This window comes from Anabrus simplex, chromosome 3, assembly GCF_040414725.1.
Source record: "Anabrus simplex isolate iqAnaSimp1 chromosome 3, ASM4041472v1, whole genome shotgun sequence".
NCBI lineage: Eukaryota > Metazoa > Arthropoda > Insecta > Orthoptera > Tettigoniidae > Anabrus > Anabrus simplex.
This window is the reverse complement of record NC_090267.1, coordinates 494,064,852-494,136,940: the sequence shown is the minus strand read 5'-3', so window position 1 is coordinate 494,136,940 and position 72,089 is coordinate 494,064,852. Positions and strand designations below refer to the sequence as shown.

At 38.9% G+C, this 72,089-nt stretch overlaps 1 protein-coding gene across 2 annotated transcripts; it reads left to right on the top strand.

Moving 5' to 3' along the window:
• Positions 1-13,946: 13,946 nt before the first annotated feature.
• Positions 13,947-65,806, top strand: LOC136866561 (clathrin light chain). 2 transcript variants are annotated; one of them, XM_067143644.2, is made up of 7 exons: positions 13,947-14,101; positions 14,221-14,356; positions 25,329-25,445; positions 43,526-43,570; positions 49,449-49,550; positions 51,860-51,971; positions 65,398-65,806. In XM_067143644.2, exons 2-7 carry the CDS (start codon positions 14,224-14,226, stop codon positions 65,576-65,578), a joined length of 690 nt encoding a protein of 229 aa, XP_066999745.1. In that variant the 5' UTR covers positions 13,947-14,101; positions 14,221-14,223; the 3' UTR covers positions 65,579-65,806. The 2 variants fall into 2 exon arrangements, with proteins under 2 accessions (XP_066999745.1, XP_066999746.1); XM_067143645.2 differs by lacking the exon at positions 43,526-43,570.
• The last annotated feature ends 6,283 nt before the right edge of the window (positions 65,807-72,089 follow it).

Below are 72,089 nucleotides of genomic sequence, written 5' to 3'. Positions count from 1 at the left end.
ACTTGACTCTCCAACCCGGGCTCGCTCGAGATGTTCAACGAACGATGCAGTCCACGATCGTTCTCGACTGATGTCATCAGCACTGCCATCCTGTGGAATCTGGCGTAGCACGTTTTCCGGACAGAAAGGAACAATACCCGTTTTTCTGAACCCAGAAATAATATTCGTTGCACAATTTACACCTATCTTATTAAATGTCTCTTTTAGAAGTTTAGGGAACTCTGATTTGTGCACCACTCCCCTATTCCTTTACTTCCATTCATCAAGCACACTTCGCCAAGCCATCTTTAGGGGACGAAAGAAGGCAACATCAAGAGGCTGGCAAAGGTGGGTAGCATTCGGAGGCAATAGAACAAATTTGACGTCATGCTTTTCACATAGCTTGATTACGTTAATTGAGAGATGACTCGACAAGTTATCGCCTATCATGACCTTGGGCTCCTCTAATGCCTTTATATCAGGCAACATAACTTTCTTAAACCATGCCTTGAACATCGTAAGATCAAACCAGCCACACATATTTCGGTTATAACTAGCATCGCTGATCCCTCCTTCTGTCCACGTGTCATACAGATGCTTACTTTTGTATACAGTGAATGGTGGTAACACTGTCCCGTCTTCAGCCGCAGCTACCATAACACTGATACTCGTTTTCGACGAGTCTAAAATTCTCTCAGGATGTTTGACCCCACGTTTCACAACAACCTTCACATTTCCAGGATCATCACAGAAATTTTTCTCATCATAATTTATAATATTTGACATAGGAACTCCCTCTAGTGTGTTTTGCAGGTTATGAAAATAGTCCATGATAAAATCTCTCGTAACAGCTGCCCTGAATCGTTTGGTGTTCTCCCCAATCCTCACTGTGAGTTCCTGGTTCCTCCTGAGAAAACCTCGAATCCATTCTAACCCGGGACGGTTATCTTCGAACCTCTCCTCGACCTTCCCAGCGTGGTTCAAGTAACCCTGGACGATGTTACGTATATCAGTATTTCTGAGCGGGAAACCCCACCTGGCATATAACAGCAGCCCTTCGACGAAAGTTTTTTCCTCCTCCCTGGTTAAGGCTATCGGTGCACCCACCTTGTGTGAATATCTGTTCTTCAATTTGTCGTTTAGTGTAGTATATGGCACAGCAAACTGTTCAAATGCTCTCCGGATACTCATTTTCCCTTGACGGACAGCTTTTACTGCATTCTCTAAGTGGATAGGGTTATATCTACACCTTCCGACAGGTCCTAGTTTCTTCACATATGTCCTCACCATGATCGGTATTACCCTATAAAAAGACAACTTTGTATATAAAAAGCCGTAACTTTAAAACAGTGCAATGTAGAAACTCGCGCAAAAGCTTTATATGATACCAAATAACAGAAGATAGAATTGCAATATTAACTTACCGCCAGTGTATGGTATGTGACCTTCTGAAACAGAAGTTTCCAATGACAGCGATAATTTAATAAATTTCTCACTTCTTAACAACCTCTCCCGGTGAATTGTAGACAAGAATGCACATATTCTTAGTGCGCACTCAGATAGCCAATAATGTTCCCTTTGTTTATACGCCGCGTATTGGATTCATTGTCGTCGCGGTTTCGCGGGAAGGCTCAGTTTTCAGAAGGAAATCCGAATGATCGATAATGCCCCATTATATCGAAATTACCCCACGTTACGGTACGGCTTTACTCCCGGAAGATCAACTATACAAGCGGTGGGACACGTACTCCAATTTATAAGCGAAGCTCTGGCTAAACCCAAAGGCCATGCATATGCAGCATTCGTTGATTACAAACAAGCTTTTGACGGGGTAAACAGGGATAGAACACTGGAATACTAGAATACTGTGTTAGACGAAGAAAGTCAGATCTTTAAGTTCATAGCAAGCATCCTCCGAGAAAATACAGTCAGAATCCATGATGGCCTAATCCAATCCAAAGGAATCCAGCAAACAAACTGAGTAATCCAGGGAGATCCTATAAGCCCCATTATGTTTAACGTACTTACCCATGATGTGATACAAAGGATACAAATAGAAGAAGTGAGGATGTGGTTACGCTGATGACATGATCCTGCTCTCAGAAAGAAGAGAGCCCCTGCAAGAAGTCATAAACTAATTGGAAGAGTGGTCCCAAGAAAATGACCTAGTTATAAATAGGGAAAAGACAAAAATAATGAAATTCAGAAAAGGAGGAAATTTGGCAAACACTGATAGATCCACTTGCGGGGAAGAAGTACTAGAAATAGTCAAAAGCTACAAGTACCTAGGACTCACACTGAAAGTGACAGGACATGCCTTTTCCAAGCACATTGAAGACAGAGCTGTAAGAACAATAAAGGCAACTTTCGAGATGAAGAAACTGAATCTACTATCCGTCACAACAGCCCTGAGACAGTTCGACATAAAGATTGCTCCCATTGCCTCATACGGCATACAGCTTATATGGAACCACCTCACATACTTCAATCTGAAGCGATTAGAGGGAATTAAAACAGCCTACCTGAAAAGAATGCACTGTGTCTCAAAATACACGCAAAACAGAATAACGTATATCCTGGCAGACGAAACCTTCTTTATAGAAGACCTGATGAAAGCTCATAATCTGCTACCAACATCACAAAACACCAGATTCTTAGAAGACAGGCGACAGAAAGCGAGGGACATTAATCCCGGACTCCTCACCACCCCAGCGATGACAAGCAACGAATGGAAAAAAGCCAACTACCAACTGCGCCATTTATATACGAGAGTGGCAGCCCACGGACTATATCACCGAATATGTTCAACCAAGGGATACCACAGCCCCACCGCCAGATGTCAGTGCACCATATGTGGAGGACCATGCAACACGTATCATATCACAGAGTGCAAATACAGGACATTGACATTGTCACACTATGAAAATTATGCTAATTTCGTTTAATTAATTAATACCTTGTACACAATGTGTTTAATAAAGTTATATATACTGTTGTCTGAGCACAACTGGAATCTCCTGCCACTTAGCATTTTATTGATAAGTGTATAACTTCGAGGAGCTTGCAAATTATACCTTCTCTCCAGACATTATCGAAGGCAGCAGGAAGATCTACAAACACAGCAGATTTTTTAAGCTTACTTTGGAATCCTTTCTTCTTCTTCTTCTTCTTCTTCTTCTTCTTCTTCTTCTTCTTCTTGTCGTTTGGGCCTATTGAGGACCATGGGGCTCGTTTCAACTCCTTGTATGGAAATTGTTTTTCTTCGCCCAGAAAGTTTTCATCTTCTGGCTGTGTGCTTGTTTCCTTTCCTCGGTCCACTTCGGTCGGGAGGTGCCTCTATTCTGTCTGCTGGTGAAGGACTCTGGAAAGACAACTTGCAAGGTCAACTGCCGGAATAATACACGATCCTGTATGGTTTGTTCTGAAATCCAAAGCTGTTAATTTATTTTTGGACGCTTTTCCTCTGCCTGTAGTGGTAAAGATTTTGCTGTTAAATCTGTAAGTACTCATACGAGTCAAATGTCCATAGAAAGTCAATCGCCTCTTCCTCATGGATGTAACTATGTCTTCTTGATGGTCATAGATCTCATTGTTCTCCGAAGACCGTAAAAGCAGTTAGTGGTACGTAAAAACAAATAACATTAATTAATTAGATCTCATTGTTGTGCCTTATCCTGTAAGTACCATCCCCTTCTGTTATTGTTCCTAAAATCCTCCTTAGTATTTTTCTTTCCTTGAGATCTAGCTCCCTCAGGGGACCTTTTCTGTTCATCAGAAGACACTCAGATCCGTACAGTACGGACGGTCTTTCTACTGAATTGTAATGTTGGAGTTTAAAGTTCTTAGAAAGGCACTTGGATATATAGATGCTCTTACAGGTATGGTAGATCCTTTCCAACTTGGTGTATCTGGTGTCTATTGCTAATGTCTCATTCTCGGTTGCTGAAATCCACTCTCCTAGTACTTCACTGCAGGAACCTTACGAATGGTGGTGTTTTCCAATGGCATAGTAGGTGGGACTTCCTTTATGTTAATCATGAACTCAGTTTCCTTTATATTGACCCTCAAGCCGGTTTTAGCTGCTATGGCATAGAGGCTCTGTAGCTGGTGAGTAGCTTCTTCTATGTTGTTGGCTAATAAGGTAAGGTCGTCGGCAAAGGCCAGGCAAGGTACATTGAGATTATCATTCTTTTAGCCAATTTTCAGTCCACTTCCTGGAGGTAATGTGGTAGTCCATTCCCCAATAATCTTCTCTAGAACGCAATTGAAGAGAATGCAAGAAATTCCATCTTGTCTAACTCCCGTTTGGATAGAGAAACTCTCTGAGAGCTCACTTCTGAACTTTACTTTGGAGGTGGTGTTCTTCAGCGTAGCCTGGATTAGGCTGGGGTTCTTTTCATCCAGGCCTAATTCCCATAAGGAGGAGAAAAAGGTCTGCCTATCTATTGAATCATATGCCTTCTGGAAGTCCACTAGTATGACTACCCATTGGTGTCCGCCACGATTCTTGTACCTCAGGATTGTCTTGAGGTTCTGTATCTGCTCTGTGCAAGATTTGCGCGAAAACCGGCCTGATATTTACCTAACTGGGAATCCAGTTGACTGACCACTCTGGTTTGCAGGACTTTAGAAAAGATCTTGTACGTAACCGATATTAGAGAGATGCCTCTGTACTTGTCGAGGTCTATCTTACTAACTTTCTTGTGTAGAGGATGGATCACCACTGAGGTCCATTCCTCAGGTAAGGACTCCGTTGCCCAAATATCCTCTATGATCTGATGGATGCTTTGTATGGATTGTTCGTCAGCATGTTTCCACAACTCCGCTACTATAACGTCTTCACCTGAGGCCTTGTTGTTCTTTAGGCTCTTGATAATCTCCCTTATTTCTTTAATGGTTGGCAGTGTGGAGTCTCAGTTTCTGGAAAGAGGCTCAGAGAATGCGAGTCTCTCTTTAGGTTCCTCTGCATTGAGGAGCTGTTTAAAATACCCTGCAAGAGTATTGGTACAATCCTGGTTGTTGAACTGAAGCTCCCCATCAGGTCCACGGAGATGAAGGGTGGGAGCTGTGTACTTCGTTTTCTGTTTTCTGAGTTCCATATAGAAATCTCTTGAGATGTGCTTCTTAAAGTCCTCTTCCGCCTGTTGTATTAGAGCCTTGTTATGGTTCCTCTTAGCCTGTCGTACTATATTGGCAGTTATTTTCCTTTGAGTAAGGAAGGCCTGGTAGTTAGCCCCATTTTTGCATTGGTTCCACGTGACCCAGGCTCTGCGTCTATCTTCTATAGCATGGTCACATGTAGTGGGCCACCATGGATGTTTTCCTTTGTCGGATGAGGCAGGTATGGTCTCCTGAGTAGCGTCCAGTAGAGCTTTTTCCAGGTTGGGCCACCCTTGTTTCTATGTGTTTTCTTTCAGAGTGACTTCGAAATCAAAGTCTTCTTCACTCAGTCGGAGGATGTTGAACTTCGGTATTTTAGCACTTCTGCCGACATTAGGTGGCTCCTCAGTGGTTGTACGAAAGTTTTTACCAGAGATAGGTAATGGTCCGAGTCTAAGTTAACACCCCTTAGCACCTTGACATTTTGAATCTCATTGCGATGCTTTTTGTCCATGGCCACATGGTCTATCTGGAATTCACCTAGTAGTGGATTTGGGCTCTTCCATGTCTTCGCCTTCCTAGGCAAGTGTTTGAAGGCAGTTGATTTTAGGACAAGACCATATTTGTCACAAAGGTCTATAAGACGGTTCTCATTTGTCCTCTTATGGGCCGGGTAAAGGCCCACTATCCTACGATATTTTTTCTCCTTTCCTACCTGTGCATTGAAATCACCCATTCAGTATGGTGATATGATGTTGTGGAATCTTGTCCAGGGTTTCTTCTAGAATGCTCCAGTATTGTTCAACTGCTTCCAGGTCATTTCTATTTGTGTCGTTTGTGGGTGCATGGAAGTTCATTATGGTATATGCCCTATTGTGGAACCTCAAAGATAGTGCCAAGATGTGGGACTGTCTTCATCGCCCTGATGCCTGGTTTCCCCTTGTATATTCTGTATCGTTGGGATTCAAATACATCTTCGTCCGTGAACCGTGTTTCTTGTAGTGCTGCAATCTTGATGTTATATTTGTTCAGCACGACTAGAGTCTGTTTAAGTTACCAGTCTTTAGGAACAAGTTGATGTTCACTGTAGCCAAGTAGGTGATATTCCTCTTTATTTTCTGCTGTTGTTTAAATGGTGGAGTACATGAAGGTACAGGCTCCCCAGAATCGGATGACCTGCTTGCACCATCATAAGTGGAGGTGGATTTTTTTACCACCTGGGGTATTCTTTGTATTAATATTTTCTTTCATGTTGAGTCCAACGAGTATGTAGATGAGCCACCCTAGCAGGTGACGGTTTGTCTACTCAAGGTTGTTAGCCCTGAGGATTGAGTGTTTGGTCCGCGAGAGCTATTTTATTTCGTTCAAGTCCGCTGGCAAGCCGGTGAGGACCCCTCTATCCGCCACCTGGGACGCGCCACGTCGGAGTATCACCTCTCCGCCTGCTACTACACCGTCGTAGGTTCGTGGTTTGGACTCCTTTCTCAATATATACTAGTGTCCAAAAGTTAAGCATAATCACTAAACGAGGCCATACTGCCTCATAGGAATGTCAGACGGATTGCTGAACAAACTGAAGCTGAATTACACATCATATGTCACACAACCTGTCTAAGAAACAGTGTCAGAAAGGTTCTGATAGCTAAGGTAGGTACACCTTTGACAAAAACAAACAAAACTTGGCAATGTCTTCCACAACAAAATATGCTGTTAATAGGGTGTATGGTTACCCTTCACGGCCGCACACATTCTTCGCAGCGACATGGCATGCTCTCTATCAGATGGTCCAAGAGCGCTTGTGGCAGTCTACCCCATTCCTCAGAAAGGGCAATGCGAAGGTCTTGGAGGGTCCTTGGAGGAGGCTGACAGGATGTAATTCGCCTCCCCAATGCATTCCTGGTATGTCATATAGGCCAGTCCATGCGATGAATGTCTTCCCCAGCCAGAAATTCATCCACTAGAGCAGCGCGGTACGGTCGGGCATTATCATCCAATAAGAGGAAGTCTGGACCAACCGCACATCTGAAGAGTCCAACATGTGGTCTCAGTTTCTCATCCCTCTATCTCCGAGCGTTAACAGTGTTCCTCGGATCACCCATGAAAGTTTGCAGGTCCGTACGGCCATTCAACATGATGCTGCCCTACATCATGAACCCACGACCGCCATACACGTCCCGTCCCACGATGTTCCTGTTGTTGACTCGGCTACCCGGTTCCCTCCAGATGAATGTGCGACGTGAATCGTTCCGCAAACTGAAGCGGGATTCAGCTGCGAAGAGGACATGCCTCCATTCATTCATCATCCAGTTTCGATGTTGACGGCTCCACAGTAAAGGGGCCTGTCTCTGTGCTGGAGTGAGCGGGACGCACACCGCTGGACGTCGACCAAAGAGCCCTGCTGTTCTGACCCTCCGGTACACAGTTTGCCGGGAAACGGCAACCCCTGAGACGGCTGCAATCTCCGCCGACAATTGTCTTGCAGGTGCACTCTGACTTCGTCGGGCGGTTAAGGCCAGATATCAGACCTGCTGTGGGTTGGTTACCCTTGGTCGACCTGGTACTGGCCTACCACTAACATCTTCTGTGTCTCGAAATCGTCTCCAAAGCCTGGAAATGACACTTTGTGGCACATTCAAGGATACGGCGACTTCGGTCTGTGTCTGACCTGCTTCCAGGCGGCCGAATATTCTACCCTGCAAAACGGGGTCCAAAGGGCGTCGTTGTGCCATTATGTTGTCACGTTCACCTCTAGGCTACACTCCGCACACTATAACAGGGCAAATACGACTGAGGGAATATGGAGCGCAGGGACTGACTGTGTTTACCTTGCGGTTACGCCACTAGTCAAAGCAGGGAACACTCCTTTCCTATACAGAGCGAACACGTAAGGTTGGTAGGTGCATATGTAGTGCGATTTGCGGTCTATTTGCTGTTGCCCCGCTTACTCGTAACTTATGCTTAATGTTTGGACACTAGTGCATGATTTGAGCGATAGTACTTGATTACAACAGCTGCGACTTGGTTTAAAACCTACCTGATCTACAGGAATGTGGACTTGGGTTGCGGGGTTAATTCTGTTGAACACAAGACTCTGAAATCGTTTTAGTAGTAGTAGTAGTAGTAGTAGTAGTAGTAGTAGAGGCGAGATATAGATCCATAAATTTTAGGTCTATTGATGGGTTTTGCAGGTTCCAGAATACGTGTAATCGTCCGTTTCTTGAATTCTGATGGGATCTGTCCAGTGTTTAAAATGTCCTTCAAGAACTCTGCCAACCACTCCTTGGCATTCTTACACATTTGTATCAGGAATTCTGAGTGAACTCCATAGGAATCATGAGTTTTACCGTACTTCAGGTATCTGAGTGAGGCATCTATTTCATCAGATGTGATGGCACTAGAATAGTCTGATTTTCGAGGCGTTTTGTCATTTCAGAGCTGGAAGCTGCCATGTGATGAACCGTGTCTATTTCTTGTCAGCTTGTACACGAAATGTTGCAACAGTATGAGATGTGTCACCGTAGGCTTGTTTTTAAATAGTTGTGATTTTTATACCAGTTTTCAAAGGGCGCTCCTTGTCTTTCTACTGGCGTGAGTGAAATCTATATTCCGTACAGTTTCAGACCACCTTGCCTTCGGTAAGCATCCAAACTTCATAGGAGTTCGTCAACAACACGTACGTCTCAACTTTGTTGGAATTTATTGTAATGAGCCTCACTCTCTTCTCTCCAACCAGGGCTGTATTATTTCCTATACCCTCTCAGCATGAGTTTCTTGGCTGCTAAGAACGTTTATAGCTTTGGTTCTTCGTCTGGATTCAGCGAACAGACCTATCCAGCTCAACGGAGATATCAGCTTTCCAAAAATTCCACCAGACATGTGGCCTAGATCTTATAATTGGACTGAGATGCCAATATCTAGTATTACTGGTCGATGCTGCCTATGTGGAAAGTTCCCAGTCACTTTCCGTGTGATGTGCAGAAGATGGCCATTTTCATTTCAGCTGGCAAATCACAAATCTGGAGTAACATATTTAGCCCATGCAGCTGATCTTCGTCTTTGGCATAAAAAACTAGATGAATATTGTGATTTCAGCCCATTCTGTTTGTTTAACCCGTCGTTCATTGCCTTCTTAGTACTTCCATGACTCATATTGGCTTATAAAATCAGCCTCATGGGCTGCAGGATGTTCAGTAGTTGGTAGTATAGCGTCGGGAAAAATTTGCTGAGCGTTTTAGAAATGTTGACAATGGTGGCATTATTCTGCCGTATTGTTACACTGTGGATTTCTTCAACTATACTTTAGAACAATAGTGGAGCTACTTGGATGCTATTCCGAGCATACGTACCAACTCAATAAATGTCATGGTGATTCACCTCAAGGGCTGTATAATCCGCTATGCGACCCCTCTTCTGGAAATTATGTTCATTTGAAATATGTGTTTCCTGTATGGCAGCAATATCTATGTCATTATCAACTAAAACCTGTTAGAAAATGTCACACTTGGCTTTGCTGATACTTTCGATGTTGAGTTGTATAAGGTTGGAATGGAAGGTCCGATGTTTCTTGTTAAGGAGCTCTGAACAGTACTGTTTCCGTTAGCTTTTCTTGACATCATGTGATACCCAGGAGATATTTTCATAGAGACTTGCAGCCAGAATGCCGTTTCTCACTTAACACCACCCAGGGGCACGTGTAGGGTATTTTAATGTTATACCTATAAACTTGAGCTACATAAACTAATATCGTTAAACAGCCCTAAATGCAGTCCATTATGATTGATTGATTTATTTTTGATTGATAAGCGCTAGCATTCCAAAAACTTTGCTGCAGAGTGACCTCCAGTGGGATTCATTTATAGCTGATGAAATATAGTGTGATAGTGTGTTATTTGACCAAGATAGAATTAGATTAGTCGCGCGAAGAGGGAGATTTTTTTCAGATGTGTGATTGATTTGCGCTACTGGAATGCAAACCTACATCTTCTGACCAAGAGGTAAAAAAAAAAAAATATTTTGGGCTTATAGATTTGGATCATTTCGCCCATGATGACAATCAATATATTCCTTTGCAACCATCGAATCTCACATCATTATCAGTATGGATTTATTGAACCTTACAGGCTTTCGCCCAATACATAGTTCAATTCCGTAATAGCCTAAGCAAAACACGGAATGCATAAAATACAGTAAAATAAAATAAACGGCAATCTTGCCCCATATACACTGATGTATGGCCCATGATCAATTATTTTTGGTGATCCAAAGGCCATTGCAATAGGCCAGCAGGATAATACACTGACTGACAGAGCAAATGCAACACCAAGGAGGAGTGGTTCGAAAGGGATGAAAGTTGGGGAAAAAACAGAGTCGGCACGGAAGAATAATTGATGTTTATTTCAATCCGATATGCAGGTTACACAATGCGCACGGCATCGACTCAGTAGGATGTAGGACCACCGCGAGCGGCGATGCACGCAGAAACACGTCGAGGTACAGAGTCAATAAGAGTGCGGATGGTGTCCTGAGGGATGGTTCTCCATTCTCTGTCAACCATTTGCCACAGTTGGTCGTCCGTACGAGGCTGGGACAGAGTTTAGTTTGCAAACGGCGTCCAATGAGATCCCACACGTGTTCGATTGGTGAGAGATCCGGAGAGTACGCTGGCCACGGAAGCATCTGTACACCTCGTAGAGCCTGTTGGGAGATGCGAGCAGTGTGTGGGCGGGCATTATCCTGCTGAAACAGAGCATTGGTCAGCCCCTGAAGGTACGGGAGTGCCACCGGCCGCAGCACATGCTGCACGTAGCGGTGGGCATTTAACGTGCCTTGAATACGCAGTAGAGGTGACGTGGAATCATACGCAATAGCGCCCCAAACCATGATGCCGCGTTGTCTAGCGGTAGGGCGCTCCACAGTTACTGCCGGATTTGACCTTTCTCCACGCCGACGCCACACTCGTCTGCGGTGACTATCACTGACAGAACAGAAGCGTGACTCATCGGAGAACACGACATTCCGCCATTCCCTCATCCAAGTCGCTCTAGCCCGGCACCATGCCAGGCGTGCACGTCTATGCTGTGGAGTCAATGGTAGTCTTCTGAGCGGACGCCGGGAGTGCAGGCCTCCTTCAACCAATCGACGGGAAATTGTTCTGGTCGATATTGGAACAGCCAGGGTGTCTTGCACATGCTGAAGAATGGCGTTTGACGTGGCGTGCGGGGCTGCCACCGCTTGGCGGCGGATGCGCCGATCCTCGCGTGCTGACGTCACTCGGGCTGCGCCTGGACCCCTCGCACGTGCCACATGTCCCCGCGCCAACCATCTTCGCCACAGGCGCTGCACCGTGGACACATCCCTATGGGTATCGGCTGCAATTTGACGAAGCGACCAACCTGCCCTTCTCACCCCGATCACCATACCCCTCGTAAAGTCGTCTGTCTGCTGGAAATGCCTCCGTTGACGGCGGCCTGGCATTCTTAGCTATACACGTGTCCTGTGGCACACGACAACACGTTCTACAATGACTGTCGGCTGAGAAATCACGGTACGAAGTGGGCCATTCGCCAACGCCGTGTCCCATTTATCGTTCGCTACGTGCGCAGCACAGCGGCGCATTTCACATCATGAGCATACCTCAGTGACGTCAGTCTACCCTGCAATTGGCATAAAGTTCTGACCACTCCTTCTTGGTGTTGCATTTGCTCTGTCAGTCAGTGTAAATTACTAAAATAATAACATAACCACGGGGTGAAATAAAAGAACATCGGCAGTCGGCACATGTGGTTTAAACAACCTCTCATCCTGCTGGGCTTGCAACCTAGCACAGTCCAGGCCATACGCTGACCTCTCTTCTAACCCACTTACTTTGCAAACCCAGCTTTAACGTTACGTCAACAGCCGTGCTGGTTTGCCACATTCTCTTTACGTGTTATATTTTATAATATGCACTACCGGTACTTCCTATTTACTAAGCTCCATTATCTAACTACAACTGAAATATATTAGCTTGCCAACCATACATAATCACGATACCTAGCTATTATTTACAAACTCTCCAAACATACCATCAAATTACCGAATCGCAAATATCCTCCACATAAGATTATTTTATCCAATTTCACATGAACCTGCATTGTAGAAATATAGATTTAACTCTCGCCCGCATTATTGACGTCCATCTTTCTCCTTATGTATATTACTTCTCATATCACATTCCATTGCACAATGACCTTCTGTTGAATTCGTATACATTTGTTTAGAATTAAATAGCATAATTTCAAACCCATGCCGACTGGATATTTTGTTTCGTCGAAACTTATCTCACGATGCGTATACTACGACGAGTCTTGCGTCTGTTACGTGGACAGAGTGCCGCTCGAATTTCTTGAGAACACAGAGGAAATTCTGTTTTTAGAAATATTTTTTTTATTTGGTTTTCCTGTTCAGAAGTTAATTATATAACGCACACGCAATTGCCTTTACATTATATATTCAACGAAAATTTAAAGCTGTGTCATTTTAATTACTCAGCTGCTTCCACAAGCTGCAGGTTGTCTCTTTGCATTTATAGGTTCACTTACATGTAACAACTTCCTTGTGCTCTGTACGTCCGTTTAATAAAAGTGACCAGCTGAGTGGAATCTTTCCTTTTAGCAATGCTTAGGCATGCTAATTGTACAGTTTAGTGGTCTTGGTAGTATCAAGGCGAGTCCTGCTGGTAATATTAGAATCAGTAGCGACGATTGGGAAATAAAACTGCGGTGGCAAAAAAATATGTAGACAAGAAACGGCAACCGGGTTTGTGGGGTATAGCGTAGGGGTGAGGGTGTTATACATCAAAACTAAAAAGCCAAAAAATGGTAAGCGATTTTCAACAGAGATATAAAGATTGACAGTTTACCAAATTAAATGCAGCAGATTCTTGAGATTTTGATTCAATACCATACAATAAAACTTTCACCAAAGGAACAATATTACACATTTATTACAATTAAAAAGAAATACGGCGTGATTAAACAATTACTGTAAAATAATTTAGTATTTGACCATACACTGAAAAAACTAAAAAACGAGACTGCCAGACTGACGAATGCACGCGGCAAGGTGGTGAATCATACCTCAGTGTCTATAACCTTAGCAAAAAAATATAGCCCTGGTACCCTTCCACGTAGCACAGGCAAAGTCTTCACTATTTGCTGTGGCACTGTACAAATCGGTTAGCCCAGACGAAGGACACTTTGTGCGTATTTCCGCTAATACTTTTGGTAATGATTAAAGAAAATAAAGAAAAGAATTATCTGATAAGACAACAGGTCTTGTATAAATGGATTTTTTAAATAATTCCTATAATTCCTAGTTTCAGCCAGCTAAAATGGAATAAAAATGTAATATTTTCTCCAAAAATTTGTTGATGATGATGAAGGTGATGCTTGTTATATAAAGGGGCCTAACACCTAATGTCATCGGCCCTCTCCATAAAGTGTGTATGTGGGGGTGTGACTGTCCTCCCCTCACCCCCCCCCCTAATCATCGCTACTGCTTAGAATCCTGAATTGTAATCACATACATATACCATATAATATATGGTATATAGATTATATATAGTTATATTATGTCTTCCAGAGGGTACCTCATTGCGAGATATTTTTCGTAGTTTTAGGTTAGACATTATTTTTATACTGAAATAGAAGAATAGTTCAAAGAGGATTGACTCATGTTATTGCAATATATTTATACTTTTAAGAAAATCTACACTTTCTAAAGGAGAAGCATTGTAATCGTTTACTCTTTCACTGCAATCTCCATATATATTATTCTTTATGCCTTTTAGATAGTATAGTGTTTAGATCGACTTACCGAGCAAGTAGTATATTGCTTGAGTTCATATTGAATTTCTGGAAGGGGCGTTTTACCCTCAGAAGTGGTAGACTGTTGTTTCCTGTAGTTGTCACGAAAGTCAGCTGTGCTGACAGTTTATAGTTGTTACTCATTCCTGATTTTGTTCTGGTCACCTATATTTGAAGTGAGTTCTGAGTTAACGGTCGTTGGGGTTTCGGCGATTGCTGACTGATCGTCCAAATTGCTTGTACCATACTTTATATTTTATTGACGTACTGATGTATGAATGTTTTAACATTTCAGACCATGGATGGATTTGGAGACAATTTTGATCAACCGGAGATGGATCCAGCGGCCGAGTTTTTAGCTCGCGAACAAGATCAACTTGCTGGCTTGGAAGATGAACTCAATCCTATGAGTGGGGGCCCGATCGCAGATGGTACCTATTGATTTGTTCTTAATCTTGCGGAAAGAGAATCTATACATTTAAAGATGTATGTGTCGTATTTCTCTGTGTTAGGGCAAATTAGCTCCAAACGAAATGATTATTGTAAGGTAGGCCCTAGTGATTTGCTGACTAATTTAGCATCGATGACAAAATACGATCGGTTCTCTGGTACTATCTCCAGTGCACTCTAAAGATACTGTATAATTTAAAATTGAGCATGGGATTAAAGAATTGGGAGTGTGTAGTTTTAAAAATAATATCCTTGCACTTATTGCTATGAGGAATACATTAAACATTTTTCATCTGTTGTAGGCCTACAAGCGGAATGTTCTAGAACAGCAGCTGCACCTAAAACATATTTGTAAATATGTAACAAAGCTAGATGTAATTCATTGTGATGGAATGAAGTATTCTCAACATGTGTCAAATTTATGCTTGAATGACAGTATTTGAAGTATTGGAGTACTGTAGGGAATATTAGGTATATTCATTTACTTAGCAATAGATTTAGGTATTCTGCTACTGTGCAGAATTGTTTACAGTATTCTTTTTGGGGCTTCACACTCAATAGCAAGAATTATATACGTAAAGAATAGAGATAGTTGTACGGTATTTGATTGTAAGTCTTGTTTTTTTTTCTTTGCCTCTCTCTTTATGAAGAGGCAGTGTGCATTTACGTTTTCATACGTACATACATCTTCATTATAGACTTTAACGGCTTTCAGTATTCAGTGTGCAAGCCTCTGTGAATGTACTAAATTCCTCCACAATCCTCTATTTGATACTAGCTCTGTGGCCTCTTTTAGTTCCATACCTTTTACCTTTAAATCCTTAGAAATAGTCTTCTTGGTCTCCCTATACTTCTTGTAGCTACCCTTCATGCTCAAGTCCATTATTCTCCTAGTAACCTATCCTCCCAAATGTGCCTCGCATGAACCTACCAGCGAAGCTGGTTGTGCTTACTGCTCGTTCATATAGTTCATTCCTAACTTAGCTTTTATCTCCTCATTCAGAGTAAGTTACTCTCAAGCCATTGTTCCCACCTGTTTGTACCACCAATCATTCTCGCTACTTTCACGTTTGTTACTTCTATGAATAAGATTTCCTGAGACCACCCAGTTTTTTAATCCCATACGGTAAAGTTGGTCTGAAAACAAAGTGTCAAGTTAGTTTTGTCTTACAGAATACTGTTGATCGCAACTGCAAGTTCAGTTTTGCTGCACTTCGTTTCTATTTTGCTTACTATAGTATCATCCTGGGAAAGTACACATCTTAAATACTTGAAATGATCTTTTTCCAGTTTTGTATTCCAAACCTGACATTCAATTTTCTTGGGTTTCTTTCTTTACTGACATCACTTTAGTGTTGGAAAAGCTAATTTTCATATCATGCTCACTGCACATTTTTTCAAGTTCCAAGGCTCTGTGGCCACAAGTTGTAGGCTTTTACCTCAGTGTGTCATTAAGACAAAGTTGTTGGCACTCCCTTTCATTTTATACCTTTCAGTAGATGATGCATATAAACTGTGAACAGTAAAGAAAGATTACAGCTTTGTCTAATCCCTGTAAGTACCTTGGAAGTAAGAATTCGCTCAACCATCAATTCTCACTACAACCCAGCTGCCAACATAAGTGCCTTTGCTTTTAATAATCTACACTTAATCCATAATCCCTTGGTACAGCTAATATCTTTTATGTGGGTACTCTGTCATGTGCCACCTCTAGATCTACAAAACATAAATAACTGTCTATTCTGCTTGTAGCATTTTATATGTACCTGGTGCATACTTAAAATCTGATTGTCAGCCTCTTTGTGGTCTGAAACCACACTGGTTTTCATTCAACTTACAACCATTGATCACACCCTCCCTTTGAAAATCCCAATGAACACCCTGCCTGGTATACTGATCAACAAAATACCTTGATAGTTGCAATTGTTGCTATATAGTTGCTTATAGATATGTGCAGCCGGTGACTGCGTTTTTCCAATCAGAAGGTACTTTTACTAACATTTCATGCTAATCTTATTACTCTGTGAAGCCATTTTAGTATATTTCTCTCTTCCTCCAACTCTTCTCAAGACTTCTTCATTCTTTACTTTTTCTATCCATTGTATACTTTCCATTCTCCTCCAAATCCACATCTCAAATGCTTCATCTTCTTTCGTCCTCTTTTCTCAATGTCCGTGTCTCAGCTCCATACAGTGCCACACTCCATACAAAGCACTTCACGAATCGCTTCAAGTCTCTGTCCATGCCCCCATAAAAAAGTCTACTCTTCTTATGAAATGTTTCCTTCGCAATCGCAATAAAAGTTTTCACCTCTTGACTCATGTCCTCTGTCATTACACTTTCCAAGTATTTGAAAGCATCCACCTGTTCTATTATTTCCTGGCCTAACTTTATGGTTGTCTTCACTTTTCTTGTGCTTATTACCATACATTTTGTCTTTTTCTTATTAATTCTCATTCCAAATTCTTCAGACAGCATCTAGATCTGGTAGCATCATCATTATAGCTCGTTCACTCTCTGCCAGTAGGACCCTGTCATCAGCAAATCTAATATTCTCCTACCACCAACTTTCACTCCTTGTTTTCCAAGCATGCATTTCTGGATAATCTCTTCCAAATACATGTTAAAAAGTATGGGGGAGAGACAGCAGCCTTGTCTTAGTCCCCTTCCAATTGTGGTTTCTGTCATCTCATTCCCTATCTGCACTCTTATCTTCTGCTGTAGATACAGATTCTTAATCAGCCTTCTCTCCTTCCAGTCGACTCCGTTCCTGCTTCAAATATCCATTAACTTTTTCGACTGTACTCTGTCAAAAGTTTCTTCAATGTATCTCTCATCTAATGTTCTTAATAATCCAGTTGCATCCCTTGTTCCTTTGCCTCTCATGAAGCCTTACTGTTCCTCAGAGATACAGTTGTCTAGCCTTCCGTGAAGTCTTCTGTTCAATACTCTCAGAAATACTTTGGCTGCATGTGTTATCAGACTGATGGTTCTAAAATCTTCACATTTCCTTGAATTTTTTTTTCTTTTCAATCAGTACCATTACTACTGAAAGAAAATCATGTGGCCATTTGCTGCTTTCATATATCTTATTACAGAGATGTTAGCTCTTTCACTCCTTTATTTCCAAGACTCTTAAAATCTCTACTGGTAATCCATCATTCCCACCTGCTTTGTGGTTCTTCATTTCTTTCAGAGCTTTTCCTACCTCCCCTTCCAGAATGCTGTATCCTTTTTCATCTTCTATTACTCTTGTCTCATCTGTTTCTATATCGTTTGTTCTTTGGCCATGCTCATATAGACACTCTACATAGGCTACTCTTTCCACCTTTCCCTTACTTCACGTTTATACACCAATGTGCCATCGTTCCTTTCTATTTCCATACTGGTCCTGCTTAATTCGTTGTTCAGTTTTCTGTACATTCGTTTCCCATCCTCAGATCCTACATTCTTCCATTTTCTTCTTTCCTCCATCTTGCTCAGCATTGCATTTCTTTCCTTATTCTTGCAGATGTCCTTTTCCCAACTACTACTTCTGCAGAATCTGTGAGGTTTCCTCTCATCCTTTTCCATGTTTCATTTGCACTTTCTTCGTTAGAACCTCTATTCCATTTTGACATAAATGTCTTCCAGCTCATTTTCTTTACCACTTTCCTTTAGAATTACTAAGTAAAAAATATTCTCTTGGTTTACCCTTTCTCACTTTTTTCAACCGCACTTGCAAATCTCCCACCACCCTCCTCCAGTGTATGCTTTTGCATTTTTTAGACAGTTTCTGTACCTGTTATGTATCATGATATAATCAATTTGATACCTCTCACCATTCAACCTGGATGTCCACATGTAACGCAGTCTCTTGAGATGTTCGAACAAAGTGTTCCTGATCGCAAGCGAGTTTTCTTTGCAGAAATTAACCAACATTTCACCCCTGTTGTTCCTTGTACCCAGTCTGAATTTTCCAACTACTTCTTTTCTTCCTTCACCAACCACTGCATTACAATCCCCCATTACAATAATGCAGGCACTTCTCTTCTCCTTTACCATAAGTTCTTCAATCTTTTCATAGTATTCTTCTACTTCCTCATCCTTGTGTTGGCTTGTTGGCATGTAAACTTGTATTAGAACATCCTTCTTGTCACCCTTTAATCATCATCAATCTATCATCTGTGTTGTCCACCTTTAATACTTTGTTCTTCAGCCGTTTTCGTATCATAATTGGCACGCCATTAGTACCACCCGTTTCATTTTCTGAATAAAACAACCTGTAGTCTCTACTTTCTACCTCACAACTTCTCCATCTCGCTTCAGACATTCCTAAGGCGTCCAGTCGATTTTTCTTCATCTCTTGTTTTGCATTTTCCACCTTGCCACCTTGTAGCAGTTAGAACATTCTCTGTTCCACTCCTTATCTTCTCTTCCTTCTTCATAACCTGCTTTGACCTTCCTTTCTCATCTTCCTTGAACATATCTTTGGTTTGTCTCATTGTTATCCCCTCTTGGAGATCCGATTGAGGAGAAGTTTTACTTCCGGAATAATTTACACAAAGAGGCATACCATGTGTTTCCTGGGAAATATAATGTGGTAGTATCCCGTTACTTTCCACATAGGCAAGAAGCTGCCCAACCTAATGGGTGATTATCCCATTGTGACCGAAGATGTTCACGTCCATTGTAATGGTGCCAACAAGTGTAGACTCAAATTCCTAGGCAACGCCGGTGAGAGCATGCCGAGTGCCCGTCTTGTCATGGTTTCCATGGCATTGATGGCAAATAAAACAAAATGGGTGGCACTTAGGGCAAATGCAGATACAGTAAATAAATATATAGTCTCTGTTGGGGGTCTAGTAGTGTTATCTATGGATTGGAGACAAAACAAGATGACTAACGCCTACGGCATAAAAGACGCAGATGTCTTATCTTAAAAACCAATATCAATCACAAATTCAGCAGACAACACCAACACACATTCATTAAATGCCACAGTGTCACAAACAGTGCCAGGAAGCTGCTAACGAAGCACAGTTCCCCCTTATAGATGGATAAATGATGCACTAACATCACACATGATCCTGTGTTTGGCAGCCAAATTAAATTATATAGATATGAACATTAAAAGGACACACAATGACAGGTCAGTGTAGGAAGACAAGAACTAACATGAAAGGACAATCTCCACATCTTCAAATAGATGGTTCCCTCCGTGTCAATTTCCTCTACGTCTGTGTCAGTGTCTTCTTAGCCCATGACGAGCTCGTTTCTGCTTCCCAGCGGGCATCAACACTCTTTGAGGGGACCATTTTGACAGATCTTCAGTCTTGACGCGGGAAGTGTGGGATAAGAAAGTTGAATAAACACAGGAAATGGGAAGAAACTGTAGAATTTTACTATCTGCTATGCAGACTTAACATTGAAAGGGAGTTGAAATGATGCAAATCTAACATGTAATTCCTTTCATAGGAGAGAACAGTACATCAATCCAAATTCCGGTATCAATTAAATTAATGAGAAACATGACATTCTTTTTGACATAAATCTTCCTATTTACCAAAAGAAAACTAAATAAAAGTACATTAAATCCACCAGTTCATATACCCATACCCAATCCACTACAATCTGACCCTCCCCACCCACAACCACCATGAGCTATTCCTCTGTTTCCCACTAGCCAACCCATCTAGTGTTGTGTATTTACACACCAGTTCATAAGGCATGTAAAGATTTTGCGTATTTTTTATATTGTTTAATTTTCCATTTCATTTTCCTTTTCTTTTTTAAACATTCACTTTATATGGAATAATTTGAAACATCACTCCCACATCAGGTCACACTCGCATGATGTACGTCCCTATTAATACCACAAAAATGGCAGTTTATATACTCCTAGCAATAGTTAAATCTGAAGACCAAAGACATCAGTCATAGATCATCTTTTTAAACCCAATAACGCAAGGTAAAAGCTACACCAAACGCTCATCATAATGTACTAGTTAAAACTAAGATTTCCTTAAACGTAAACGTGTAAACGTGTTGGACATATGTGCAATATAAGTGCATTTGAATGGTGGAAAATAGATTTGTATGACACAACATTGCAAGTAGTATTAAAAAATAGTCCATATGTCGCAATACTCGAATCAGATGATATAGATGTTGATTCCCATAGGGAACATGAAATATTTGTCCTGAATGAGTAAATTTATAATACCAATATAATGGTCCGTTATTGGACATTATAAATTTTCCAGCTAACTCATTCTTGGTTGCCTGCGTTTCGCCCTCGTGCTAAGTTGGGCTTGAGGGCGAAACGCAGGCAACCAAGAATGAGTTAGCTGGAAAATTTATAATGTCCAATAACGGACCATTATATTGGTATTATACTCGAATCAGACGATCAACAAAGAACTGTAGAACGATAACTCCTTTCTTGCAAGAAGAGAATGGTTTAAGCCTGCTAAGTAGAAGAGCTATTGTCTGATGTTTGATCACCTTGAAGTATCTCATGACATCAAATGATGAATCATGTCAGATTTTTGCTTTTGAATCTAATACAGTGAGAAAATGTTTCTTTGCATTTTATTCACTAGGACTTGCGTGAAATTCTCCCTGGCTACAGTAGCTTCCCTTTCATTCTTGGCTTTATTGATAGTGATTTCATAAATGTTTTATTTTGAGACAGTTTAATCAGTTTGACATGCATTGCATGTAAGTGTTGGGAAAGCATTCTTTCTGATTATATCAGACATGTTTGCAAAATTAATAACTGGTTTGGTAGAAGGCAGTTTGGGTTTAGGAAAGGTTATTCCACTGAAGCTCAACTTGTAGGGTTCCAGAAAGATATAGCAGATATCCTGGATTCAGGAGGTCAAATGGACTAGCGCAATTGACCTATCTAAGGTATTTGATTGGGTAGATCACTACTGGCAAAAATGAGTGAAATTGGATTAGAAAAAAGTGACAATGGGTGGCTAAATTTCTAGAAGATAGAACTCTGATAATTATGATGTGTAAGAGGAATCAGAGAGAAGGCTTTTTGCAGCTGATGTTATTATGTACAGAGTAATAAATAAGTTACAGTATTGTGAGCAACTGCAAAATGACCTCGATAATGTTGAGATGGACAGTAGGCAATTGTATGAAGGTAAATGGGGTTAAGTCAGGTTATGAGTTTCACAAATAGGAAAAGTCCTCTCAGTTTTAATTACTGTGTTGATGGGGTGAAAGTTCCGTTTGGGGATCATTGTAAGTACCCAGGTGTTAATATAAGAAAAGATTTTCATTGGGGTAATAACATAAATATGATTGTAAATAAAGGGTACAGATCTCTGCACATGTTTGAGGGTATTCAGGGGTTGCAAGGATGTAAAGGAGAGGGCATGTCTCTGGTAAGACCCCAAATAGAGTATGGTTCCAGTGTATGGGACCCTCATCAGGATTACTTGATTCGAGAACTGGAAGAAATCCAAATAAAAGCAGCTTGATTTGTTCTGGTCGATTTCCAAGAAAAGAGTAGCGTTACAAAATTGTTTCAAAGTTTGGGCTGGGAAGACTTGGGAGGAAGGAGACAAGCTGCTCGACTAAGTGGTATGTAATACCAATATAGTTGGTCCGTTATTGGACATTATACATTTTCCAGCTAACTCATTCCTGGTTGAACATACAGTACTTTTCTAGGCTTTTGACAAAATTTATTGGCACATGTTTTATTAAGAGAACTGATGTTATACTGTCAAGCTTACACTCGTAGTTACTGGGATGTGGCACAGATCGCAGCACAGGAGAATAGATCTTGAGATTCTTGCGAGAGTCTAGAGATCTATGTCAGCCTCGAGAGCATTGCACGTCACTAGTTTAACCCCACCTTAAGGCCACAGTCAGTTCCTTCCCACTCCTAGCCATTTCCTATCCCATCGTTTCCATAAAACCTATTTGAGTTGGTGCCATGTAAAGCAACTTGTACAAAAAAAAAAAAAATAATAAGCACGTTACCATTACCTGATATAGGATTTACATAATTATAACTAGAGCTAGGAATTTTCAGTGCCAAATTTTGGTTGAAAAGGTGCAAAAAATTGCTTTAATTTAGTCACAAAAAAAAAGGTGCAAATTTTAAATGTAAATATACATGCAAATTACTAAATAGTACATTATGTAACAAACCTATAATGGCAATAATTAAGACAGGAGTATGTTTATAAAACGAGTGAAGCGAGTGTCTTAATTACCATTAGAGGCGAGTTGCATACAACGGTTTATGCTCGACGATAATTGAATCGATTATTTCAGAAACCAGTCAAGTGCCAAGTCTGTCATTTTTTAGGAAAATGAAAAAAACTGTCTAGCATCAGACAAAATGTTATGGTAGGGGTTTTAATATTTTAGCTTGAAAGTATTATATCTCTTAATACTTTCTATCTAAGGAAAAATATTTTGTGCTTATTAACTTTGCTGTAAAAAAATCCGAAAAATTCTCCACTTAACTGGTTTCTGAAATAAACGAGTGTTACAAACATATTTTTATAGGATAATTCTTGAATTTTGAAAGGATTTTATCATAAACCCCATATTTGTGGAAATAAAAAATATTTTAATAGGTTTAGACTGCATTGCTGATATAAAAGGATGAAATCAGCAATGCCTGCTCATCATGACAGGAGGTAATCAATCCTCATAAACTCCACAGCACATTCTGTCTCTATAGTAAGCCATAAGTGTTCATATTCCATCAAGTAAGGTTTTAAGGCATTTCGGTCACATAGCTTCTTAATATTGACGGGCACCTAAAACAAACAATAACAAAGAATAATGTAGGGCTCAGACCAGGTACTTCCTTGTCTAAGAAATATAAACTTCTCCTTTTACCCTTGCATTCCGAATAATATTACGCGTGTGAATTTGTCTACCACTCCTTGTTTCCTTTTCGATACAGGTTCGTCTTCTGAACTTTCAGACATATCACTACGATTATAAAACACTGGACTAAACAAACACTTTTTTAATCAGTTGTTGACAAAACTACGAACATGTGATTCCAGAAACACGACAATATAAACAGCTGAACAGTTGACTATTCTGGATTCAGAACAGCAGCGCCAACTGGCAAGGTGCGGCACATCACAAAATGTACTATCAGTTTACTGCAGAAACCAGCCAAGCGGTGTCACTTAACTGGTTTCTGAACTAAATACGAAATTCAACGTAATGCCTGACCATTATAGGAGAATGTTTGTTGACTGGTTTCAGCACTAAAATGTGCGTATACACTCTTAGTAACATATTCTGCCATTAATTCATTTTTTTTACTTTTTGGCACTCGACTGCTTTCTGAAATAATAGATTCAATTAAACTATTTTTTAAATATTCATAAATTTCTGTCGATGTCGCTTGACAGTTGAGTTTACTGAACAGAGCGCATGCACTGGGTTATTGACTTTCTGGAGTGGATCAGATACCTTGACAGTATCATATGTTTTCAAAACTTTGATAGATTATAACCTAGCTTTATTTCAAATACAAATTGTTTATTGTACAGTTGGTGAAGTGAGTTTGCGGGAATGTGCCATGTGGTTGTGGAATATTTAAAAAAAAAAAAATGCATTGATGTTGTGTCAGACACGTTTGATTTTGGAAACAAGTGCAAAGCTAGTGCGTTGAGCACAGGTGCAATGCTATCCTTACCTAATTGTACCTAATTAGTTAAACAGTTGTCATAATGAAAATCTGAACTCTGATTGGGGAACCTGTATCATAATGAAACTTCAACTATAATGAGCCTCATTAAGATTGTTTCCTGGCATATATTTTTATTTTGGCATTGTCAAGTTTAAACCAATTTAACACGATATGTAAGGACACAAAATTCTCATGTTATATATTAAAAGTTTGACGAAAACCAGTCCCAGAACACAAGGTTATTAGTCACATGTCCAAAAAACTGTCAAAGCAGATATTTAACATTGCAATGTTTTTTTCATTGAGGTTGTATCTCCGGTCACCAAGTAAATACTTATAAATAGATAAGGAATGTTCCATGTCAACAGATACAAGTGGTGCAAGTTTTGTTTGCAGTTGATATTAACTGCCCTTTCGTTGAAACATGCTTAATGTCAGGGTTTTTGACTAAGCTCTGTTCTAGTATCTGCTTTGCAATAACCTCCAGTGCTTCCTTCATATCCATCACAACAGCCCATTGCATATAGCCTTAAAATGGTTACAAATATACACTGTGTAGCCTTTTTCCAAGTACCCCATCTGGCAAGACATGGGGAAGTCACAAGATGTCCTGTATTTTCAACATAGACTTACGATCCTAGCGGCAAATTGAACTACAGAGAACCAAGCTTTACAGACGAAATGTTCGTTTCTTTTCTTGTTAAATTTCTTTAGACCGAGCTCGATAACTGCAGTCGCTTAAGTGTGGCCAGTATCCAGTAATCGGGAGATAGTGGGTTCAAACCCCATGTCGGCAGCCCTGAAGATTTTTCTGTGGTTTCCCATTTTCACACCAGGCAAATGCTGGGGCTGTACCTTAAGGCCACGACCGCTTCCTTCCCATTCCTAGGCCTTTCCTATCCCATCGTCGCCATAAGACATATCTGTGTCGGTGCGACGTAAAGCAAATAGCAAAAAAACAAATTCTTTAGGAATAAAATGCGGCAAAGGAGCCAAACATGTATAAACAAGTGGGAAAACGTGCAAGAAAGTGCAATTAAAACACAGGTAGAGGTGTTCATTTTGTGTTTTTCGTGCAAGACACACTAATTTGGGCATTCTAATAGCAAAAAAAGAATTAAGGTGCAGGACCTAAAATTCCTAGCTCTAGTTATAACTGTTTTCTGTTTGTGTGAAATTTTTATTTGAAGTGTTGCAGTGGGATGTAGTTAAGGATTTGTGAATGACCGCTTTTCTTAGACATCTTGCTCATTTGTCTGAAAAATGTAATATTTTGCTTGTAGATACTACCTTTGGTCAGCCAGCTTCTGCTCCTTCTCAAGTAGATCACACAGGCAGCTTTGAGATGATTGATAACTTCGGCCAGCAAGAAGGTTTTGAGTCTGTTGGAATGGGTTCTGGTAAGTGTTTCTTGAAGGGTTTGTTTTCCATATACTCAAGTATTTTTTTTTTTACTAATAAATTTATGATTGAGAAGGTAACAAGCTGATGTGATAAAAACCTTGTCCAGATGCTTTGAGCTGGTGAACTATTTTTAAGGCAGGAACAAACGTTAATCTGGCTGGGTTATATTTGTACCAGTCATATAATGTGGATTTCAAATCTCATATCATAGTCTCCTAAAAGAGGTTATTTCATCTCAAGTATCAAAAGATAGGAACACTTTACAGGATTGAGACAGTGACAGGTCAGCATCGGAAGAGGAATTGATCGAAGAGGAGGCCGCCACAGAGACGGATATAAGTTGATGTAATTAAGCTAGGCGACGAGAGTAACTATTACAGTCCCACTGCAGTAGTGCCATTATGTGGATTGGTAGCGGGTCAAAATCGAGACAATTTTTTGTCCCTCTTTCGGTCTACTACCTGCCAGTTTCTGCAGTAGTCGGTATTGTCATTACCATCTACAGTGATTAGTTAAGTCTCCGTGGTCTCCCCAGAAGAGGTCAACATGGCAACTGAGCACTCCTTGGACGGTGATCTCACTATGTGGGAACGTGGGGCTTTTTTTCCTGGGACAACTAGGTTCCTCAAAAAGTATTAAAATAGAGGAACATTGAGCCTCGTCACTCTTGTCCATAGTTTTTGCACGTTTTGGAAGAGGGCTGGTGATTTGCCAGTCTTTTTTGGGGAAGATATGACGACCCCCCCCCCCAATTGGGTTGGTGTATAGGGGATTGCTTGGGGTTCCCCTTCTCGTTTTTTGAGGCAGTTGAAGAATGGGTTCTTCTTTCCTAGCGTTTAGTCCCGCACTGGTGTAAGGTCCGCTTTTAAACATGCCATCCTCCACTTCACGCGGTCAAGGGTTTCAGCTTCAGTGATGCGTACAAGATGCACGTCTTCCTTGATGCAGTTGAACAGTCACTTCTTGGGACGACCTCGGGATCGAAAACCTCCAGGATCAAATTGGAGGGCTGTATGCATCATTCAGTCGGCAGGGTTTCGGACATAACCATCCCATCTAAGTCATGCTTCTCGCATCTTCTCTGGTATAGGTGCCACTTCCTATTTTGGACATCTTCATTTTTGACATGGTCCAGTCTTGTAAGACCCAGTGACCAATGTAACATTTTCATAGGTTAGCATTCTGACCCATAGTGCAACTGGTTGGACCATGGATTTGTAGACTGTTCTTTTCAGGGGGTGGAAATTATCTTGTAAAATAGCACATCATTGACCTGATGCCGCTTCAGCCATGTAGCGTGAATGGCTGGAAGATTTTCCACTTCTTGTAAGGGAAATCTCCCCCCCCCCCCCCAACACACACACACACACACACACACCCACACACACCCACACACACACAGTGGTGGGGGAGGACTTACCAGCCGAATGTTTCCCCGATGGTTTTGGCACTTGATGGCGTTTTGGGTAAGTTTCTGGATAATTGTTACTTTTGTTGGTTGGCTTGCTTGTGATGTGGAAGGTACAAAACCTAGGGGTGATGTGTGTACTGTAGCTGCCTTTGCAGCAAATGAGATGAAGAATTCCAGAGGAGCCATTGATTGGAACTCTTAAAACAAAAATCACTCCCACTGATAGAGGAGACGAGGACAAATATAAAAATACAAGAGACCAAGGATAACGAATACAGGCGGTAAATGATTATGAACACAGAACTTTTAGTGTTTATTCTACTGTAATGTGTTCCTGTCTTTCTGTATGACTTGATTTGACACTTGTTTGTTCCTTCGCAATACATATACTGTATGCTCATCTTGTGTTTGTCCTTTACTACTTGTATTCATCTTTATCTTATGTCTCTTTCCTTTTCCTGTGTGTGTCCTGCTTTGTTCTTATCCTACTCTTCCTACATAGACAAATTCTGTCAGAATGGCTCTTGTAACCTTGTGCAGGGTAACAAACACAAAATTAAAGCAAGGAAAAGGTTACGGTAATTTAGATTCATTACAAACTACCATTAATTAACCAAGATAAAAGCAAAATGGCAACTAAAGATAAAGGATATGGAAAAGGGAAGGGTCCCTATGAGGCATGGAAGGAAGAACTTTTGTGGACAACTTCAAGAAAAGGTCATTTTTGCTAAGCTGCAAATTTATTGTAACAAAAACTCATTTCAAACTAAAGTAAAACCATTTGCTCATTGCACATAACTTAAAACCCTACATGGATATTTCGCATCCATTTTTTTGCAGTGGGCTATTCTCATTTTAAGTTCAGGTCACGAGAATACAGGTATTCAATAGAGAATAACAGTAAGAAAGAAAAATTTAACTTAGAACAAGACCATTTGAACTTGTGAAGGGTAACCACTTCGCAAGTGACGTGTAGTGAGAAAATACATATTTGTGGTTATACAGATTTACATGAGGTCAAGTGTGATGGATGATTAGACTAAGGTTAACATAAACTGTTCAAAATTTGAAGATGCATTTAATTGAGAAATTATGTAGTCATTTAGTTTTACAAAATTTGAGGGTAAACTCCTGCCTAATAGGAAAAGATTTACTTTTAAATGAACCTTTTGCACTCCGATGTCGAGTGGGGCTTGACATTAAAATATTACTTGCGCTCCGATGTAGTCACACTCGACATGACAATAGCTCATACTTTCAGCGTTCCTATGTCTGTGCTGTGTTCTATTGTTGTAGAGATCGAGCTCGATAGCTGCAGTCGCTTAAGTGCGGCCAGTATCCAGTATTCGGGAGATAGTAGGTTCGAACCCCACTGTCGGCAGCCCTGAAAATGGTTTTCCGTGGTTTCCCATTTTCACACCAGGCAAATGGTGGGGCTGTACCTTAAGGCCACGGCCGCTTCCTTCCCACTCCTAGCCCTTTCCCGTCCCATCGTCGCCATAAGACCTATCTGTCGGTGCGACGTAAAGCAACTAGCAAAAAAAAAAATGTAGAGCTATCTACTAGTCTCCAAAAGAACACCTTCCCCTATTTAATATAGTTTTCGGGAATTGCACAGTCTTTGTAACTTCGGTTATTCTCAGGTATAGATTGAATGTAAACGTGGCTTCTGTCCATCTTCACTCATGGAAATAGATATTTTAGAACAGTTAGTGGACAGTATTGATGCTTTCAACATCAGGAAACTATTCAACTTCATTTATTGACAGAAGTGAAACTGTATTGAACAATTAGAGAAATCAAACTTAATTATTGGCTACATGTCAAAGATGGAAGGCATTGATTGCCTGGACCACTACACATCAAGCTATGCTTTTGTAGTTAAAAAGCTTGAAATGGTGGCAGAAATTGTACTTGTGGCTGTTGTAACTGGTAATAGTCGACAGCTTTTTGCTCTATAAAGATTACTGCACTGCGAAAACGGGCGATCAGTGGGTTGGTTGGCGAAGTACGCATCAAAATTCAAAAGTGAGAAAGACCATGTACTTCTGATGTAGAACATTTGAATAGTAAACTGCACATTATCAACCACCTATCTGGAAAACAACATAAATACTGCAGTCCTCTCAAACAGGAGCAAGTAAGGTGGTGGAAAGGAAACTTGTTCGAGAATACTGTCTCCACCCAGAAAACTGTTTTGAAAAGTACCGCAAGTGTGGCCTCCAAAGAGGCCTGGTGCAGGCATCTTGCACATCGTGATGGTGAAATTATGAAGACGTACATATATCCAGTCCCTGTGCCAAAGTAATTAACCAGTTATGGTTAATATTCCCAACACTACCAGGGCCCCTGTTATATACTGGCTAAATTGTGTGTGTGCTGGCCTTGTCTCTCTCTTCCGACCTGTGCATTCAGATCTCCCATAATAACCACTCCCACACCTGAAATTTCTCTTTCTACTTTCTCCAAGAATCCTTAAATTTCTTCTTCCCTGTTTCCAGTCTATCATGCATACAGTTATATAAAGTCAATCACTTCATCATCTTTAGTCTAATTATTATTCTGTCACTCACACATTACCACTTCAAGATGCTCCTCCAGTTGCTTCAAAATGATTAGTCCCACTCCATTTATTGCCTCTTGGCCACCACTCCAGTATAATGTACAGTATATCCTTTCCTCAATTTCTTCCTTCTGTTACCTTTCCATTTCACTTCACTCAGCCCCATCATTTCCACCTTCTCCATGAAATCTACTTCCTCCACCTTTCTTGTCAGGGTCATTAGATTTACCCCTGTGGGTGGGGGACGCAGATGAATACACACATGGTATCCCCTGCTTGTCGTGAGAGGTGACTAAAAGGGGCGACCAAGGGATGATTGTATTCGAACCATAAAACTACTTGTGATTAGTACCACCACACGGGGAACACCATGGGTCGCTTTTACTCGCGCATACTACCACTATTGATAAACTTAACCATGATAGGTTAATATGGATGACTGATCCGTATTGACTAGTCTGTAATATATTACTACCACTATGTTGGGTACGAAATAGGTTTGTGATTAGTAGCAACGGAGTGCGTTGCCGGCTTTTACAGTACCTGTGATTAGTACCACTTTAAGAGCAACACCATGGTTCTGCCTTACCTACGATTAGTACCCACTATATGAGGAACACCATGGGATGGCGAGTCCCTGTGGTTAGTACACATGTGCCTGCAATGTGCAAAACACCATAAGTCTGTATGACGTGCGAATTTCATTACCTGTGACTAGTACCATAATGTGTGGAATATCGCGAGTCTACTCTACTTTTGATCAGTACCGCAACATGACAAATACCATGGTTCTACTTTCCTAGCGGCCGATGACTTGGATTTTGGACTCCTTTAGACTACTCATTTCAGTATTGTGCTTTAGAGGCAGTCCCTTGGTTAGTAATACTATTGTTTTACATCGGTTTCAGTGAATGTGAGGCATTACAGGTCGGATCCACTGATTGTTTTAAATTCATATCCATCCATTCATTCTTTGTTTTCACGTTTTGAATTCTGGTCAGTGGATGATTTTGGACTTTTAATTTGTCATTACATTTTGTCTCATTTCGTACCATTAGGAGCCTATGATCTAGATGTTGGGCCCCTTTAAACAAGCATCATCATGTTATAGATGTTGATTCCCATAGGGAACCTGAAATATTTGTCCCGAATGAGTAACTTAGCACACTGGAATTGAAATAAGGTAGTTCAACCTATTCAATACAAATAAATATGAAATGTAGTATTACATTCCTATTTAATCAAAAGCGGAAGCGGTACCGGTTTCGACCCTAATCTGGGTCATCAGCCGAATAAAATGGAAAAAACAATGCATAGGTAAATAACAAATTAAAGAGTAAGTCTTTCACAAAAACAGTTGGAGGCAAAAAATGTTAATGGGGATTGGCACTGTGCAATTTTAAATCATAAAATCTAGATGATGACCCAGATTAGGGTCGAAACCGGTACCGCTTCTGCTTCTAATTAAATAGGAATGTAATACTACATTTCATATTTATTTGTATTGAATAGGTTGAACTACCTTATTATTTCAGTTTCATTGTGATACATTTCAATACGGAACATTATGAAATTTTTATTTTTAGCATACTGGGGCGCTGGCAACCAGGAATGAGTTAGCTGGAAAATTTATGATGTCCAATAACAGACCTTTTATATTGGTATCATCTTCATGTTGGTTACTGGTTGCCCATTTCTCACAATTCCCCCAGTACCCTGAGAACTGCAAGTCTTTCAGCAGGGGACGCCCTAACCTTTTCCGAGGTTGATTTACAACTACCATACCATATATAGGCTATTATTACGATGGGGTCACCACTCCCAAAGGCATTTTATACCTACTGCTAGGCGTTATTCTAGGCTGCTCCACTGGAGTACAGCTCCTTCTGTAGCTGCTCTGGAGTACAGACGCTACAGGTTTCCCTCTTCTGTCACCGATGCCATACCAGTCCACCTTCTCCGCCACTGATGCCGTTGGGGTCTTCACTTTTACCCTGGGCTTGGGCCCTCCATATTTGTGACCCCTGGAGAGAGTATCCCAGTATTTTAAAGCCCCCAGGAACTGGGCTGCCTGTTTGTTCGCAGGTTGTATTGGGTATTTCAACCAGCCCTACGAATTGTAGAGTTCCCCTATCTGCCACCTGGGGACTCACCCTCTAGGGGTTAACAGGCTCCCCCGAGGGCCTTTCTAGGCTACACTGCACTCACAATAGACCCAAATTCAACAATAAAACATCACTTTGTTGTTTTTAATCATGTTAATAATAGATTACACACTCAAATCTGATCCTCCTCTTGAGATCTATCACAAATAACTTCTGTTTCTTCAACAGGATTGTTTACGTTTTCCTCAGGACAGGTGAAAGTTGCAAGCTTGTAGTGTTTGCTAAATCTGTAACTCTTACCTATGGGTTTGTGTATTCAGCGTTCTGATGAGAAAGTTGAGATGTGGAAGAAAAATTGCATCATTCAGTACTGCGGGCAAAATTTAAAAACTTAAAATACACCCATTGAAAGAGCAGAAAGGTATTGAGGCTTCACTGTATTTTGAAGGTTATAACTCGCAACTAAAATGCGGTATTAGGATGTAACATTTGTACCCCACCTCTCTTTTCTCCAGGAATCTTGAACACACTTAAGTGGTCATTGTAATACTCTGTATTCAGAGCACTAAACTGTATGAAAGACTAACAGTTCAAGAACAACCAACATAAACCGCAGATAAATTGTAACGTGAAGACACATGCTTAAATTATACTTTTCTATTGGTTGATTGTATAAGTCGAGTTTCGGAATGACAAGAGTAATGGATAAGGAGAGTTATAGAAAAATACCCTAACTTTGGTTTCAGATTTTTATGGGGAGGAAAAGGCAAGTTTTGATGCATACTTTCGTGATGGAACTATCACAAACCTAACCAAGCACTTTTTTTAATTGGACAAGACAGGTTTTGGAGCGGACTGCCTCATTTGTTTGTACTTTATTCATTAGATCCAGGGGAATGTGATTCGTGTAGTAGTTTCCTGCTGTGTCTCAATGGTTAAGGATCGAATCCCAGTGGATCTTGCGTAGGAGTTTTCGGCCAAAAAAGCTGCATCTGGCCTTGCAATTCCGGCCAAAATCCAAAAAGCCAGTGACTCCAGAAATGCCTGGGATAAGCTAAAGAAAGCTTTCATATTTTTTAGATTAAGGATTGGCAGCTTTGACACCTTGGCAACATAACTGATGTCTCTCAAAAAGGTGGCTGCAATTCAAATCCCAAAATTTTCAAAATGGAACTTAAGAAGCAAGGACCACTGAAGAAGAAATACAAGAAGCAAGAAAATTAGTGTCCGAATTATTTTTTTTTTTAAGACTGCAGGAATACTTTTTGGTTTCTGTTTTCATAAGGAATTTCCAAAGGAACAGAATAATTGTTAAAAAGAAATTCAAACTGGTCTAAGGTAGCTGGGGGACTGTAGAGCATTGACATGAAGTCAAAATTTGCAGATTTGATCCTGGTCAGTTTGGTTAAATTTCAAGGTGCTAAAGTACACTGTTGGTAGGTTTATACTCTTCAGTTCCTGTTTTCAGTTCTCTCCTAGGTCAGGTTATGAATCGAGGACCTCCATTGTTTATCTCTTAAATACACTTTTCCGCTTCCAATACGCCTTCTATCTTTTCTCCTCTCTTTTGTGTAATCATACACCTTTAGTCCTTGTGGTCTCCTTCCTGTTGGTTTCTCTGTACTTTCTTTGGAATTCTGTCTTGTAATTGATAAGTAAAATTAAAAATTCACCTTTTCAGTACTAATAAACCAAATAAGTGTGAAAAGAATTATATTTTGTTAAGTGTCGTTCTGATCGTGACTTCAAGATTTTGAAATTATTTGGAGTTTTATTCTCCAGATACTTTTAGGGGCATCATAAGTTCCATAGTGTTTATATTGTGCCCTTACATGAATTTCTGGTTCAGGGTTCAAGTTATTAATACTATACCACAGCTGGTGTCATGCGGAGATGCAAGGAACTCTACTCAAGGGACGTGCAAGTTAGAGTCCGGTCACATTGTTCTTCAGTTAGACTTTGAGATCTGGCTGACGTACGGTAGTGCATATTTAACTACTTAAGACTATACAATACTATCATACTAAACTTAGCCTATAAATGAGAACTCCAAGAATTTTCTTTCTTTGGAAGGATATTCTGTTTTAATGAATATCATGGTATGAAATTCATTTTTACAAAATAATCAAAACATGATTGGATATCTGTTCAAAATTGATTATGACCATTGTCAATGTCAAAAGTCCCTAACTTTGTTGGTTACAATGATTCACAACAGTAAGCTTTCATAATATATTGAAACATGTTCGCCACATTATTAACATTAAATTCATATGTCTAATAATTCCATCAAAAGGAAAAAAAATGAAAGAAACCAACATGAATTGCTGAAGGCTTAACTTTAGCGTTAGATTCCATTATTTTATATAATTTGCTTCCTAGTTTAAAATTAAAAATCTTTATTCCTTGCCACTTGCATTCATTGACCCCAAAAATTTCTTTCAATATTCTGTCATCTATTTTATTATCTAATTCAGTAAAAATCTAACAAAACAACTTGGGTGCTCCAATATTATGCTCACATCGCTTATTCAACCGTATGACCAATGAAATGGGAATACTCCAAGATTCCTTTCTAATTACTAAGGTTACGTTGTAAAATTAGAAATCGGCATCCTCTGACAGTCTGACAGTTGCATCTAGACAGTAAGTTTCCTGAAAATAATGTCTCTACGAATAATAAATGGTCAGGACTCTTGATGACTCTGTAACCTCTGGTGTTCTCCATGAAAATCCTGAAAATGTACATTTAATGCTAACTACCAATTCTATGGGCTAGCAGAAAAAGATCATTAGCAGGAAATCAAGCTACACACTACCAAAGTAAGCTCTATCCATCTTATCTGCAAAATAGTTCACTTGTACATGGTGTCATCCATTATCGAAGATTCTATTTCATCCCTTCACACATGTGTATAACTCGCATACATTAAATCCTAGGTTTTCGCATTTTGACAACTATCACATTATCAACTTCAGTATCCTTCGAAAACATCAAGAAACTGCCTATCCATACCTAAGTGCTTGTCCATCACCACCATTAAATCATACGCATGACAAACATCAATCCTTACTTCAATAACATATCATCGGGACTTTTAGGAGATTGCATTATATCATTCAATGCATAACACCAATGAATTATCTTCCAACATAGCATATCAAATCATTCACTTCATTTCAATGACCTGTCTCCACATCTTTCATTTCACATGCGTGTCATGCTCAAATAAAATTCAGTTCACCTTCTACATATCCAAGCACATTATTCTCGAAGACTACATCATCCTTACATATGTATAAATCATTCAGTGCCATAAAACTGTTTTTCTTCTCATGAAAACTATGCATATGATGTGAAAATATATTAGATGACTCTAATTTAATCACGTTAACCATCTTGTGGTCACCTCAAATATGCCTACACAATAAATACACTGATGCTCATTTACGAAGACATTATTTTACTAAATGCAACGACCATGTTTCAGAAAATTTTCTGCGTAATATCTACTGTTAGGCACTCTAATTCAAAATATAGCACACAAAAAATTTATTTTTCCTGAATTATTCATGATGAAATTGACAGCTCGCCATGCCTGTTATAAAACACTGTTCTACGACCATATGGTATCACTCAAGTTGTTTACCTACATGTCACATTTTTGACACCATAAATTGATCTACTCTATTTTAAGAAACTACATAGCAAATAGCTGAAAGGCACTTGTTTTTGGTGCTTTCATATTGATGGCTTTGGGAAGATGACATCTGCCATCTCTCGGGTCTTAATTCCATCATCTGGCCTTCATTCCAACACTCCAGACCCCTCAGGACCACTTCTCGAGTTTAACCTTTACATTGCTGCGCTCGCAATATTGCGAGCGCGGAGAGTGACCACTGCTCTGCTGTGCCCGTAATATTGCGAGTGCGACATTCTTCTGACTTTATCAACGCAATACTTCCAATGTTGACATAAGTAGTCATTCAAATTCTGTGGGCGGATACACGCATCTCTCTGCAGTAGTTAGGATCTTAAGAAATGACAATCTGTTGATTCATTTATGAGTTATTGAGATAAATACGACACTCTGCTTTACGAGCTGCTTTGCGGTATGTCCGGCGTGCAAGCTAGCAGTGAGGCCCGCGTCAGGGATGAGTAAGCTACAGTATGTCGACCGCCAGTAGAGCGCGCGATCTTACCGAATCCGAGGTTGTAAGAGTGCTATCCACATTAGAATCAGAATATGAATATTCCGATTTTAGTGATTTCGAGAATGATGGTGATGACACCAATTATAATGAAAGTACAGAAGTTGTCCAACCACTTGTGCAAAGCATGAGAAAGAGAAGCTGTACCTGTTCTATGTTCAAATGGCAGGATAATGTGTTTACTCCAGTTGTGCACGATTTTGATGGCGCAAACAGTGGTATTACTCTAGGTGTTCAAACACCACGCTTGATGAGAAAGAGGAAAGAAAGTAGATATATGTGTGAAAAATGTGACGTTGGACTCTGTGTACACCCCTGCTTCGGAAACTACCATACCCTAGTAAGGTACTGAAGGAGAACTTATTTCGTGCGAATGAACACTTCCAAAGAAGACATGCGATTTGAAAAAAATTTAGGCTACCCACAGTTTTGGAATTACCAGTTTTGTACAACCCTTGATTAGCTGGTCTGGACCATTTTTTATTTTTTTTTATTTTTTTTTTTGCTAGGGGCTTTACGTCGCGCCGACACAGATAGGTCTTATGGCGACGATGGGATAGGAAGGGCCTAGGAGTTGGAAGGAAGCGGCCGTGGCCTTAATTAAGGTACAGCCCCAGCATTTGCCTGGTGTGAAAATGGGAAACCACGGAAAACCATTTTCAGGGCTGCCGATAGTGGGATTCGAACCAAGATTTATAGGAATTTTTAATACATTCTCAGTGTTTTATCTTGAATAATATTTTACTGTAAAATTTAGATACATTTTTACTCAATTTAGACACCCCTGAAGTTATCGTCTTCAGTTTAGTTATATATCTGTGCTTGGAAGTTGACAGCTAGGACCACCTGTAGCCACTGAAATATGCAAGTTGAGCTTTTTACTGTTATTTTTAATTATTAGTTCGATTTTTGTTCAATTGTTGGCCTTTTGTTGGACAACCTTAAATTTCCTGTGCAACATATAGCTAATTTTGTGTTAGAGAAATCAGTTTAGGACCTTCCATATTTAGTATAAAAATATGACAAGCAGGCAAGAACCATCTGGTTTTTCCCATCTTATTTCCGACTTTTATGTATTGAAGTTAATTATTAAAAATAATTCAGCTCAGGGCTTTTACAAAAGAGAATTTCTCAGCAACGAAAAGGTTAACTCAGCATTGTCTATTAGGCATCTTTCAATCTTTCATGTATGGCGACATCATGGTACCTGAAATATGGAATTAGCACAATGGCATAGACATAAATAATACTTTACAATGATCTGAATCACTCACCTTATTACTCAAGAGATTAAGATATATCTTTATCCCTTTAATTATTTCGTACTATCATACAATATTTATATAGTTAAAAATAAGTTTTAGATTTAGCTTCTTGTCTGCTTGCAACGTTTCTAATGTCTCCATTGATGCTTTCAAGGCCCGTACTTAGACACGATACTGAATAGGCTTTTGGGCTTATGCCGCGTCAAGAAAATAAGGTGAAATTCTTTACGTTCTCTAACAGTATCGTTTCTAATGTTATTTTAGCATCTCTTCATTATTCACGTTTTTACAAAACAAAATCCTATTCTAAAATACAATAATAAGTCGGCTTGCATTTCGTGTATCCTCAGAATTCCGTTGCCAGTAATCTCCCTTCCAGGTGATTTTGATGTTTTGAGCATAACCTCTTTGATACAGGACGCTCTTGTAATCACTGAACTTGGCAAAGGAATATACTTAACAATCCGTCACCTTCTTAGATTTACGTATCAATCGATTATGATATAATGGATCTCAACTCTCAAATTATATTGTAATATATAGACAATGTATGAACATTGTATGTGAATTAAACTTGGCCTGTATTACACACCTTCACCGTTGAGGTACCATGCCATCTATTGATATTTGTTTCTCTTCTGCTGAATAAAATACAACATTTATTCAATATTATCTCATCGTATTAAAACATTCCGTTACGACCGTGATTTAATGGATACCACAGAGTTCTGACCTTATGAATTCACTGGTACCTTCAATTTGTTATATGGTATTCATTCAGCTGAGAAAGTTATTTCATTTACTGGTGTACATGGATGTAGGACAATTGGGCGTACCCTCACGTATGATTTCATTAACTTTTATTACCATAAACTTTCAATGTTCTCTTTAACTCGATCTAGCAACCATTGGAAGGTTATATGTGTATTGATTTAATGATATGTATATTTACGATTGCATGTTTTCATATTTTGGCTGAAGATGACACTCACCAACGTCGAAACTAGTTCCAAGTAAATGTTATAACTTATTTGGTTTATTATTAGTATTGAAAAACTGGATATTTTTAACTGTGTTCTCCCATTCATTCAAATCTGTCCATACCATTTCAGTTTGCTTGTTTCTATCCTGTCCTGTAGTTTTAAAACTTTAATCCTCTTTCTAATCTGTTCATTTCTGGGGCCTGTTCCATGAACTTTGCAACTTTTGAACTTTGCACTTTACAATTATTCCAAAATCTTTCTGTTCCACCATGATGTAGGTATTACTTCAATTTCTTTGCAGAGTGAAAAGTCTTTGCGTAAGAGTGAATCGATCAGGTTTTTTCCATGAAGTTAGTGATCTTTTCACTTTTCAAGCCTGTTATGTTCCTCCATCAGTACATAAATAATAGTACAAAGAAATTAAGTGAATTTTTCAGAAATCTTGCGAAGAGTCATCAAAAATCAAAACAAAATTTTTAAACTACCAGTACCACATTTATATCATCTTAACTGTAAAAAATTAAACATTAAAATAATGGGGTTTTTACATCGAAGGCTATATAAATGTGGTACTGGTAGTTTTAAGATTTTGATTTCTGATGATGGGAAATGAGGATAATTACAAGAAGCTAGCTGTGCTAGAAGTTGTCAAAGAGAAACGGGACATCCTTTTTGGCAACTTTAAAAATAATGAGAGAATGATGTCCATGTCTCTAAACATAAACCTCTTCATGCTCAGGAGCATAAAAATTGAAAATACTATCAACACAGCCACACACAGAAGGAAAGCCACCCTTCATTAGAAATTCCTTTGCTATATTATGTGAATTATCAGACCAACATACTATGTTAGGGACTATTGCTATAGCATCTATGACCTTTGCAAGTTTTGCAAATAGTTGAATTTGATGTCCCTTGCATTGCTGCTACACCGTGCAGCTGGGCACCATTTCCTCACCAATGTAAGCATATAAGAATTTTTTTTCTTTTTCCAAAAGGGATTGACTTCTTTCTTTTTTCTTTCTTTCATTTTTTCTCTTTTAAATTGTAACAGTTATTTAAAAAAAGCTTCTGTTTCTAGCATGGTTGTCTTTCTCTTGTTCTTCATGCTTTGTTTCGGGAGCTAGTTCTGTGACTCTAATATTCAGTAATTTTGAAAAATATACTCCTGTCTGTGGAGTATATCCTCTTTTTGTGTCGAAATCTATCCTGCTTCTGTCTTGGCGAACTGTATATTCTCTCTTTTACTCTGTTTCATAAAACACCTTTTTACTTTATCATCCTGGAAGGTGTCTGCAACTTTCCTAGTATCTCCTCCTGTACAACCTTTTGGTATACTTTCTTGGCTTCTTGACATCTTTATATATTCTGTGAATTTCTACTTCCTTTCCTCTTCCTCCAAACCATTTTTCTCTTGTGCTGCTTCTCTTATTACCCTGTCATTCCACCTGCTGTCTCCTTTTCCTTATTTTTACTCAATATTCTACCTCTGTATCTTCTGCACATTTCAGAATCCATGTTGGAAATTTGTCCATACCTCTTCCATACTGTTTAACTCCTTTTGAGAATTACTTTTTATGACCTTGAAATTTGTTCCTTGATTTTCTCTTAATTTCCGTACATTTTATTTCTCTCTGCTCTTAACTTTATTATCTAGCCAATTCTTTGTTTAGCTACTACAATTTCATGTTCTTCTTCAAAGTCCTCTTGTCATGGCTGTAATGTCTTCTAGCTGCCTTTACCTCGTCTGTTTCTACATGGGTATTCATGTCTCCAGTTATTACCCCTTCCTAGTCTACTATGCTCTCCTCTAGTTCCTCCAAACCATCTTCAGGGCTGCTGACAGTGTACCCCACTGTCCGCAGCCCTGAAGATGGTTTTCCATGGTTTCCCATTTTCACACCAGGCAAATGCTGGGACTGTACCTTAAGGCCACGGTCGCTTCCTTCAAACTCCTAAGCCTTTCCTATCCCATCGTTGCCGTAAGACATCTGTCAGCACGACTTAAAGCCACTAAGCAAAAAAAAAGTTCCTCCAAAAGCTCTTGTAGACACTTTTCTGTACTAGCAGTCTGAGGTGCGTTCACCTGTATGAAGTCTTTTGTTCTACTCTGATACAAGTCTGATTTTAATTATTCTGTCGCTGATTGGGACAATGTTTTCCATATGTAGTAGATCTCTCTCAGAAAACCACCTTTTGTTGCCTTCATGCCTCTGCTTCGGTACATTCTATATCCTTGCTTCAATCCCTTCTGTCCTTTTCCTCTGTTTGGTCTCCCTTATTCCCATCATAGCTATCCCTTTTCCAAATAATAATAATAATAATAATAATAATAATAATAATAATAATTCATGTGTGAGACCTAGTGACCTGTTACAATCTTATAAAACATTATTTAACCAGCGTTTTTTTGTGACAAATGTATTTTGTTCCTTCAGGGTAGTACTCAAGAATTTCTCTAGGAAATTTTCTTTATCCATTCTTTGAATACGGTTTTTCCATCTTTCTTGATAACTAGGAATACATTGTACTGTTGATTCAATTTTCGAGGTCCTTCAATACTGTTTCATTTCTTTTTAATGATCCGCAGAGTATATCTTCTCATTTCATCCCGTTAGAGTTATTATAATTTATATCCGTACATAGAAACTCCTGTAGGACAAAATTCTGGTGCATTGGCATCTCCAAAAGCACATAATAAAAGTAGTTGGTAGGATGTAAGTTGTTGAAATTTTATGAACCCACCGATATTATTAAAATATGAAGCACCCAGAACCGAAAGCTCTTGTCAGTCTTTCTGAGAAGTCCAGTTTTGTGCATAATGCGAGTTTGGAAGGACCATACCTTTATTTTGCCAAGTTACAAATGGATCAGAAAATGTTGCCGGTCAAATTTTGACGTTATGTTGAAGTGCAATTTACAGAACAAATTTTTAAGTGCACATTTGTGGTTACAAGTTGAGTCCTTTCAAGAGAGTTGTTACATTGGCTGCACTGCTGTCATCTGCCAGCTGGCTTAAATGAAGTTTAGAAATGACTGTCAAAGGTAGTGGCTTGATTGGCTGCTTGTTTTATTTTTAATTAGTTTTCAAATTCCACCATTGAATGAATCATGTTATTTAAAAAAACTCCATTTAACTTTAGATAGGATGATTACTTAGTTGCACTTTCTCTTAAAACAAAATTACTCACCTTTACTACTACTCCTCAAATGCTTATTAGATGATAGTAGCTCCAAATATAATCCCATTGTTGCCTTGAAATAATCTGAAATGGTATGTTGAAAACAATCGCACAGTCAGACAGCTTATTTTCAAGAATAACGATGCTTCACAAGGTAAAGAGATTGTCTGCATTTTGGCTACATCTTGCTCAAGTGCATTTTCAGAAACATTATCTGAACTTCCCAGTTCCAGAGTATTCTTTCATGCCTTATTCATAGGATTTTTGGCAATATTGAGAAAATAGTTGTAGTTCTCTCCACATGGGTAACTCTGATAAGAAAAACCCTACACAGAAATCTCTTAAAGTATGTTTTGCTCACCAATAATGGAGGAAATGGTAGCACAAAATTTGCTGAGGTCTGTAAATTCAAAGCTGCCTTCTACCAAATTCTGTTCAGCAGTATTCCTTACTTCCTTGAAATCTGAGGTGTGTGTTTAACACAAGGATGTGTACCTGAAGTTAGTCGTACAATCTCTTCTCTACCTTATTGCCCCCAATCAATCTTGAAGAGGGGAGTGAGGTTGCAAGCCTTGCAGAAGGCATACGATGCACAACAGACGTTGGAATTCATCTCGTCTCATATAACCATAGCAGTGCAATTGCTTCTCTTAAAGCTTCTTGCTAATAGGGGGTGAGCTTAAATGTTCCTCAGTTGTTCATTTGAACTGATCAGTGACACATTTACGAAGCACTGCAGCATTTGCATCTCAATCACATGCAGTTGCTGATCATGCTTCTTTTTCCTGGTCAAACATTCAGAGCCATACAGAAGAGCAGGACAGATAGATTTTTACATCTTGCCCTTCAATTTGAATCTGAATGTTGCACACGACTCGCTTAATGCATGCCATTCCAACCAGGTTTAACATCAGCATCTGATGTGGCATCAGTAGTGATTGCGAATCCGAGATACTTGAAAGCCACAGGCTATGACGTGTATGGATACAAATGCAATATTTTTCTAATTTGAAAGTTCATTATTAAAGTAAATTAAAATTTCTCATTACATATTAGGCTACATGAAGAACATTAGCGCATAACTGCGCTGCTGAACTGTTGCATCTGATGTGGAAATTTGCCTGCATATTGATAATCCCACAGTGTGAAGTTTGATCAGTTACCAGTTTCTTGAATGCTGGAAACATTAGACCTACTGAGAGTCATTGGAAACTTGTTGCAGTCCAGTGAGAAGGTGTTATGGACAAGGCAAATGTTAGGAAGTGGGGCATACAGTTTAAAAGTGGGAGAACAAACTTTCATGATGCAGAGAGATAGTCTCTACCCTTTGTCATCTGTACCAAACAGTTGCTTGCATTATTCGAAAGAACTTGCGGTTTAATATTAGCAAGGTGCACGCAGAATGTCTGGAAATGTCTCGCACAGTTGTGATCAAAATTGTTACTGAACATTTCCAATGCTGCAAACTTTATTCCAGATACTTGTAAATAGGCAAAAAGTTGAATGAATGGGCTCTTCCTTTGTTGGGCTGAGCTTGAGGGCCAGACTTAAACGTAATATAGTTATTCTCTTTGTCCCAATAACTACTTTTACAGTTTTCGAAGACGTCGAGGTGCTGGAATTCTGTTCCACAGCAGTTCATTTACATGCCAGTGAATCTACAGACACGAGGCTGACATATTTGAGCCCCTTCAAAGTAGTTAGTGGGACATAAAAACATTATTACTAGGCTGTTCGAGTTAATCAACTTAATTATCACAAAGGATGAAATATAGGTTTTCCATAAAACCACTGAAAGGAAACAGCTGTCCCTTGAGTAACATCATTCAAACTGGCCTTCTCAAATTCTGTGGAATCCTTTTCAGGACAAAATTCCAAAATCGCAACATTTCTCATGAGTATGTTTTTAAAAAAATGCATTTTTGTTCTGAAGTAATCTACTAAAGTTGCTGTCTGTGTTGTTCTGGTTCTCATTAAAGCAATTGTGTGCAGGTCTTAGGAATGACACTTATTTTACTTCTATAATATATAAAACCTTCTTCCTGACTGAACTTCTATCCAAGATTTTAAGTATGTATTAAAGGATCATAGGTAAAGTGATATAGATGCAGAAAGAGGCTAAGTATACTGTGTTCTATTGTTATGTAAATATTCTTTGCTGTTTGTCTCATGCTGCTTCTGTCAGTCATTTGTGGATCATCTTTGCTTGTTGCATTTCCTCTTATTTCTGTTGTGTAGAGACTTTTGTATGATACCTGTCATCTGTAGCATGCTGCTGTTTGTGTGAATGTTAACCTGACTCCTCCAGTGTTGCTGTTGTTTGTTAGCTTAATGTTGCATTATCTCTATATTCAGAAGGAGGCACCCCCGAGGAAAGGGTCTCAACAGGGATGGATAATGGTAAGTTATGCTTGTTTTAATGTTATTTTTGGATGGTGTTTTTCTGCATGCTGTTAAACATTTTCTTTTGAATAATACATCTGACATCTAATGTTCAATGCTATATTTTTATATTTACAAGCTGCTATAAAACCGGAAGTGCCTGCTGAAAATCTGCCAAGTAAGCAGATCTATTCCTTAAAAATTCTGTTGCAAAATTAAATTCTTGTGATGTATATGGCCAAATGTGTTTAAATGAAAGTAAAAATGTGGTTGGATGACCCTTTTATTCTTCATTAAGTTACTTCAGTAGTTCTTAGGAATAAATGTATCAAGGTTATTTCATTCCAGTATACATTGACATCTTTGTAGAACATCCTCATTTGCAGGGATACATTCTCATAAACTTAATTTTCCATCAATATTTTAAAAATATTTTTGAATATGCTTCTGTGAATCCCTAGTATAACATATGTTAGAGGCAAATGAAAGGAGAATAAGGCATGATTAGGACGTGTTTTCATTACTGAAATTATACTAGTCTGTAGGTATCTTACTGATCAATGAGGCTAATGATCATATTTCTTATGAAAATCACCATCGCCAGCAGGTTTATCATGACAGAACAATATTTCCTAATCAGCAATATCAGCTGTTGGTGGACTAGGTAATGAAAACCTAAATTCATAATTATCTCCCTTGTTACAGCCCATATAGTAAAACTGTATCGGATATAAAAGATTGAAAAATATATTCTCTAATTGTTACGGGAAGTTGTAAATTTAGAAAATACATCTATGGTAACCAGAATATATTTGTTCCCACGATTGACCTTTGGTACTCATAGCCCTATTTTTTTATAAAAGGGCATGAAACGCTCTGAAATTATATTTTTGCATGACTTTCATTATGTAAAGTTATGCAGCTAGGTAGGGACCCTCTTCGGAGGCAGCCCTACCCAGGAAGTGGCGCCCCTTCCTATGCGAGTCCCAGAGCACATTGACCCGGTGTGTAATATCTGGTATGGGTCCCAGCTTAGGGTAACAAGTGAAGACCTCAACAGCATCTATGGCGGAGAAGGTGAACTTCAGTACGGTGGAGATGTCGAAAGTGGGCAAACCTGTAGCGTCTATACTCCAGAGGCGCGGCTGCGAAAGCCGTCTGTCTCCATGTTAGGGGCGGCCTAATTTTGAACCTGGCAGTAGGTATAAAATGCCTTTGGGTGTGGCGAACCCATCGTAACAGCCTATATGGATAAAGCAGATATGGTGCCTCGGAAAAGGTGAGGGCGTCCCCTGCTAAAAGCGATGCGCAGCTCTTCGGGTGATGGGGGAACTGTGAGAAGTGGGCAGCCAGCACTAAACTACATCAAGATTGCGATAGTAAATGTCATGACACTGACGGGAAAGACTGAAGAACTGGTTGAATTCATGAAAGATATAGCCATACTTGGACTGTGAGAGACCAAGAAGAGAAATACAGGAGAGATTCCTCTCAAAGAAGGATACAGGCTGTATTACAGCGGAGGACCCGAGGCAAAAAATGGAGTGGCCATCATACTTAGAAAAGAAATCCAAGAATGTGGAATATACAAAATGCATCAGCAATAGGATGGTGATGAGACTCCAGTTTGAAAATAGCATAAAAGATCTATTTCAGTTGTATGCCCCACAAGGAGGTTGCATAGATGAACATCTAGAGGACTTTTTAGAGGAACTGGAGAGACAGAAGATAAGTGCTATTGATGGGAGATCTAAATATACAAGTTGGAATGGAAAGACAAGGAAAAGATGTTGTTGGGCCCTTTGTATATGGAAATGTAAGTCCAGAAGGCAAGTTGTTGGTGGATTTTTGCATGAGGAACCAAATGATTGTTGGAAACACCTGGTTTAGGAAGAACAATCAGAAGATTACAAGGTATGGTTGGGGAGACAGACGAACAAAGACCATGATTGATTATATAATCATAGAGAAAGAACACTGGAAGAACCTTTTAGATGTCACAGCCATGCCTGAAGAAGTCTTTGATGGAGATCATAGAGTTGTGATAGGAGAATTGAAAGTGGGAAAGATTGAAAAACCCCCATTAAGAAGAGAGAAAAGAATTAAAGTATGGAGGTTAAAGGAGAAAATCGTACAAGAATTTCAAAGGGAAATAATACCCTTGGTACCCAGGACGGTGATGGGGAATGTTGAAGGTGAATGGAAAAGATTTAAGGAAGCACTGGTTGGATGTGCAGAAAAGGTATGTTGTAGAATGTCAGGAAATGTGAAAGACACACTGGTGGAATGATAGGGTAAAAATTAAAGTTTGGAAAAGAAAATGGCATGAAAAGCATGGAAAACATCTAAGACTGAAGAAAGCAGAAGAAAATATGTGGAGGCAGAGAATTTGACCAAGAAAGTAGTGGAGGAAGAAGAGGAAAAGCTGGGCCTTACACAGAAATTGAGAGATGATATGCAGGGCAGCAAGAAATTGTACGGTATCTTAAGAAACAGAGAGATAAAGTAAACACCAGATTTGTGAAGGATGAAGGTGGCATAATGTTAACAAAGCCAGAAGAAATAAGAAATAGAGTATTTTCAGAAGTTGCTGAACATGAGAACTGATGAGTTATTCAATGGATGACCAGGAAAGGCAATTAGTTGATAAAGAAATGGATAAAGAAATTACAATGAATGAAATTGAAATGGCAGTAAGAAAGATGAAGAATGGAAAAACTGTTGGAATAGATTAAATTTCAGTGGAGATGATAAAGGCAGCTGGAGCTGTAGGCCTGCAGTGGACGTATATAGTTCTCAGGAGTGTCTGGGACAATGAGGTCCCTGAGGATTGGCAAAAAGGAATAATCATCCCAGTTTTCAAGAAAGGTGATAAAGTATTGAAGAGCTACAGAGGAATTGCTCTGATATCCCTTGTTGCGAAGATAATGGAGACGATACTGGAAAGTAGGATAAGGTTGAGGGTTGAAAATCAGATACAGGAAAATCAGTTTGGTTTCAGAAGTGGAAGGTCAACAATAGAACCCATTCTCATTAAACTAATGGAAAAGCAATGGGAGTATGGGAATGATATGGTGATGACATTCATTGACATGACAGTGTCCCCAGGACTAAAGTTTGGGACAGTCTGGTGCAAAAAAGGAATTGGACAGGGATTAATAAAAATGATCATGGCAATGTACAAGGAATGTTGTAGTTGCATGCAAACACAAGTTGGCAGGACAAGTTGTTTCAAAATCACTAGTGGGCTGAGACAGGGAAGTGTTCGATTGCCAATCCTGTTTACAGTATGGATGACATCATGAGAACAAAAAAGCAGCATATGGAGGAAGAGAAATGAACAGGTTATTTGCAGATGATATTGTGATTTGGGGAGAAAAGGACATGGAGGTTCAAGAACAGTTGTATGTGATGAATGGGAAGATCAAAGAATGTGGATTGAAAATAACTATAGAAAAGCTCTTGTTATGACTAGAGGGGAGAAAGAAGGGAAAGGTCAGATTAGACTTGCAGACAAGCCCCTGGAAGTAGTGGAGACATTCAGTGTTGGAGGAGTGGTAGAAAAACCGAAGAAAGTGGAGAGGAACCATATTTGCCCCTACCAGGCTACAGCTGGATAAAGGGAAATGATCATGCAGCTACAGCAGTATTAATAGAAACATTTTGATATTTGTTTTGGTCCCCTTAATATTACTGTACTGATCAAATAATGTATAAGGGGCAGTCAAATGAAAATTGAACACCCTCCATAATACACATGCCACGCGAAACATGGCAACGCTGTTGTTACGTCTAGATACTTGCATCGCTGTGGTAAAACTGCATAGTGACAACTCACAGGTGCACGCAGTTGTTGCATTACGTCTTTGTTGGTGCACTGACTGATCTAGTGTGTTTGTTCAGTTGTAGAAATGGACGCAAGCCCAGATCAGAAAAGTGTGATTCATTTTCTGGTGGCTAAGATTGCTGGAGTATGCAAAACTAGTATCATGTGCTATGTATGGTGAACCCTGCATGTCCATAGTGTGCACGAGTTGGACAGGAGATTCCAAGAAGGGCACACATCACTGCATGACAATGCGTGCCCAGGACAGCCCCATCGAGCCATTACTCGTGATGTGATAAGGCAGATTGATGGCATTATCCAGGAAAACCGACGAATCACGGCGGAAGAAATTAGTGTTCACCCCTGCCTATCGTAAAAGGCGACTAAAAGGTGCCCCAGGGGCTCTGAACTTTGGAGCGTGGGTTGGCGACCATGGGGCCCTTAGCTGAGTCCTGGCACTGTTTCCACTTGTGCTAGGCTCCTCACTTTCATCTATCCTGTCAGACCTCTCTTGGTCAACTCTTGTTCTTTTCCGACCCCGACGCTATTAGGTTTATGAGGACTAGGAAGTCTTTCATTTTCACGCCCTTCGTTGCCCTTGCCTTCCTTTGGCTGATAGCTTCATTTTTTGAAGTGTCGGATCCCTTCCATTTTTTTCCCTCTGATTAGTGTTAGAGGATGGTTGCCTAGCTGTACTTCCTCTTAAGAGAATAATCACCACCACCACCTCCCATAACATATTAACCCTCCAAGTGATACGTAAAAACCTCTTAAGTGATAAGCGACTGTAACGTCTTAGTACAAGTTTCTTTTAAAAATTCATAAAAAATACAAAATGATGGTAAAATATATTACATATCGTTTTGTTCAGTATAAACTAGAGAACGTGAATTTGTAATAATATTGGGTACACGCCTTGATTCCATTTTATTAGAGGTGGTGAATTACAATTTTTCACTTAAAAAAAAAAAAAAAAATGTTTCAACTTTCACTGTTCGTAGCTTCAAAACTATAAAAGACCGAAACAAAAGGTAAGTGTATAAAATATTCACCATTTTGTTAGCAACAAAAGACTGAGTACATATTTACCGTAAAACTAAAGAACAGAAAGTTATGTACAAAAAACCCAAACTATGTGCATCTGCTCTTCGGGCATAATTCTTTACTTAGAGTCACTTTCAAGAGTTTTTCTTTTCCTCCCCTTTACTATGGGCCTGTAGAAGTGTTTCAGCTTACGGTAGCAAGTAGGATGAACGCCACAATTACACTTAGGGCACCAAAATTTGCTTCGCTTTCTTGTTATCATCCTCGTTTTCTGACGAGTCACCGCTCAAAGAAACTGCGTTTGGCAAATCACTGTCATCACTGAAAACATAATTTTTATAATCTTCTTCTAACATATCCCGAATATCGTCAGAACATGGTTCGCACATTTTAGTTTATTGGAACACTAACCAATCAAGTAGAACAAAAATAGAACACTGCCATGCAGTGTGGCGCTTCGAGCAACTGATGCTAAGATTTGTTTTAGACAGTACATAAGCAAAAAAAACTATTTGAAAATTCAGCTAGATGAATCGAAATAGCCAATGAACTGAACTATTGATTAGTACAAAGTTCGACGATATTCATTAAACGGTTGCCTAGCAACACGGCTCTAAAGAAATGAGTCGTTACTAAAGACTTTATCATTTCACAAAGACATAAATGAGTCGTTATTAACGACTCGTATCACTTGGAGGGTTAAACATGTTGCATCATTAATTAGTGCAACTATTTATTATTGTATTGAATCTTTCTCTTTTTAGCATTGTAAATGGAAGCATTGCTAGACTCAGCTAGGCAAACTGTGGTTGCCAACCCACACTCCAAATTCAGAGTCCCCAGTCCCTCTAGGGAAAAAAATTGAACTAAACCAAATTTCTATTTTTGTGTACCTGATCTGAGAAAAACACTAAATGAGGCAAAAAATGTGAGGTGTTCAGATGAAATTGTAATTTATATATTTACAGCAGTATTGTTTCAACACTTGCAGACATTGTTATTGCAGTTATGGTTTCTTTCTTTTAGAATTCTCCTCTCCTGCACCAGCAATGAAACCACCCGTGAGAGAAGAACCGGAGAAGATCAAGAAATGGCGAGAGGAACAGAAGAAACGTTTGGAAGAGAAAGGTAGCAATTTAATATAGTCCGTCAGATAAGGGTTCATCTACCAGTAGTGTTAAATATACAAGACTGGAAAAGTTATTGGATAGAATTGCACATGAAATAACCTCCCTGTAAAGCCACTTCACTTCTCACGTCCAGCTCTGTTTTGAATGGTTAGCGCGCTTGCCTTTGGTGCAAGGGGTCCCAGGTTCAATTCCTGGCTGGGTTGGGTATTTTAAGTCATTCGTTAATTCCAGTGGCTCAGGAGCTGGGTGTGCGTGTGCCTTCTTCAGCATTAAAATTAATCATAGATAGGGGCCCCCTTCTTATTGGCATGGAGGTTATCTGTAAGTAGAGGCACCGGTTTGTGATTTCTTTTTGCCTTATTTCATCATTTTAAAAAGTTATTTTATCTTTTTCACTATTTTCATTTTATTTTGTCAATAATTTTGCTAAATGTTTCCATATTTCAGTAATAAAACTTAAACCAAAGGGTAGTTAATAGCATATTTTCAACAAAACGTACCATTTTTATTTTTACATATGCACAAGAAACATGAGATATGTTTGTGCTGAAAACACATATTGCATATATCAAAGCAGGAATGTTTCGAAAAAAATTATCCTGTAACTTGAAAAAGACAGGACTGTTCTCTTGTTAGACATCATAGTGCATTACGTTGAAAATGACCTCTCACATTACTGACCGGGATCTATAAAGCCTTCACTGCAGCTTCCACAAAATGCCCGTTTATTCTGATTTCAAGGAAAGAAGGGTGGCTATCACGTCAATATCTTCATCTGCTCTACATGAAGGACCAAGTAGTTTTATGAACATTTTGTGTGGCTGAAGATATTCTGATGCTGAAGGTTCATGTAGGATGGGAATTTGCTCCTCTATTAGATGAGACTTCATTTTCTAAATTGCCTTTCATTATGCTTCTGGGATCAAAGAGTGATTCCACATAATGTTGTCAATTATTTTGTGATTTTGCTTATAGGTAAATACTTTCATGTTTTGAACCAAATTTGTAAAATTTTGCACTTTGCAAAAAGCAGGTGCCTCTACCTATAAGGCATAAATTCCAAGATATGCACCAGGCTTCTACGGAGGCTACACGCCAGTTCATTTCTTGCTATCCATCACCTAACTTATTGTGAATCCTGTAGTTCTATTTTTTTACATTACAAGCGAACTTGCAGTCTTGGTTCTGTGAGATGTGAAATATTGCTATTAAAAAGTTAATCTACAAAATATCTAGGAATTCACTTGGTCAAAAAGTTACCTAGGAAGAACTGCAGGACAAATACAGTTTGTAAGTATCATATAGGGAAAGATAGGAACATGACAGGAGGAACAGGAAACAAGAGCAGCCATAAAAACACGAAGACAATCTCCACATCTTCAAATAGATGGACTTTCTCCTGATCTATCTCAATTCTTCTACATCCATTTCTTCTCAGCCCCCCTAACATACTTGTTTCTGCTTCCTAATTCCATCTGCTTCAACACTCAATCCTGTTGTGGGAAGTGCAAGATAAGAAGAAAGCCAGATAAACATGAAAAAAAGGGAAGAGATAGTAGAATACTAGGAAAACAGGATAAAGACTTTGTTTGGGGATATTTTGAAATTAGGATTTTAACGTTGTGTGCCTATCTATTCTAGTAGAATTGATAAGACTCAAGTTGGGAAAAAGATCAAATACCTGATTTTATACTTTTCATTAATGTTGTACCAATCTCTTATGTTTATATCTGAAATTAACAAATTTTCTAAAATGCTAGCAGTAGTGTGGTGTATGTTACTTTAAAGAATGAACCTACCAAGTTACTAAGCTGATAATGTCTGTATAAAGGTGGGCAAGGGAGGAGTTTTATCAGCCTTTAAAAATACTTTCTCTTTCCCATATTTTAATAATAAAGTTTGCACTTTTTTTTTATGTAATGGAAGAACATTTTCAACTTTTCATAAATTCTCAAGGACCAGGAAGTTTAAATTTGAGATTAAAAACATTAAGCTCTTTAGCCTTTTTCAATTAGCAGCGTTTCACCCCAGTGTAGCTGTGGGCTCATCAGTTGGATTGCTACACCTTTCCAAGACGCTGGCGGCAAGTGTGCCGTTGAGACACCACTGCAAGCCTCCTATGTAGACAATGTAGTGACGGTGCACTAGGGGAAGCATGTGCCTCCACTTGTATAAATGCCTGCCTTTGGCCTTTTTATCAAAAATAAGGTTTCTAGAGGAAACCATAATGTAATTTCATCGATTGCAAACTTTAAAAATATTTTTTGATCTTATTTCAGAGAAGTGAAGTGAAAATATCTTTTTCAGATGCTAATGAAGAAAAGAGGAAGGAAGAAATGCGTGAGGCTGCTAAAAAAGAGCTAGAAGAATGGTACAAACATCATGAAGAGCAGATAGCTAAAACCAAGACAGCTAATAGGTTAGTTATAATGTCTATAAAATTGTTCATGCTGTTAATTTTACCTCAGATAATCTACAGTTAAGTTGCTGAAAATAATTGATATTCATGCTTTGTATAATAGAAAGATTTTGAGATTGTCTTGAGCTGTTTTTTTTACTATGCTAGCTAAAGATGCCTTTCATTATTGACTCTTTTTTGTTCATTTTTGCTGTCATAGGGAGGCTGCTAAGTAAGTAGAAAGCTTAATTGCTTATTTTCAAAGGTTCAGATTTTAGAAAATATTCACACTTGGATAATATTGTAGTGCTTGAGGCTCTTTCTTGTAAACAGTGTAGTTCAGTTTTCTGAACACACTTGCTGATATTGGCTTTTTTCCAGGATGAACTAAAATTTCTCATTCTTGATTAATGTGGATAGTTAATTTTCAAGACTAATGTGTATTTTCAAAAGGCAACAAAGTGATGCTGAAGAAGATATTGACCTCTGTGAGATAAGATTGTCAAATGAGAGGTAATGCTGTGGGCTGTGAAACAGTTTACAATATTTGATTTTGGTCAAGATTTGAGAATTTTGAAGGTATGAGAATCCAACACCCACCTTATCAGGATGTTTAAATACAATACATGCCTGCCTGGCAAAATTCTACTGTTTTCTCTAAATTGAGCAAGATAACTCAAGTCCACTTCGCTTTCATTCTTGTACAGCAAAAGCTGTTTGAAAAAATTTCATGTAAACTGAAGAAACAACCATTGATAGTCTTGTTCCTTTTTTTCCCTCTCAGTGGACTGCTAACCTGCAGCTAATAGTAATAGTGGGTTTTTATTTTTATTTTTTATGGATATATGACTGAGCCTGGACGATTTAAGATGGCATCCCTACCTTGTGCTGACATGATTGAGACTCTCAGGAAAAAATTACATTTGTCAGTTTTGCAATATAATGAAATGAAATGACGTATGGCTTTTAGTGCCGGGAGTGTCAGAGGAATTATGAATTTCATTCTAATTGGTCCGTATTGAACTGAGATTACATAATTTATTCAAAATTAGATTTTCTCCCTATTCAATACAGTAAATTTTCAATGCAGATGTTTACATTATAATATGGTATAGTTTTGACCCTACTCAGGGTCATCATCAGCCATGAAAACTCATTTACACAATTAAGTCAAATTGTCCTAAAACAATATTTTAAATAAGACTTTATGTTAAAATAGATGAAATTTAAGCTAAAAATTAATGTGTAAATACAAAGATGATAAAACATGATCTAATAGGCCATTATGAGATGGTTATATTAAAGATCAAGTGCTAAAGTTGTAAAGTTGTGTCGGACATGTTCGACTCACCAGGTGCAGGTCTTTTGATTTGATGTCCATAGGCGACCTGTGCATCGTGATGGCAATGAAATGAAGACGACACATACACCCAGACCCTGTGCTAGCAAAATTAACAAATGATGGTTAAAATTTTTGATCCTGCCAGAAATTGAACCAGGGACCCCTGTGACCAAAGGCCAGCACGCTAACCATTTAGCCATGGAGCCGGACTTGCAATATAATAAAATGCTTTTACATATTGTTATTCCCAATACCTAGCTTTGGTATCTTAACACTCAAAACATTCTCTTACTCAAAGATCTGTCACATTCAATATTTGTTCATAGTGCATGTATGATGCGCGTGACCTTCCTTCTTTGCGCCCACTGAGGTTTTGCGCCCACTGCAGGTATTTTGTGTGGTAAATGATCTCTACCTATATACAAGCCTTCGTGCTGTTGATGCTGGTGATTCTTCAGTGATTTCAGCCCCAACACTACTCGCCAAATCATCTGCTAAACGATCAAAACCTTTTGAAAGGGAAAGTTTCTGTGAACAAGTCTTTGGCAGCTTAGTATTGGTCGGATTTTGAACATAAGATCATAGTTTGGATGGTCCCTTTGTGTCTCTTTATCATTACCGTTCCAAGTGCAACATTATCAGAATAGCGAGAACTTCGTCTCGTGATATTCCAGTGGACTTCATGAAGTTTTTTTAGAATTGGTGATGTGCTCAAGTAGTACCAGAGGAAAGGTTTACAGATCACACATGTATCACTACCACAGAAAATAAGTTTAATTTATTAAATGTCACCAGTTTCCAGTGATTTAAGTTTCAAAAGGCCTACTTGCTTCTTTAGATTTGCTGTTCTCATCTGGATAATATTCAAACATTGCTGTCAGAAATAAACTAAAATCTAGAGGTGAGGATTCTGCAGAAATACCAAGGTTATTAGCATTCAGTTCGGGTGTACCAGAAAAAATTCCAGTTCCCAGGAGCATTTTTTGTTTCCCTTTTGTTCCCGTGCCTCTCACCTCACTTAGTCTTTGTGACCAGCTCTTGTGGTGATGAATCTATAAATCATCCAGTGGGGCTTCAAAGACTTAATATTCTTCTTCACAATCTTTCATACAGATCAGAATCCAAATCATTTACAAGTTTTGTAATAATTGTTCATTCATCCATGCTGTATGCTTGCGTGGGATTTCCTTTACTTATACTGGGTCCAGGATCCACATCTCAATATGCAGTATCATTAGACTACATGAGATGGTTGCAGACTGTTCGTTCACTGCAGTTTCATTCTAAATCTGTGAAGTCATATAATCCATCTATAGAGCATATTCACATAAATTTGAGGCCAAAGTGTGCAAGGAGTACATTTGTCAGCAGTTAGGTAAAATCTAGCTGAGCGCATATGGCTACAAAACATTGTCCCTAGGCTGCAGCACAAATTGCTATCGAACTATATAAACTTTACAAACACTGTCATCTATTAGATCAAAGTGGGTAAGTGGATGTCATATACACAGACATGACAAAAGCATTTGATAGGATTGATCATCACATGGGCGCCCACAGGATCTTTTCCAGGGGGGGGGGGGGGGGCACATTAACAATTTTCTTGAATATAAAACCAATATAACGTCAGCAACATTAAATTGTTTACAGAAATTTCCAGTTATAACAGATGCTAGATGACTGTCAGTTCAGTTTATGAAATAATCTGGTATGATATTAAACAATTGAACATCAACATTTTTAGAATTCCGGGGGGGGGGGGGGCAAGTGCCCCCCTCCTTTCTTGCCCCCCCCCCTTGCGGGCGCCCATGGATCATTATAAACTTCTAAACAAGTTTTACAGTTTGTTTTAGCCCTGAACTGGTCGAATTCTTTAACTCCTTCAGGAATAGATTACAATTTGTTAGTTTCAAAGGGGTAGCTTCATCCATGTACAGGGTAACTTTAGGCATAAACCAAGGTTCAAAATTAGGTCCGCTGTTGTTTATTCTGTTTGTTAACGATATTGGCTCTGTATTGAATTCTAAATTTCAGTTATGTGCTGATGACACGAAAATTTACAGGCTGATTAGTTCAAAGATAATGAAAAATTACAAGACCTCACAGCACAATTCCTTTCAATTCAATGTTACGAAATGTGAATCAATGATCTGTACTAGAAAAAGACAACCAGTAATCCATTATGACATGAACAGTATCAGCTTAAAATGAGTTGAAGAAAAGGATTTAGGAGTGATATTTGTTAGTAAACTTCAGTTTAATATATACATTAATAACGCTGTAAATAAGGCCTATAGGAACCTAGAATTTCTAATGAGAAACACACATTCAAAAATATCAAAGCCATAATACAGGTATACAATTCACTAGTGAGAACAGTAATAGAATATGCCTCTATAGCCTGGAATCCATCATATATTAAACTATAAAAGAAATAGAAAATGTTCAAGCTCAATTTCTAAGATTTCTGTATCTCTAAAACTAGTGCAAAATATGTGGCATATAGTGACTTAATAACAAATTTTGGGATAGATATGTTGCATACTAGGAGAACATTAACATGTGTAAAATACCTACACAGAATTCTCAAAGGTAAAGTAGATATCAGAGAGTTACTCCACCAAATAAACCTGTATGCACAGTTTGGAAGTAAAAGAAATAATTTAACTTTATTTGTTAAGAGGTCAAACACAAATCACCGTATGAATTCACCATTAAACAGAATATCAGTCAGTTAATAAAATGTCAAACGTGGACATATTTCCTGAGGAGAGTAAGGTCAGTCAGAGGGGAAACTCGCACAGAGAGAAGACATAAATTAAATAGAGCAGCATACTTGTGTACCATGAATAATTTAGCTCTTGGATTAATTTAGATTATGTATATTTTAGGAGAAATTAAAATAATTTTAAACACACTTACCACTGCCCATAGTTCATAAAGTATAGTATTAGGTTTTATATTTTAATTTTTATTATAAATTATTTATAAAATTAGAAATAAGAAATGGAAATGTTCTGTAAGTGGGCAGAAATGCCTGTTGAACAATAAATCAAATATATATCCGTAGCAAAGGAAATCGGCAGCACATTAAGACAACTAATTTGATAACATGTATAGCATTTGAGAGGCTGAATTTTAAATTTCATGGTGGTGGTAGTAGTACAGTATTACCCCGCATTTACGTTCCTGGCTTTTACGTTTTCCCATCTTTTACAACATTACTAACATTACTAACTGCGGCAGTCAGGCGCACGACACGTCATAGTAATATTACTACCATTGGGCACTGATGTTAATCTTCAAAAATGTGTTGAATATGCTGGCTTATACGTGATCACCAAAAATAAGATGGTGGTGGTGATTGTTTTAAGACGAAGTAGAACTAGACAATCATCCTCTATATAACACTAATCAGAGAGAGAAAATGGAAGGGATCCGACACTTCAAAAAATGAAGGTATCGGTTAGACTACTGCGACGGGCGTGAAAATTACTCCTTAGACCTTGCAGCCTAATACCATTGGGGTTGGAAAAGAGGAAGGGTTGACCAAGGGAGGTTTGATAGGAAAGATGAAAGTGAAGAGCCTGGCACAAGTGGGGGGGGGGGCAATGCCAGGACTCATCTCAGGGCCCCGTGGTCGCCAACCCACGCTCCCAAGGATAGAGCTCTTGGGTGCACACTTAATCGCCTCTTACAACAGGCAGGGGTACTGTCGGTGTTATTCTATCCCCTCCCCACCCACAAGAGGACTAAAAATAGATCCTTTAAAATTATGAAATGAATACTTCATTGGTGCCCATATATAGCTGCTTTTGAGGAATGTCGGAACAAAAATTGATAAACCCAGAAAAGAGGACATCTTTTTCTTTTTATCTATTCCCTTTTTCAGATTCTCTCTGGGTAGATCTCTCCACCACTCCTCTTCTGACACTTTGTATAGACTCCTAGTTCCAATACAGTCCATTATAGAGCTCTTCTGTCTTGCTCTAGACTGTCCCCTAGGCCTCTTTGCAGTTTTTTCTCACCCCTGGCATTTTCATCATGTGTCCAAACCATTTCAGCTTTGCTACGTCAGTCTCTTCTTGAAGTTGACAAACTCCCACTCTTCTTATTTCTTCGTTAAGTGTTCTATCTTGCCTTTCCCTCTATGCTGCCCAAGTCGGCTGCTTGGATCTTTGGTTCTGTGTAGTCAGGATCCAGGGTGCTGAGGCACCTAAAATAGGTAGAGTATAAAACAGTCTTACACTTCATTGGCACAACCTTGTTCCACACAGTCTCTCTCACACTGGTAGAAACTTGCAGATTACTAAGTCTTAAATTAATTTCTCCATCCAAATTTCTGTTCTGTGACATGCTGCCCAATTATTTAAAATCTTTCACTACTTCAAGAGGTTAATTTCTTATCCCTCTTGGCTGGCTCTTCTGTTACCTTTTTGTCATCATGAAAGTCTTTGTTTTCACAGCAGTAATCTTCATTCTAAAATTTCTTATCTCCTCATTCCAGTTTGTACTTTCTTTCCATTATTTTCCCAAATTACGATGTCAGCAAATAGCAGACTTTACTTGCTCTCTCGTCATCTATCTTCTCTTTGACGTTATGCAAAATTCTATCCATGATAAGGAAGAGTAAGGGGGACAGTACATCTCCTTGCCTTAAGCCTGTCTCAACTCTGAACCATTTAGTTTTTGACCTACATTAGTTCTAACACACACCTCATAGTTTCGATATATGGTAATGCTATTACCATGTGCTTTGTTTCATTCCCAGTCTGTGACAGTTTTCCATATGAAATGTCTTTTGACACTATGATATGCCTTTTCTATATCTAGAAAAGTCATTACCATGTCCTTTCCATATTCCCAATACTTTTCCATCATTTGACTGCCAGGCTGAGTGGCTTGTAGAGGATGTAGATGTTGATTCCCATAGGGAATCAGAAATAATTGTTCCGAATGAGTAAATTTATAATACCAATATAAATGGTCCATTATTGGACATCATAAATTTTCCAGCTAACTCATTCCTGGTTGCCAGCGTTTCGCCCCCGTGTGCTAGGCTGGGCTCGTCAGTTGGTACCTAGCACACCCACCAAGACGCTGGATAGTGCATACCGTGGAGGCCACTGTGTAGGCTAATTGTAGCCACCGGCAGTGCCAATGCACTATGAGAGACATTGTCTCATTATCAAAAATTGATGCCTGCTTGGCCATCAGATGTCGATGTTGATTCCCATAGGGAATCAGAAATAATTGTTCCAAATGAGTAAATTTATAATACCAATATAAATGGTCCGTTATTGGACATCATAAATTTTCCAGCTAACTCATTCCTGGTTGCCAGAGTTTCGCCCCGCGCTGGCTTTCTGAGCCCAAGTTAGTAGGTTCGATCCTGGCTTAGTCCAGTGGTATTTGAAGGTGCTCAAATACATCAGCCACACATTGGTAGGTTTACTGGCACGTACAAGAACTTCTGCGAGATGGAATTCAGGCATTTCAATGTCTCCAAAAACTTTATAGTTACAGAGACTTAAAAACAAATAACATTGGATCAAACATGAACCTCCCTCTTCTGAATTCATCCTGCTGTTCTGCAAGTTATCCTTCTACCCTCCAAGATTCCTTCAAGGATCTTAACTGTATGAGGGACCACTGTTGCTCCTTCCAGTCTCCTTTCTTAAAGATCAGTATTTTTCCCATATTTAATTTTCCTACTGCTATTATTCTTTTGTCCACTCCTTTGGAACATTATTTTCTCCCCATATCTCTCTGAAGGGTCTGTACAGCCATCGTAGACCAGTAGCTAATTTCTAAAGTGACCTCATAAATTCCAAATGCTTTACCTTGTCTTGTACAGGATAATATGTATATTGTAAAGCTGCTCGAAGTATCTTTCCCATCTCTGCAAAGTATCCTGCTGCTGTGACATCACTTCCTCCTAATTAACTTTCTTCAGCTTATCCCAGTTATTCCTTCACTGGAGCCACCTAGGCTCATTTTGGTCTTGGCCGGGGGTTTGACTGGATACCTCGCAATTGTTGAGATGAAAATCTATCCAGTATCGACCGGGATTCAAACCTCTCCTGAGTGGGATGCCAGCAGCTAATTACTCCCTTTGTGACATCACTTCCTCCTCTCCACCTGGGGTTTTCCTGTGTTATACCCATTGGAATAAGATCTGTTTGCTTCCTGTTACATCTTTCTGAGAAATGGTGAATTTTTAAGAGCATTTCTTTTTCTCTTCTTGAATGACTTTGGAGCATTCCTTCTTGCAGTTCTTGTATTTTGTCTTGCAGTCTGTTGTTCTGTTTCTGAGCCATTATCTCAATGCTTGTATCATATCTTTTACCCTGTCATTCCACCAGGGTGTTCCTTGATCTTTCTCTTCCTTTCTGAAATTCCTTCCACAGGTCTTCCCTGCAGATTCCACTATGACTTTTAAAGTATGCCCATTCTTCTTCACTCTTTTGAAGTCCTCCTTAGATAAATTTGTTTTAACATTTGCCTGAACTATTATTTTATTTCTTTCTCTTGTAATTTCCAAATTTCCACATGCTCAACTTTCACTGTTTTATGTCATCTTTTGCATTTTTCCCATTTTTAATTTTGCTACTGCTATTATTGTGATCTTCAAAAGATTTGCTTGGGAGGGCTATTACATCTACTAACATATTTCTGTTCCCTTTCTTGACCAAAATGTAATCTACCAGGGTTTTAATTTTATCCCAGCTATATCTTGTTCAGACTATTTTGCCTTTTGGAACTGTGGGTTGTCAATAATCAACTGTTTTATTAGGCCCTATATTAAAGATGAAATTTCGTATTCAGAATTATAGTGCTGCATCATTTTCTTTATCTTCTTGACTTTCACCTCCATAACATTGACATGTTTGCTTTCACTTTTTCCTTTTTTCTCACATTTATTAAAAAAAATTATGAGCATATGTCCTCATCAAGATCGCTACTTAAATTAGGATTTGCACATAAAGAAACTAGGTTCTGTATTACTCCCAACCCTCTTCGGACTGTAAGTCCATGACAAGAACAGAAACATTTCTCCATATCTCGTACAGTTTGTGACCACTCAGCTGTCGGCTCTGTAAGAACATCATATGACAGACTTTGAACCCAGGACCCCGAACAGTACGTACTGTCATATGTTCCTATGTCTGTCTGGGAACCCAAGTGTGGTTGAATGCTTTCGTGTTTTTTAGCCATCCAACCTGCAATGTAATTAAAACCTTCAACCTCCATTTCACTGTCAGTTTCACCAGCAAATGTTGGAATGGTATCATATTTGCCTTCTTCAAAATAGCTTTCAGCAGGAGAATATTCTAACTCGCGACACGTTGTTCCGCACTTCCTCAGCATTTGTGATGAGAGATATTCATCAGAGGTTTCTGTTCGCGTTGTTGTGTTTCTCTATTTTACCGGCATTATTTCCGAGAATAATCATCTGAAGACGATAAAGAGCGTTCAGCGGTGTAGGGTGGTCGTATAATCCTCCTCCAATGGATCTGGGAAAACAAATTCTAGAGTGAATCTTGGTTCAGTCGCTGGGTTAAAATGTACATCATTCCTAGATTCTGAACTTCTGAGATCAGATATTTTGAGGAGGAGATAGTCACAAGGATAGCTTTCTGGAACACTTGTTTAACTTTTCCCCCATGCAGGTCATATTGTTAATAAGACCACATATTTTATCTAAAATTTAGTCTTGTTGTTTTTACTGAAGACCATAAGCATTTTTGTTAGGGACTTTCGAAATTACTGGACTATAGGAATTCATGAGATTGTACCAATTAAGTTTCAGTGAATTTGCTCGTGCTTTCAGCAAAAGTTGCGTCATCTCCTTATTTGAAATGATGTAATGCTGCAGCTACACTGTGTGACATTAATTCTGCAGCTTTTCTTACGATCATCCTTTCTGTACCGCTACAGTTTAGATGACCGACATCGATTTTGTGGCATGCTTTAATTTCATGGCTGACATTTTGAACCAGAGCTTCCAAGTTCCTTAGAGACAACTTTACCAACAGAGAATTCGAAGCCGGTGTCGAGCAACCAGTTCCTAATTAGTTTCAAGAGGTGAGAGGTATCTGGAAAGTAGTACACTTTTTCTGACACCCGTGGGTTCAAAAACCTTGTTTTTGTTTCATTGATTCCAATACTTTCCACAAGCCTTGAATTGCTGCGCCCATGTCACACGCATGCCGTTACTTTGTACCCTGTTTCTGAAAGAAGAGAAACCGAATTGTCTAGTATGTCTTTGCTCATCTTTTTATCGAAATCGGCGTAAATTACTTGCTTCCAATTCTTGAACAGTCCTCTCACCATCACAGCTTGCAATTGTGAACTGGGGCCTATAATTTCATTCTTCAGGGGGTCATATTCGAAAGCACTTAACGTGCATTTCGTCAAACTGGAGGACTGCAAATTTTCTCGTGGTCTTAATATGAGACAGCAGCAATCTTCTTTATATGCAGAATATCTTCCAGGATTCCACTTCTGTTTTGCTTGTCAGTTTTTGAAGCCCATTTTTCCAGCGTTGAAAGTCCAGGCAGAGTTTTTGTCTCATAAAAATGTAAGTTTTCTTCCCTAGATATCTTAAAGTGAAAGCCACTCATATGTCTTAATCGTCCAATTAACACATTTTTGCTGATTTGCGAGTATCTTTATTTGATTTTCAGTAAAAATTCTTGTCAATCCATTTGCCAGTTTTGTGTGGATGCTCTGAACAGAATTTTTTAACCCTACATTGAAGTCCTTACCCAAATTACTTATAGATATGCGACTGTAATTGCTTTCCGCTGTCTGTAATTTCAGTTTAAGGACATCGTTAGTTTTTCTTTCGTCATCTGTTTTTTCAATCTTTCAGTTTCTTCAATCAAGGCCCTAGCATTATCACAGAACTGGGTAGGTGGAGTGGCTTGAGGAGGTGGTGAACTTGCAATAGTCGTGTTATGTTCTGAATCTTTTAACAATTGATCAGACATTTTCCTATTGCCCCTCCTTACCTTAATTTTTAATCTATCATGTGACACTTGTTCTATGCTACCCAGAACACCCACATTTCTAGAGGGAACAGTGTCTTTAAGCACACGTTCGGGAGGAAGCCCTAACAATTGCCTTTTAGATCCCTTTCAAAAACGCTATCAGAAAAATGTTGGGAACACACCCGGCACGTTCCATTACGCCTGCATCTTTGGATTCACTTCTTCCTAAATTTTTTTTTTTGGGAAACTGCAGTATTTGATATGACTTTTGGAGGGATCTTTCCTGGTTTTCACCCAGCTGTTATTCCGCACATCAACCGTACACCTCGTACCAGGCATGTTTGTATGCAACCCGAGACAGTCAAGCACAAAATAAAACTGGCATAAGAAAGCAGCTATTCACCACAAGGACTTATCATAGAAAGAATCATGAAACTATAAAATCAAAACTACCGGGCGAGTTGGCCGTGCGCGTAGAGGCGCGCGGCTGTGAAGCTTGCATCCGGGAGATAGTAGGTTCGAATCCCACTATCGGCAGCCCTGAAAATGGTTTTCCGTGGTTTCCCATTTTCACACCAGGCAAATGCTGGGGCTGTACCTTAATTAAGGCCACGGCCGCTTCCTTCCCATTCCTAGGCCTTTCCTATCCCATCGTCGCCATAAGACCTATCTGTGTCGGTGCGACGTAAAGCAACTAGCAAAAAAAAAAAAAAAAAAAAAAAATCAAAACTGCAACTCGCTTGCAGATATTAAAGAAACTCTCAGACTACTCATATACAGTATTACCGCACAGGCTTTTAGCGAGACTGGCATCTTAACCAAGTGTAGCTGAAGCTCTCCGAATGCAAAAACCCCTGTTCTGGGCAACCTGTTGTTTACACTAACCTTGAGATACGCTCAAGTCGGCTTATATGCCTTACAAACGTGAAAAGGGCAACTGACGTTGCAAGGTTCAATTTAAGTTAATGCTGTGGAAATTGGCAAAAGGGAAAGCAGCTGGAATTGCACAAATTTTACATTTGATAATTATGCTTGGAAGCACAGCCTTCATAATAAGAGAAACTGGCAAAATGCCAACAATAGTTAAAGAAAAAATTTAACATTGATAAATACTCCAAAGGCACAGCCTTTAAAATTGAAGAAGTGAAACTACAAATGTTGGCAAAGTGCCGTATTAGTTGATTCACTGATAAAATATTAAGAAAAACTCTGAGGTGCACAATCTTCATCAAAATGACAAAGTAAGACTAGAAAATTGTGCAAGGTGCCATACTAGTTACTTTACTGATTGCTTAACCCTTTCGCTTTCAAGCTCTCAGCTGATGGATGTGTGAAAACTGACAGCCATATTTAGCACACTATGCATACACTTCTTTTAAAATTGCATTGAAGGCACACCAATGAAGATATCAACATGAAAGTTGGCAAACTTATAGAATATACACCACTTAGTATCACTGCATGTAAGTCATTTCCCTAAACCAAAAGCGTTTAATGTTAAAAAATAATAAATATAGAAGCAAAGTTATAAATTTCAGATTTTGAAAGTTTGGAAGTAATTCTAGGAAATAGTATTCACAATTCGAGTTTGTTATTCATGTCAGTAGGAAGGCTATATTATTGTTTACTATCATGGTAAATATCGCGATTCTATGTCCATTACATCCAAGGATAGATTAAAATGTTCAAAGTGATGTAACACTGAAAAATGTCAGCCATTTTTGCATAAAACACACATTTCTTAAATCTAATATAAAAGACTCGCCAACTCTACACTTTCCGATTCGGACAGAGAAACATCACCATCACTTGAATAATTGTCAAGATATTCAGTGATATCGTCAGCTAAATGAACACTCTTCGCCATGTCGCGTGCGATACATAACTAGGCCTAACCTAAATGAACTATACCTTACACTTCACTATCACTATGCACCTAATTACCTAAGAAAACTATTTCAATAATGAACTAACAAGTAAACTAAATATATTGCCTACGATACAGCCTAATTTCACTATATAATCACGAATGAAAACAGAGAGAAATGAAAGCTAGTTTGCCGCCAACTACGATGTAAACAAGACACGGAACTCCAGTGAGCACATGTTTCAGACCTCAAGAATAACGATATACGGTTAGCCAGCAGTTCCCGCGGAGTATAACGTGAGATAAAACTGTACTCTTCTTATTCCGTACAAAAATGCTATTTGGCGCGTAAATAATGAAATAATTATAATAAAGGCGGGTGACGACGGATCGTTACCCTGACAGTTTTCGCAGGACCCGTGGGTACCGATAGATCGTTACCGTGAAAGCCAAAGGGTTAAGCAATCTTTTTTAATCATTGCCGTGCTAAGAAATAGAAGTCTTCAAAATTAATCTTCCTTCAATAAAGAAATTAAAAGTAATTAGTCGTCAAACCATATTCGGAATTTTCTGAAGGCAATCTTCCCGAGTTGCCCAGAGGATGATAGCTTATTGCGGAGTGTCCACAATGTATTAATTGAGAAGAGCTGGCTTCAATCCATGCAGACTATGGTGAAAAATACAATTTGAGTGAAACATGATATACTGTTATAGATGTTGATTCCCGTAAACTTCTCACTCACAGCATTGTTTTTAAAACCAATATTGTACTAGTCTTTTATTATATTAATTTTCTTTCAAGTCTCTTCAGTTTTCTTTTTTATATGTAAATGAGGTGCCTGATTCTATTTAAAGGTTAAACCCATGGCTGATAATGCCTATATGTAAGACAAAACATGTCCCATTTTAATTAACATGTCAATGTAATTTAACAAAGATTTATTGTATTGATTAGGTGGACAAATTAATAAATTAACTTATTGTTATTTCAAATATCATCAATACCGCTCGGTGGTTTCGAGGGGTAATATTGTTGATATATCAGCCAGTAGTCCAATAAAGGTTATGAGTTTCGGTTTTGGTAAAGACATTGGAATGAGAGGAGGGAAGAGTCTGCCAGCTTGCAGTGTAATATCTACTTGTTGATAGACTGAGTAGAAGCATCTCAAATATAGTTCTTTTTGTTGCATTTTAATTTATGTGGAATTAAATGGTATTTTCATGCTAATATTCTCTTTTCAGGAATGCTGAAAAGCAGTTTGTTGCAGAAGTGGATGAAATTGAACCAGGTACAGAGTGGGAGAGAATTGCCAAACTCTGTGATTTCAATCCCAAGTCCAGTAAAACTAGTAGGGATGTATCTCGCATGAGGTCCATCATTCTTCAGCTGAAGCAAACTCCTCCTCCTGCTAAACGAGCTTGAATTCTCAGTGGTCTGCGTTGTATAGAGCAGTCCATGGACTTGGCATTCCTGTTTTAGGCTAGTGATTAAGTTGTTAATTGTTGAACTGAATAATTGTGAAACTTCCATGAAAGTGAAATGATGTAAGTTATTAAAATAGTCTTTATTTACATTATAATTACATAACAAATATAAGAAATTATTGTATTAAACTTTTTTTTTTTTTCCTTAATAAATAGTCCATGTTAATTGCTTGATCTTAGATTTCCTCAAAAGTTCAAGTGCTTGCTAGGATGCATTTGAAATAAAATGCAAAACTACGTAAAGAAATCGTAATCGTAGGTTATGAATTTCATTATGGTCCGTATTGACAATTGATCACTATCAAAGGGTAGAGAAGGGTCCACCTTTTCAATACCATTAGCTTGTATAATGTCTTATATAATTGGGACTAGTTTCAACCCCATATATACTGGCTCATCTTCAGTCACGATCCAATTGGAAAAACATATGCTCACATACAACACACAATAAATTAATCTGGTATGTTTCAATTTACAATCCAATCCAATTGACTTCAATTTTGGATATGTTGTTTGGACTTCATTAATATTTTAAAGTTTGGTCTTTGGGCATGGAATAATTATTTTAAAATCTAAGATTGAAAAAAATGCTAGTTTTGTATCACACGTTTGGGAAAACTCAAAGGAACCAAGTGCCAGATGTTTCGTTGTACTGTTTACCAGTTATTGAATTGTACTTATTCTACAATGAGTAATTGTTTTTAAAATTGTACTAAACTTATGTTATTAACAAAGAATGAAATTGGTCAAAACAAGCAACAGGTTAGTATAAAGCATGATGTTTATTAGGATGTCCAATTATAAGAAGTTACCCTGTGTTATCTTTCCTAGGCTATTAACCCGTAAAGCCAGACAACGATGTATCGTTTCGTATATACGCATAAAGTGCCAACCACGATATATCGTTAGGATAGCACGCTTTTCTATAAGAGTTGGTACAACTAGGGTTGTCAGAGAGCAACATCTTATGTGTAAAGTCCATAGAAATTGGTAATTGGATTTTAACTACGCTGCTCGATAGTGTGTAAATTCATGCGTTATCATGCAGTCAGTGTTCGTCTACGGCGTATGATCTCCATGGCGCGCGAGTAAAATGGCGACTAGCGGGAGAAGTGATTTTGTTAACGATGACGAAGTGGCTGTATATCTTAAAAGAGGATGATGAAGTTTCGAATGATGAATTCATTCCTCCAACAAGTGAGGAAGGGGAAAGTGAAAGTATTATTGGGAGTGATAACTGTGATTTCTCTGTAAACACCAGACCATGAGTTCGTCGGTGTAAACATTGAGTGGTAATGACCGTCTGAGTGACAATACTGATGACGGCTGTAAAAACATCCAACAGCAACAATTTCCTGTTTTCCATGAAATTCAGTTTGGTCAAGATGCAAAATACCAACCCTCACCTTGTTATTATGAGACTCCTGGCTCGAGACATGCCCCTTTGTCAGATGCAAAACCTATAGCATATTTTTGTTTTTCACAGCTCAGTTATGGAACCTCATAACTACAGAGACAAACCGATATGCTAATCAGTTTTTGAGAAGTCTTGTCGTGTCACCACATGCCAGAGTGGCGCCTGATTACATTGACTGAAATGAAGGCTTTCATTGCTGTTTTGTTGGAAATGGGTATAATTAGAAGGCCGAGCCTATGTTCTTATTGGGTCAAAAACTCCCGCAGCCGGGCTGACTGGCTCAGGCGGCTGAGGCTCTGGCCTTTTGACTCCAACTTGGCAGGTTCGATCCTGGCTCAGTCTGGTGGTATTAGGTGGTGCTCAAATAAGTCAGTCTCATGTCGGTAGATTTACTGGCACGTAAAAGAACTCCTGCGGGACTAAATTCCGGCACCTCGGCATCTCCAAAAACCGTAAAAGAGTAGTTTGTGGGACGTAAAACAAATAACATAATTAAAAACTCCCGTTATATTCAATGGTTTGGAAATATGTTCTCAAGAAACAGATTCAAATTGATCTTGAGATTCTTTCATCTTGTGAACGATGATAATCTTTGACCACCTGGTCACCCTGACTACAACCCATGTGGCAGGTTAGATCCCATTGTTGAACATGCCAAACGTGTATTCTGACACCATTGTAAATAACTACTCAAGATAAAAATGTTTAAACTTTTCATGTTTATTCATCTGAAATAACACATTTCAAAGAAGTTGTCAATATTTATCAGAGAGTTGAGTTTTCTGATTTTTTTCTGTTTTTTTTTTTTTCTTTTTTAATTTTTGGTATTGTAAAATTGTTTGGAAAATATATTTTTACAAAATATCCAAGAGCATTTTAGTGTTATAATTTAGTTCAACAGTAAGAGTGTCTCCTTGTTATCATTTATAAAAAATTAAGTCAGATATTTGTGAACTATATAGCATAGAGAGTAAGAACTTGCAAATATCCTCTAAATCTGTCTGGCACTCTTGGCATACTGTGAGCACCCAGGCCTGGCACTGAGGGTTAAGGAATTAGGAGCGTAACTGAATCTGTAAAGTGTTAGTGACATGCCTCAAATTGGTGATACAAGTACTTATAACAATGGTTGAATTACTCAGTCTAAAGAAGGGCCTGATGCAACAAGTGTTGATGAGGGAGAAAATATTACAAAGCACAATTGACAACTGGAAACAGCAGAAAGTGCAAGGGAGAAGCTTAGGACCTGAAGAATGCTCGACAAAAAGCCTTGATGGGGGTTGAGAAAATCTTCGATTTTTTATGCAGGCCTTTCATTCTTGATAAATGATTCTGAATTTGGAGATGTAGAAAGCTCTGTATGGAAGAAGATTATGTTAATGTTATGAGAACTTGTATGGAAGAACCCATTCACAAATGCAGTCTGAAGACTTTCCTACCAGCCTAATGGAGAAGGCTATTGTGAATAGAAGAATACCAGCAATCAAAGATAAACTGGATACACTTCCGTGAAGGTGAAGTGCACTAAGAAGGCGCATGTTATATTTTTCTAAAAACCAGTTTTGATGGTCAAAGAAATGATGCTCGTGGAGGAATATCTACTGCACCTTTTGCAACGGAGCCACCTCTTCTGTGGCCTCAAAATAAAGGATATAAAATCCATCATGCATTTAATTCCAAGTGACGTAAAACTTCTTTGACGATGAAAATGTAGTTGATTATTTTATTTATTCGTGTCAGTAACACAATATAGCTTATAGATGCATATTACAAAATTAAATAAAATACATGAAATTACAATATTGACATAAAATTACAGTTATTTACAAAATATCGGCCCGGAATTTGGCCACGTTAACAGCACTGATACTGGCCTGTGCTAGATCAAGTTCTGTGCATTTAACAGGGCATACAGGACAATTAATAAGGTGCCTTGTCGTTTGTTCCAAACCACATTCACATAGGGTCTGATCCCTTGTCAGGAGGCCCCATTTCTTCATATTGTCCTTGGATCTTCAAATGCCTGCTCTTAGTCTGTTCAGTGCCTTCCATGTAGTCCAGGTTTCTTCATGACCAGGGTGAAGCTTTTTCCTCCAATTTTAAGCATTCTGGATGAAAAGGGATCTTCTGATTCCAGAGTAGAAGTCTGATCTTCTTTGCATCTGTACTAGTGGGGGGGATGAGGAGTGCATAAAACAGTTCCTGGACTTCAATTGAATTGGTGGTAGTTTGTGTCCATGTAGGTGGTGAGCTGAGCTGATAGAAGGTCCAGTCCACAGTATTCGATTAATACTGCATCAACGTTAATACTTTCAATACGGAACAATGAAATTTTTATCTTTAATACTGCATCATACAAACTTCTAGTGATCAGTTATGCCGAAACATACGGGAATAGAGCAGCAGGCAGCAAGTATTGTGTCCAAATCAAACGTGCGTTACCGTGGTAACAGAAGTGCACTTCAAGTCTCTCAAAGCATTTCGCAGACCAAAAAGCGGAAAGTTTCCGCAAGTAGAGAATTATCCGCTTAAATGATTTTTGTTACGCAATGTTGGATAAGTCGTTTCTCACGAAATGCTGTATTTTAAGGAATGAGAATTAGCAGCGGCACGGAATGAGTGTCTCGGATTTGAAAGTTAGCAGAGACTTGATTAATTTTATGAAGAGAAATGGACTTTCTCTTCAATGAAGAACAGCATCATGCCAAAAAATGACGAATGATTTAAACCATTTTCATCGCTTTATGATTGAGAAGCGTAAAGTGAAGGAATATTTTATCTCGCTTATAGGAACCGCAGGTGAGACTCCAATCAGTTTCCATATGCCATAAAGTCGAACAGTCAATAAGAAAGGAAAATAGTGTTATCGTACGCGCTACCGGAAGCAAATATCAACGATATACCGGTACTGCAATGCTTGATGTAGCAGCTAGTGATGGGCAGTCTGAGACGAGGTCTCGGGATTTCTCGCGAGAAATTTCTCGAGAGCGTTGTCTCCGCATTGTGCTGCGAGCAGCACGTCATAGGCCTACAGGTAGTCGGAGCTGAATGTTGTTTGTGCCAAGTATGCGAATAGCCAACCACGGGCCTTCTCAACTTTGTAAATACGTGTCAACAAGCGACTAGGGCGTTCATTTCTACAGAGGTCCATTTTGACGCAGTATAACATAATTATAAAGGATACGCATTCTGGCATTGTGTGCACTTGTAGGTACACGAATGAGTGGTTTAAGTACAGAACCTGACGTCTACTGTAGGTACACGTACCTGGATACTAGAGGCGTGCATTATTCAAACTCGAGATGAGGCAAGATGCACCTTGCTGCATATACAACCACCATTACGCATGAGTGAAATGTGTAATCTAAAATGCTTCAGTTTGCTCCAGTTCTTTCGATAGGTAGGTGTACATTATCAGACCCCGCATTCAATAACATATGACCACTGTTTGTGTTTACCAATATTTTGGTTTTATAAGTTAAGAACTTCATTTTCCCATATTGAACTGAGATTCACAATTAGAATTACAGGAAGGTTCAATACAAAATGTGTTGTACAGGGTGTTCACAACATATTTATTATATTATTAGTACCAGTTTTGACGCTTAATGCGTCGTCAGCTAAAAAATCACAAATGGGCAAAGTACATATCACTAAAGTTGTATAAATAATTCTTACATGGCAAAATACAAATGATAGACTGCTTTTCTCCCTAAAGGATAAAAGAAAAATGAGTAAAATTTTGTTGATATAATGTGACACACAAGTGTTATAGTCTAATAAAATAGGTGAGTATTGTGCAATAAAATTGGTCTGATGATTGAACATAAAAATCTGAATGTGATAATAAAACGATGTAGTAAAATTGTCCACTCTTCTGTTGTTCAATGGAGACACAAGTCCGGGTCCGATGTTATGTGAGGTTGGCAAGACCATCAAAAGGTTTTTGTCTAAGGCCGGGACACCTGATGTTAAGCGATTGAATAAGGTTGATCTTTAAAGTTGTCTCAGCTCAACAAGGGTGGTGAATATTAAATGGAAAGGAAAGAAAAACTAAGTTAGTGAAATGGAAATCTAAAAATAGGATCGCGGCCAAGGATGATAGAATATGAGACTCACCTTGTTCAGCGTGCTGTGTGTGTAGTGTGAGAAGAGTTGTGGACAAGTGAGTGGGTGTGACTAAGTTGAATGAGTGCGAAGATGGGGTGGGAGGGGGAAGGGGGTAGGAAGGCGGGTCAGAAGGGCGGAGTGGTAGTGGTGTGGGACGTAAAACAGTGCGGTGGAGAGCGTTGAAGATCAATTTTCCTCCTGTGATTTTGATACCTCTAAAGACTGATTAGGAAGTCGAAAAGGATATTGGATTTTTCTGAGATTTTGTTAAGATTTAAGTTAGGGTTAAAAAATTCGTCTAGGTGAATGAAACAGTTCTCCGTAACGTCGAGAAAAGGGCCTTTATGTTTTTGAGAATTTCTAGGTCTTGTTCTATGGTAGTAAAATTATGCTTTAAGTCATGTATGTGTTGGCCTATTGCAGAAAATCTATTATATCTGATGGCATTGACGTGTTCTAAGTATCTAACTTTGAAGCTACGCCCGGTCTGTCCGATGTATGAGGAAAAACAGTTATTGCATTGAAAACGGTAAACACCTGACTTTGCGTAAATGTCGGATCTGTTAATTGATTTGGAATTGTGAACTATATCTATGTTTCTATTGCTGGTTCTGTGCGAAATTTTAATATTATGTTTCTTGAAAACGTTAGTTACACTGTGTATGTTTTCGTTAAAGGTGAAGGTGGCGAATAGGGAAGGGTTAGGTCTTTCTTTGGTTAATGTTGTCCTTAGTCTATACATTTGTTAATGATGCGTTCTATGAATGAGGTGTTATAACCGTTGAATTTAGCAATGGCACGAATAGTGTTCAATTCCTTCTTTAGGTTTTCCTTGGATAACGGTATTTTTAGTGCAGTCTACCATACTATAGTAAGTGACGCATTTATGTGTGTGTGGATGTGTGGAGTCTTTTCTGATAGT

What these genes read in the sequence shown, in the direction of transcription:
- LOC136866561 (XM_067143644.2), top strand. Translation starts at nt 14,224, where the DNA reads ATGGATGGATTTGGAGACAATTTTGATCAACCGGAGATGGATCCAGCG. An exon ending in GTCTGTTGGAATGGGTTCTG is followed by an intron (nt 25,446 to 43,525) that starts GTAAGTGTTTCT and finishes CTCTATATTCAG; the next exon opens with AAGGAGGCACCCCCGAGGAA. An exon ending in AAAACCAAGACAGCTAATAG is followed by an intron (nt 51,972 to 65,397) that starts GTTAGTTATAAT and finishes TTCTCTTTTCAG; the next exon opens with GAATGCTGAAAAGCAGTTTG.